At 33.0% G+C, this 72089-nt stretch overlaps 3 protein-coding genes and 1 pseudogene across 5 annotated transcripts; 1 reads left to right on the top strand and 3 right to left on the bottom strand.

Moving 5' to 3' along the window:
• Positions 1-6384: 6384 nt before the first annotated feature.
• LOC118042608 (exocyst complex component EXO84C-like) lies at positions 6385-9015 on the bottom strand (annotated as a pseudogene).
• Positions 9016-25068: 16053 nt separating this feature from the next.
• On the bottom strand, positions 25069-29717 carry LOC118042562 (transcription factor MYBS3). 3 transcript variants are annotated; one of them, XM_035050265.2, is made up of 4 exons: positions 29285-29717; positions 26974-27182; positions 25929-26489; positions 25069-25564 (listed from the first exon to the last, which is right to left on the bottom strand). In XM_035050265.2, the coding sequence occupies exons 1-4, from the start codon at positions 29604-29606 to the stop codon at positions 25547-25549; spliced, it is 1110 nt and encodes a 369-aa protein (XP_034906156.1). In that variant the 5' UTR covers positions 29607-29717; the 3' UTR covers positions 25069-25546. The 3 variants fall into 3 exon arrangements, with proteins under 3 accessions (XP_034906156.1, XP_034906157.1, XP_034906155.1); XM_035050266.2 differs by having other exon boundaries at positions 25940-26489; XM_035050264.2 differs by lacking the exon at positions 25069-25564 and having other exon boundaries at positions 25767-26489; positions 29285-29716.
• A 3595-nt stretch (positions 29718-33312) lies between these two features.
• Positions 33313-39653, bottom strand: LOC118042563 (NADP-dependent malic enzyme). Its single transcript, XM_035050267.2, has 20 exons — positions 39382-39653; positions 38711-39006; positions 37974-38094; positions 37792-37866; positions 37346-37497; positions 37134-37239; positions 36975-37040; positions 36457-36552; positions 36270-36341; positions 36094-36177; positions 35922-36020; positions 35676-35723; positions 35500-35553; positions 35293-35391; positions 35101-35190; positions 34945-35022; positions 34704-34778; positions 34522-34612; positions 33785-33913; positions 33313-33679 (listed from the first exon to the last, which is right to left on the bottom strand). Exons 1-20 carry the CDS (start codon positions 39409-39411, stop codon positions 33591-33593), a joined length of 1950 nt encoding a protein of 649 aa, XP_034906158.1. The 5' UTR covers positions 39412-39653; the 3' UTR covers positions 33313-33590.
• Positions 39654-48525: 8872 nt separating this feature from the next.
• Positions 48526-52696, top strand: LOC140954540 (uncharacterized). Its single transcript, XM_073404482.1, has 8 exons — positions 48526-48726; positions 48823-48971; positions 49033-49083; positions 49195-49592; positions 49747-49832; positions 49953-50481; positions 50650-52294; positions 52507-52696. The coding sequence occupies exons 1-8, from the start codon at positions 48526-48528 to the stop codon at positions 52694-52696; spliced, it is 3249 nt and encodes a 1082-aa protein (XP_073260583.1).
• The last annotated feature ends 19393 nt before the right edge of the window (positions 52697-72089 follow it).

Here is a 72089-nt window from a genome sequence, read left to right as displayed (position 1 = left end):
TGAGTATAAGGACTTGGCATATGGCACTACTGAGGTTATTTGGGTTTAATATCTATTGAGAGATTTGCATATTCATTCTCTTATGTGAAAATAAAGAAGAAGTGATGCTTGATGAAAAGATGGGCAAAGTTGCCAAAGGTGAAAAAAAAAAGAATATATATAAAATAAGTTTTCCTTTATGTTCTTAAGGTTTTGTGTTGAAAGAGCTTAAAATCAAAAGAAATTAGGCATTTGTGATTAAAGATGGAAAATGTATATGCTTTGATGGAATATCTTGTTTGAAATATAATTTTTTTTCAGAATGCTCTACTTTCTTTGGTTTGAACCTTTCCTTTTACTTTCTTTTTCATCACTTTAACTTAAATTAAGACCTTTTGATTTATGCATTGCTTGTAATATGTTAGTAATGGAGATGAGATTGAAGAACAAGCTTATGGTAAAATATATTCATTGATTGAATTTGAGATATTCAAACACATAAACCCTAAACACATGAGTGTTGGAGTGTATATCAATGAGATGACCTATCACTTTGGCATGGCATAGATTTCATTTAAATCTCGACAATTAATTGAGTTTTGAAGTTTACATGTAAATGAATTCATGAAAATTTATACTCTTTATCCTTCTTGATTGTATTCTTATTTATAATGCTTATATTCTTGGACATTGATAGGAGATTAAGAGATTGGTCATAATTATTTTCAATTTGATTTTATATATCCTTTCTTGAGGACGAGTGTGAGCTAAGTGTGGGGGTATTTGATGTAATCATATTATTCGATAGTTTCACCCATATTTAATTAGTGTTTTGCCAATGTTATATATATATATATATATATATATATATATATATGCCTTGACATTCTTTTTTCTTTTTTTATGTTTTGAAGGCACTTTTGGATGAAAGATGTAAAAAGGAGTAAATTGAATGTAATTGACAGATTAGACGTTCAGTTGATGTTTTGTATAGAGTGTGAGTTCTACAAGTCGAAATGAAGTGATTCCAGTTGCACTAAAAATATAACATCCATACCTTTCTGGAAATTTAATGCAAGAAAAATAAAAAGAGAAAGATCATGGAAATCACATCCTTCAAAGTCAAATCTCGCACTCCTCCAATGTTGACCTTTGGTCATTCACAATTCAATATTTGGAGCTGCAGAAGTCCAATTGATGCAAACTCAACTTTGTTGTATTCCTGACTTAAAGACCTATCAATGCTCTAAATTTAAGCCAAAACATAGGTCATATGAGGGAGATATTAATTTTCAAATATGATAGTGGAATTCTGCCAGCAAACAGGTTTCGTTAAGGAACATGTCCAAATTATGTTTCGAAGCATCTAAACCGGTGTTCAAGATTTTATTTCAGCAATTTAGCTCCTCTAAGTCAAAGCTTGAAGATTTAATACAAAGCTATTTCTTTATTTTAGGAAAATAGTTACTGAAGTAATTAAATGTAAATTGTCAACTTAAGGGAGGGCTATTTTGTAAAATAGGAACTAGGGTCTTAGCATATAAAAAGAAAGATAGAAGGGAAAAAGAGCAAGAAGAGAGGGTGGCAGCCAAAAGTGAAGAAACACAAACTCTCCTCTCTAAAAACCAAAAATAATGCTTTCTTCTATCTTTAGTAGTAGGTGTTCCATATATATGCAAGGCTAAGCTCGTTTTCTTGGTTACAAGGACGCAACAAACCTTCGGATTTCAAGAACCGTGAGATTTATTCTTCCTTTTATTTTCAGTTTATATTATGAATAAGTATAATTATTTTTCTATGCATATTTTCTATGATTGTTGTTGATAATTGCTAGAGCGGACTCTAAGTTATTATTGTAAATATTATATTGCTAAGTTTGATATCAAAATCGAAGTTGTAATATATGAACTTGCGAAGCAACTAAGCTTGATAATTGTGGCGGAACTACATTATTAAACTTAAAGAGAACACTCGAACAAAGGAACACAATTTGTGGACAGCTTGGTTGTCAAGAGATCAATCAACTTATCTAGTTCTTAGGGCTGCTATTAAACTAAATCATTAATGCGGACATTGTGATTGTTTGTTGGTTAAGGTTAATTATACGGAGGATTCGTTAATTAACTAACATTAAGAAAAGATAAAAAAATTCAAAATATAAATTGAAGTTTCATTTTAAGGATTCTAAATTCCATTGGTGGATGTGTGCTTGCGACCAAGGTTTGTTTTCTTAATAAATTTTGGTATCAATTGATTTTGTTTACTAGTTTAATTTCTTCCATAGTTTAGATCATCACAAATTAAAACCCCCCATTGCATAACGTATAACATAAAAATCTGAACTAAACCTTCCTCGTGGGATCGACCCCTTGTTTGCTTTATACCATCTTATGTGTTGTGTTTTAAGCTAGGGTAATTAATTTGTGCGACCGCGACATCACAACTCCTACTCCCCCCATCAAAATAGCGGTGCAGCCCAGCTAGCTAGCCAGCCACTCAGAAGTTATTGCCATTGGTTCCTTCTCCCACCAGCAGCAGCCCCAACCTGTAAAGCAGAACCATGACTCTTTCTCCCATGTTTCTGTCATCCCTCTTCACATCAGAGTTCGTTCCTAAGGCGGTTGGCATTCCAATAGTAACAGGTACAACATTCATAGCAGGTCTGATTTTCTTGGCTCTCATTCCTCTGCTCACATGGACTTAAAGCAGAGTCATTGGAAGTAGCCCATATAGCCTACTTCTAGTGGACAGTGGCCTCCTCACTGATCTTTTGAACAGCACGTCAAGTGTCAGCTATGCTTCTCTTTCGGCCACAGCCTTGCAATGTCCTCAGTTTCATGGTTGTGGTCACCAGACCTCTACCTAACTTGTTGTTCATCCAGTTTCTACTTCTACTTGATTCCTGGACACCAATGTGAACTAACACATTATGTCTAATCTTGTGACTCAAACCGATGCTGCACGCTATCTTAGTAATGATCACTTGCATGTTAATGACGGTAAGGGTATATCCATATCCCATATCGTCCATACCATCTTATGTTCCTCTAAACACACATTTACATTATCTAACATTCTTCATGTTCCTCACATTACCAAACCATTGCTATTTGTTCAGAAATTTTTCATGATAATAAAGTTTTTTTTTTTAATTTCACGCCTCTATGTTTTATGTAAAGGATCTCACCACCAAAGCAATGCTCCTTTTCGGTCAGAGCAATAATGGTCTTTATGTTCTCTATGAGTCTTCTGCCACCAACATTCCTAAGCTTATTGGTCTCCTTGCATCTCTACGACTACTCATATGTGGCATCGTCGATTGGGTCATCCTACTTCTCGTATTTTTAATTTGCTAGCTTTCAAAAATAAAATAATGTGTACTTCTAAATGCTCACCTGTTCAATGTCAAGCTTGTCCGCTTGGCAAGTCTTCACGTCTATCATAGTGACCTACGGGTCACAAAACTATTGCTCCACTTGATTTAATATTTAGTGATCTTTAGGGCCCTACTCTTATGTTTTCTTCTGATGGTTTTCTTTACCTTGTTATCTTTGTCGAAGTGCATACCAAACATATATGGTATTATCTGCTTGTTGCCAATTCTAATGTGTTTTCCACTTTCCAATGTTTTCAAACACTTGTTGAACATCAATTTTTACTTACAATTAAATCTGTTCAAACTGATTGGGGTGGTGAATATCTAAGTTAAACAGTTTTTTTCAAACTATTGGTATTCATCACCGGTTAATTTGTCCTCATATGCATGAGCAAAATGGTAGTGTTAAACGTCGCCATCGTTATATTGTCGAAACTAGTCTTACACTTTTAGGCCATGTAGTGCTCCATTACAATTTTGGAATTATGCATTTGAATCTTCTGTCTATCTCATTAATCGCATGCCTACTCCTGTCCTCCAAAATCACTCTCCCTATGAATGTATGTTTAATCGTACTCCTAATTATGATTTTTTACGAACTTTTGGGTGTCTTTATTTTCCGTATCATGCTCATAGGTAGGATTTTCGTTTCTCTCCTTGTGTGTTCTTAAGTTATAGTTCCTCGCATCTTGGTTATCATTGTCTTGATTTCGCCTCTCAACGTATATATATCTTCCATCATGTTTGTTTTCATGAAAATGTGTTTCCTTTTACAGATTCTGAACTGCTAGCACGACCCCTAACCACTTCCTCACAGCCCACACACTTGCTCACCTTGATCACCCCCCATAATTTTCTCCTGGCTAACCCACCAAACACCTCACCCAGCAGCTCTACCACACCTCCAGCACCACCTAAACAACCCCATCATCCCCCACCCTTATCTGCCACCATACCACCGCCACCCAGCCCTACCCCTATGTCACAATCTGCATGTTTTTCTAATGATCATTATACAGGAACAGGTTCACCTCCTTCACAGTCGCATATTTCCAGGTTTATCACTGCCACCACCTCTGATTTTGCAGCAAGCTCTCCTACCTTAGCTGCTGTGAGCTCTGATCCTTCCTTTGCTTCTCCTGCAGGTCTGCAATTTTTTGTTGATATCTCCTCTTATCCTTTTCAACAGCTCCCCATTTCAGATCCTCTTGCCCCTCAGTATACTGCTCGTCAGCATATGATGGTTCTTTGTCCACGGTTACCGAAGATTGCTTTTTTAGCAGCATCTAGAGCAGCCTTTGTTATACCCAATTGTCGGCTACTATCTTCTCCTACTTATGAGCCCCTTACATTCTTTGATGCAGACAGGTATGAGGCATGTCATGGTGCTATGCGTGATGAAATTCAGGCCTTACACTCTAATAACACATGGTCCTTGGTTCCTTTTCATCCTTCGATGAATGTTATTAGTTGCTAATGGGTGTACAAGATAAAACGCCGTGTGGATGGTAATGTTGAATGGTATAAGGCATATTTGGTGGCTCGAGGTTTTACTCAACAAGAAGGCATTGATTATTCTGAAACCTTTAGTCCAGTTGTTAAGCATCCGACAATTAGATTAGTTTTCTCCATTGCGGTCTCGCATAATTGGAAGATTCATCAACTTAATATTCATAATGCCTTCCTCAATGGTGTTCTTGCCGAAGAGATCTACATGAGACAACCTCTAGGTTTTATTGACTATATTCTTCCCTCTCAAGTGTGCCGGTTGCATGAGTCTTTATATGGTTTAAAACAGGCTCCACAGGCATGGTACACCTGTCTGATTGATTTTCTAATTTCTATCGGCTTTACTGCTTCCAAGGTTAACACCTCCTTATTTATCTTGTCTATTGGTGTTGATATTTTCTATCTTCTGGTTTATGTTGATGCATTCTGCTTATAGGTAGCAACTTTACTATGCTTCATCGTCTAATCCAGTTACTGAGTTCAGAGTTCAAGCTTCATGACTTAGGAATCATTCACTATTTTTTAGGCATTGAGGTTCAACCCACTGTTATGGGTTTGATGCTATGCCAGCATAAATATATTCTTAACATTCTCACTCGAGCGGGTATGACTTCTTGCAAACCGGTTGATACTCCTATCTCTACCTTTAAAGTCACCATACTACCAGATCCCCTGATTTCTGACCCTATATGGTTTTGTTAAATTATGGGTGCTCTTCAATAGCAAACCGGTTGATACCAGATATATGCTTTGTTGTTAATAGAGTCTGTCAGTTTATGCATGCTCCTACAGATTCTTTTTGGGGTGCCATTAAACGCATTATGCGTTATCTACGAGGTACGGCCACCGATGGCTTACATATCACTCACAGTTCCTCCTTTGCTCTCTATGGCTTTACAGATGCGGATTGGGCAGGTAGTAACGATGATCGCAAGTCTACGAATGGTTATCTTTTCTTTGGTCAGACACCAATTTCTTGGAAATCTAGCAAGCAACGCACAGTTGCTCACTCCTCCACCAAGGCCGGGTATAAAGCCTAGGCTAATGACACTGTTGAAGTTATTTAGCTTCAGTATCTATTGAGAGATCTACAGATTCTCTCTAACTCTGCTTCTACCTTTTGGTGTGATAATCTAGGTGCTACTTACTTATCTACAAACCCTATCTTTCATGCTCGCACTAAACATGTTGAGATTGACTATCATTTTGTACGAGATAGGGTTACGAAGAAAGAGATTCAAATTCGTTTTATCCCCTCTCACGATCAACTTGCAGATGTTTTTACTAAGCTGCTTCTTACTGCTTCGTTTACTACTTTTCGGTTCAAGCTTTAGGTTGATCCTCTACCCTCAGCTTGAGAGGTCATATTAATGTATCTATATAGAAAATATTGTAGGCATACTATTTAGAAAATATTGTAGTCATACTCTTGTATCGTCATCTCACCATTACTATTGCATATTGCCCTACACATATATATAGAAAAAATTGACTAACCAATAGGTTAAGCCTCCCTCTCAACTCCTCTTAACTAATATTATTAATAGACACTACAGCAATATATTTTGCTACAACATTTGTGAGCATTACGTCCTATGACATGCATGGTCCTAAGCCTCACAATTTGAATCTTTAGATCCAAAAATTTGATCAGAGATTGCTGTCATGGAAAAATCTTCAACCCTCGGGATCAGTGAAATACACGGGACTATCTAGTTCACCCATGTTTGCAGAAGCAAAAGACTTGAATGATTCTATTGACGAAAGGGAAGAAGCAGTCTCGTCGGAGTCTGAAACCATCTCGTCGTGTATGATATAATATGGCCCTCGTCAATCTCAGAAGCGTCTGACCCAGACGTTCCTAACAAAAGTTGTTGATGGCTGTCTTTGCAGTTTCAACGAACCATTCATCCTCAGGTAGTGCACTGCACAGGAGAAAGTTAGCAAAATCAGTTGCCATTAAGAACAGCAGTACTTCATGGAAATGAAATGTGACTACCTTTGTGGGTCTATGCCTCAAGCTGAGAAAGTCCTGATTGCTCGAGCAATTATGGCTGAAGCAATCTGATGCACATGTGGAGATGGATAGCCAGCAAAACGAGCAATTTCAACAGTGAAGTGCATGTCAAGAATTAACTGTAAGAAAAATTCAAGTGATTGTTAATGAATACAGAATAGAAGAAGAGATTACAAGCAAGCAAATCTACCCAGTTGAGGGACCAAGTCGCTGACTCTCAATCAAACAAATAACTTCTCAACTTCTGATTTTCACAATACTCAATTAGTCCTGTACTCTAACTTGTGATATAAAAGAAGATTATTCCTTACAGAAATTATTTATTAATGGACAAACTTGGAAGAGTGCAACGAATACAAATTATTCTTCGCAGAAAGTATTTTTCTAAGAACTTGGAAAGAGCAGGTAAATGTATTACGACCAACACAACAATTTTTTCTTTTAGAAAACAAAAAAAAAAAAACACATAAACACCCCCACCCTGGCATCCTCTCAGAGGACACAACAAAATACCTGCTGCAAGCCAAGTGGCTTAAGTGGAACTGATTCATCCTCAAACACATCCCAGAATTCCTACCAGACAGCCACATCACAACAGTCTCTGTTAGCCTAGCAAGCAAAATTTTCTGTATTTTCTCTTTCCCAAGTAACACGTCTCCAGCCACAGTTGCTAATTGCTGAAGCCTTGCAAATAATGCCTGCAGAAAAACATAGTTTCAGTACCAAAAGGATACTGGTGCAAAATACATATTAAGCCCAATTTCTGTATAGTGGCTGAATGAGAGAAATGGGGTCGGATCCAAGATCCTTGGCTTGACAATAGGTTTCTCGAGAGCATGTTTTAAGTTGAATAACAAGTAAATACAGTCAGATCAAAGCATTAACACACTATTTGCAAAACCAAAAAGATTAAGACAATATATCACAAAGCACTAAAACACTCACATAAGTGCAAAAGAGAATTGGGGTTTGAGTCCTCATCAAGACACGAAAGATAAGGACAGTTTATCGAATGAGCAATTCAGAAAAAGATCTCAGTTCTATTAAGTATTTATGAATATCAATTCTAAAAAAGTCAGTGTTGATGTGATCACAGTAAGAGAGGAATTCATGAAGTTTCCTGAAGATACAAGGATTGCAAGAAATACTGAAATTGAGAATGGAAGCACATGCACATCCAAGAGTAGCATTAACAGAACTTAGTGGGGAAATCAGCAGTAGGAGAAGAAGGTAACCTGAAATGGCAATGACGGAAGAGGATCAGAGTCCCAATACAAATCCGCCCCTTCCCCACTTAAATAAATTAGTGCATTTAATCGTGTTTTTCCTTGTCATGAATAGATGAAAGTCAAAACATATTGCCGACAGAAGTGATCTCTAAGCTTGTCAAAAGAATGCTGAAGGCTGCGCTTCCATTCCTTCAATTCTGCTGTAATGCTCGCATTAGGCACAATATTTTCACTTTCCAGTTCCTTGCTCTCATTTGTTAGACTCCAAACTTTTATTATGGCAAGTGGTAAAAGCTCATCCAGAATAGTAAATGCTAATCCCAAAAGTGCAAGCTGCTCCGAATCAGTCTTAGCTCTGAAGTGTATAACCTCCTTCAACTCTGTGAGATTGTCATCATCAGAGGGACCTGGCAGGGATTTAATTAGCATATCCATGTATTTATCAAACAGCTGTGAAATTCTTGTTAATACATTGGCTCCAAAATGCGTGACAGCCATGGGTGTTAGCTGTGCCAATATATCCTGTACAAATTATTTGAACCAAACACTATCAATGAAACGATCATTAGAACATCATAAACTACTAGACTACCAGATCAATAAGTACACTTCAAACAGGAAACATTGTGAACCTAGCAAGTGTCATGCACGCATACATACATGCTCAAATGCATATGTATGTGTGCAGAGATATTCACAAGCACTAGGACACAAGGTCTAAAGATGCTTGTTTGAACTTTGAAGTAAATGTGTAAAATAAAGCACTAGGACACAAGGTATACAGAATTTTTCATTCGCAGAATAACAGAAGAGGGCCAGCTTACTTCAATGATGTCCATGAATTTCATTCCACTATCAACAAGCACACTGTCTGAAAATGTTGAAAAAGCAGATAATGGAGACATAGATCGAGGTGACAAAAGCGAGCTCTCATCTATTTCTGTCACATCCAGAGCTGCCCTTCTGGCCCATCTAAAATTCAACTCTTAACACTTCTTCAATGTATGGTCGTAAGAGCACCAAAAGCAACTTTGACAGTTTTAGACCTTGTGATTCCAGCATTGAGGAGTATGTAAGACTATCCTGAACACAATTTAGCTTCATTATTTTTTGTGTTTGCCTTCTACAGGATAATCCCGATCTCATGACTCAAGTTACTAATTTTGAATATTAACTCGATTTAAGTTCGGTTTTTTCTTAGGTTCTTTCTTACAAATTGATTTTTCTTTAATTTTAGCCTTCGACATTAGATTATTGACCCTTGAGTTTCATGATTTGTTCTTTTTTTATTTTTATGGAGTTATTTTAATCTCAAATCCCGGGTAATGAGTTAGTTGGGTAAACCTAAGTTAATTCAAGTTCTTTTCTCGTTGTTTTTTTTTATATGAAATTGATTTTTTTGTTTTCACTTTCATAATTTAGCATTAAATGATTGGTTGTTGAGCTTTGTGATTTTCCACTTTTTTTTTTGCGGGGTTATCCCTAGTGCAGGTTCATCAAGTTAATTTGAGTTGACTTATGTATTTTTTAGTGTTTTTTTTTATTGATTTAACTTTCGTCTTTTTTTCTACATCTTTTTTATTTTAATTTTTTTCATTATGATCTCATATCGTGTGTGGAAGGTTAGTCAAGTTAATCTAGGTTGACTTGGATATCCTTCTTTGATGTTTCTTTTTTCAAATTGATTTATTTTTTAAATTTCATCATTTAACATTAGTTTATTGGGCTTTTGTCTTTGTAATTTTTCTGCTTTTATTTCTACAGAATTATCCTAATCTCATACTTGAGTCATATGTTAATTAAGTTATCCTAGATTAACTCGGGTTATCATAGCCTGGATATCCTTTTTTTTATGTTAAGAAAAATTGACCCAGCTTGCAATGTAGCATAAGCCATTTATCTAGTATTATTGAAATTAAAGCATTATTACCTATTACATCTAAAAGAATTTGGAAACTTGATGGAGCTTCATTGTTTTATATGAATGGTGAAGCTCTTTTTTTTTTTTTAATTCTTTCAATTAGACCCTTCTGCAAACCTAATGAGATGAGATTAGGCTTGAAATTATGATTAAAATAACAAATTAAAAGATAGAGGACTAAAACATGAAACATGGAGGAAATATAAGACTAACTTGAAATTTGTGACAATTTTTAATTTGATACACAAGTTTATTTTGTTTATTTTTTGGTCCATAGAGAGAGGAGAGAAACTTGCCTTAAATAGCAATGAGAGAAAAAGTTATTATTTTTCACTCTTCCGACATCAAAAATGGCCAAGCTTTGATATCAAAGCTTTCCATTCAACAAGTGCTCGATTGTTGTGGTTTTAGGCCTTCTTATTACCTAAAAAAATAGGTTAAACTTGAGATAGATTAAATTTTAGGCTTGATTTTGTGTTTTTTAAAATTAATTTAGGGATGTTTTGAATTGGTAGATTGGTTTATTAAGGTGTATAAGGTGTTTTTATGTGTGTATTTTTTGGTGAAAATAGATCGAAAAATAAAGTTTAAAGAAAAAAGATCTCCTCACCCCTAATGTTTTAGATACTAGAGTGGTGGCTTGAATGTAGACAACTTCCAGGTCGCCTCACCCCTAATGTTTTAGATATTAGAGTGGTCTCTTGAATGTAGACAACTTCCAAGTCGCCTGCCACCATAGATGATGACCTATTGCTTGCTTCATTATTTTTTTTTTTAAAAGAAAGAAACAAAGGAGCGGATATGACAATGTCATCCCCTCCTAAGGCTAAAATGTTTTTTCAAAAAAAAAAAAAAACACTAGGCACAACGGTTAATCGGGTTAATCTAGTTAATCTCGGTTAATATAAGAAAAACATGATTATTATCATAGTTTCAAAACTCGATTAGGAGCCAACTTGAGTCGACATAAGGATAAAAAAATTATTATTATAGTTTTAAAACCCGACTCGAAAGTCGAACAAAAACTAGGCTTACGTTGACCATTGACCTGGATCAACATAAGTATAAAAAATTATTATTATTATTATTATTATTATTATTATAGTTTCAAAACTTGACTCAAGGGTCGACCTGGGGCCAGACTCAGGTCCTGGGTTAGTAAAATAAAGATAAAAATAGTTATTATAATAGTTTTGAAACTTAACTTGGGGGTGGACTTAAGGCCAGCGGGCCCGAGTCACGAGTTAGATTAATCATTGATTTAAGTAAATGTAAAAATAAAAATATTTTTTATTATTGTTTTTCAACCTGACTTGGGGTTCGACTCGAGGCTAGTCTTGAGTCATGGGTAGTGCAATTTTTCAAGGAGACATTGTTGGAATACTAGGAGGCTACTTGTATAGAAACTTAACACCAAGTGATAAGTAGTTTAGCTTTAAGAAAAAAGGTGTAATCCTTGATAGCAATGTTTTATAGTTCGTTATTTCATCCAAAACTCATCAACAAGTACGTATATTATAAACATTTTCTAAACTTTTTGGTAGTCCCCACTTTATTACAAATAGTTTGGTAGTTTTATTCTAAAGACAATTCAACAACTTTTATCTACTATTTTATCTTAATTTTTTTCTTCATACCAAATAATTTATGCTCTCATTTAACTTAATTAGTACAATTATATGTAGTGTACATGCATATACAATTTAATTAATTATATGCTTTATTATTTTACTAGTTAATTAGTAAGTTTAATTTATGCAAAATAACTTGATCACGTTGAATTGAACTAAATTATTACAGTTACTCTTACAATCTCAGGGCTAAAGTTGTTTGTTTAGTTATTTAGTTTTTTTTATTTGACTCATAATCTTTTTAATACTATAACTTTTGTTAGTTATATTATAATATATATTTATACCTTATATGCTGTAAATTAACAAAGTAGCTTTGTCTATAATAATAGAAAAATTATAAGATATGCTCAATGGTTGTAATTCAATGAATGTTGCTTTGGAAAATGTTGTTATGACAAGCATTGCTTCGATATAGATTTGATTATTACCTTCAGTAATGCATAGTGAGAAAACTAAAAAGTTTAATGATTTGAACTTTAAAAATTGACAACAAAACATATTAGTCTATCTAACCACCTTAAACTTGATAAAATTCTTAAGAAGATGTTCCAAAGCAATAAAATAATGATAAATATGATCCCACTAATTTGACAACTATTGATGTTTGGGTACACAATGATTGTATGTGCAAAACTACTTATTGAATGGTTTAGACAATATATTAAGTGATATTTATAGTTCTATAAATAGTGAAAATATATTATGGAAAGTTCGGATCAGCATTACAAGGCTGAAAATGTTGATATGAGAAAATTCATAGTTTTAACTTCAAAATGATCGATTTAAGAATTGCAAAAGGACAAGTTCAAGAGTTTCAACTCATCTTGCATGAAAATTATAATGAAGGGATAGTTTTGACTAAATCTTTTCAAGTTGTTGATATTATTAAGAAATTTTTACCATCTTGGAAACACTTTATGAACTATTTTAAGTATAAGCGAAACAAGTTAAAAGTTGAAGATCTCATTTTAAGGTTAAAGCTAAAAAAATGATAAAATGTTGTTCAATAAGAGAGGATGCTCTTCCTTAACATCCCTTAAGGCAAATGTGATTAAACAAGTGACAAATGCCCATAATAAAAACCAAAAGAAAAGGATTATCATGAAGAGCAAAGACATTGCTAAGAAACTCAATGAAAAATGTCTATTTACAGTAAGATTGGATATCAAGTCAAAGATTGTAGAAAAAGGTCTTAGCAAGGCTACCCTAAAAGAGAAAAGATTGCTCAAGCCAATGTCACTAAGGTTGAGAACCTCTTAAATAAAATGTTAGAGATGAACTTATATATGGTTGTCTTTGAGGTCAACCTAATCAACAACATTGAGCAATGGTAGATTGATACTAGTGTAATAAGAAATGTCAATGTTGAGAAAAGAGGGTTCTCCACCTATAAAAAAACTAAATGGTGAAAACTTATACATGGAAAATTTGTCTACCTCAAAGGTACTGGACATGGGGAAGGTCATCTTAAAGATGTCTTTTGAAAAGCTTCTTACTCTTAACAATGTGTTTTATATTGTTGATATTATGAAGAGCTTTGATTAGTACTTAAAAGTGCATGTTTATCAAGGTTTTATATCATCATTTTGCACTTGAAGTATCAATAACTCCTTAACTAAAGCATGTTTTATAATAACAAGTTTAATACTATAAGATACCTTAATTTATGGTAAATGCTCATCTTAAATGCAGACCTATCACATAAATAAAAGGATTGATTAATGAGTTTAAGTATTGAAAGTGAAAGGACAAAGAGATGGCCACACTTAGAAAAGAGATGCCGGTGCAGTCCAAACCAGAATATTGCTCGGTAATTGGATCACATCTGGACCTCTAGATCTCGGATTTAGGTCCATTTCATATGGATGGAAAGGTAAGACAAAGGCCTACAACTTTCATGAGGAGCCCAAGATTTAAAAAGACTGTTTTGAAGTCCAAACTGAAGGAACAACGAAGAAGTCCGAAGTTGTCCTGCAGCCCAGACACTATTTAGTGTTCAGCCCATATCTTGAGTTCTAGAAGTCCAAATGACCTCATCTTTTTTTTTTGTTGGAAAGCTGAGACAATTTCCAAGAACATTCCTGAGGATTCTGGGCAAATTATGATGTTAGCAATGACGTCTTGTTCAGACAAGAAGATAAGGATTGTCACCAAGTCAAGATGTGGCCACCCACTCATCAATTAATTAACAAATCAATAGTTCCAAATTTTGGCCTATAAAAGGAGGCACTTACCATGTATTAAGGCATCTTGGTTTCCAGATCAAGATCATGCTCTTGCTTTCTCTCTTTGTATTGCTTATGTTTTGCTTTCATTAATATCAAGTTTATGCACTTTATTTCCTTTCATTTACTTAGTTAACTTCTTTCTCATTTATGTTCTTATCTTGTTCATTTATGTTTCTTTCTTTCATTATATTTAGCTAAGTTAATTATGTCAAGGTGAAAAGGGTACACTAATGGTGTAAGAATAAGTATAATATAAACTTAACATGGACCTTAACGTTGGATACTAATATGTTTTATATTTGTTATCTTGTTCACTTTTAATACTTTGCTTGTTAAATGGTTAATCTAGATTTATGTTGTATAACACTTGGTACATCAAATACTTGGTACTTTCATAGCCCATACTGTATGGTATAACCGACACCTGAGCTATGAAAGGAACTTGATTTGTTGTTAACATAAGTTATAATCATGAATGCCTGCCAACATTTACAAGTATTAGCTTTATTCGAATAAGATAACTAATGTAATCATGTTAACAATTTATAATCTGATTGGAACCTCCTTTATATGTGGTTTCCAATTGAGTAATAAGAGTTTATATTATACTTGTTTGAAGTACCATTAGTGGATCCTCTAACCTTGACATTTGTTTTTATCATTATTTAATCCTTACATTAATCTTCCAACTCAAAGTTCTCATTAATTTCTTCCTTCTCTTCTTTATTATTGTTATTACTATTATTATTATTATTATTATTATTATTATTATTATTATTATTATTATCTGTTCATAAACTCAGTATATAGGCTGGAAACCTGTGACCCGATCTTTTAGATCATTCTCAGGTGTAACAACGCCACGTACTGAGTATTATTATTATTACTATTATTGTTATTATTGTTGTTGTTGTTCTTATTGTTGTTGTTGTTGTTGTTGTTGTCTTGTTATTTATAATTTATACAATTAACATCTCTGTGGTTCGACCCCGGTCTTGCCAAGTTATTTATTACTTCGACACTCCTGCACTTGGGAGAAGACATCAAGCTTTTGGTCATGTCAAGCTTAGTGTTTAGATCATTGTAGAGCAAATATGGGTTGACAATGGTTTTTAAGAGTGATAAGTTTGTAATCTTAAAAAAAGACATGTTTGTTGAAAAGTAGCTTCCAAGTGATGGTCTCTTTAAAATAAATGTAATGACCATTGTTACAAATAATAATAATAATTATCATCATCATCATTATCATTTTCATCTTACTTGATTGAGTATTGTGATCTATGTCATGGTAGGTTAGGATATATGAATTATAATTATATACAAAGATTAATGAATCTTGAATTATTATCAACTATGGTTTTTTTAAACGAAGATCAAAATTGTGAAGATTATGTAGAATCAAAATTCACAAAATGTATTTGATGTAACCATATTATTCGATATTTTCACCCACATTTAACTAGTGTTTTGCCATGTTATATATATAAAATGTCTTGATATTCTTTGTTTTATGTTTTGAAAGCATTTTTAGATGAAAGATGCAAAAAGGAGTAAATTAGAGGTAATTGACAGATTTGACGTTCAGTCGATGTTTTATACAGAACGTGAGTTCTAGTGATCAAAATGAAGTGATTCCAGTGGCACTAAAAAACTAACATCCATACATTTCTGGAAATTTAATACAATAAAAATAAAAAGAGAAAGATCATGAAAATCACATCCATCAAAGTCAAATCTTGTGGTCTGTCAATGTTGAATTTTCCCATTCAAAATTCAATATTTGGAACTGCAGAAGTCCAATTGATGCAAACTCAATTGTTTTGGATTCCTGACTTAAAAACCTATCAATGCTTCAAATTGCAGCAAAAACTGACGTCATATGAAGGAGATATTAATTTTCAAAAATGATAGCTGAATTTTGCAGCAAACAGGCTTCGTGAAGAAACATGTCCAAATTATGTTTCAAAGCATCTAAACCGGTGTCCAAGTTTTTATTTCAACAATTTAGCTCCTTAAAGTCAAAGCTTGAAGATTTAATGCAAAGTTATTTCTCTTTTTTAGGAAAATAGTTATTGAAGTGCTTAAATGTAAATTGTCAACTTAAGGGAGGGCTATTTTGTAAAATAGGGACTAGGGTTTCTTAGCATATAAAAAGAAAGAGAGAAGGGAAAGAGAGAAGAAAGGGGGCAGCAGCTAGAAGTGAAGAAACACAAACTCTCCTCTCTACAAACCAAAAATAATGCTTTCTTCTACCTTTAAGGGTAGTTATTGCATAGATATGCAAGGCTAAGCTCATTTTATGCATATTTTCTATGATTTTTGTTGATAATTGCTAGAGCAGACTCTAAGTTATTATTGTGAACAATCTATTGCTAAGTTTGATATCAAAACTGGAGTTGTGATATATGAACTTGTGAAGTAACTAAGCTTGATAATTGTGGCGGAACTATGTTATTAAACTTAGGGAGAACACTCAAACAAAGGGAAACAAGCTGCGGACAGCTTGGTTGTCAAAAGATCAATCAATTTATCTAATTCTTAAGGCTGCCATTGAGCTAAATCATTAATGCGGACATTGTGATTGTTTGTTAGTTAGGGTTAATTATTCAGCAGATCCTTTAATTAACCAATGTTAAGAAAAGATAAAAATTCAGAATATAAATTGAAGTTTCGTTTCAAGAATCGGTTCTAATTTCTGTTGGTGGATGTATGCTTGCGACCAAGGTTTGTTTTCTTGATAAATTTCAATTTCAATTGATTTTGTTTGCTAGTTTAATTTCTTTTATAGTTTAGATCATCACAAATCAAAATCCCCCAATTGCATAACGTATAGCATAAAAATCTGAACTAAATCTTCCTCGTGGGATCAACCCCTTGCTTGCTCTATACTATCTTGTGTGTTGTGTTTTACGCTAAGGTAATTAATTTGTGCGACCGTGACATCACAACAATATTCTTTAAATATGTGTTTTCTTATAATAAAGCACAAGAAATTTGTTCACTTAAAAATATGAATAAAGCAAGTTCAGGTAGTCATCAAATTATAGATGAAAGCTCTATAAAAGATGATGAGATTGAGTTGAGTAAGAGGGGAAAAAAACATAAAATAATATTTGGTCCCAACTTTATTGCTTATTTGTTAAAAAATAAGCCTCAAATATATTCTGATAAGATTGTTGGGTACGTTTTTTTTTTTTTTTTTTTTGCGAAGTGATTTCTATGGAAAATAGATTCTAAAAAGTGAATTATTTTTTTATGTTTAGCAGAGTTATAGAAAATGAGTTGAAAAATTATTTCCATTGTTTAGTTATGGCCATGGAAAATGAGCTGAAAAAATAATTTTTACAATTTTTTTAAGAAACAGTTTATTAAAATAATACGAACCAAATCTGACAGATAAAATAGTTAAAAAGAGATGAAATTGAAAAACAAAATCCAATTTTATAAGTTATTTCAAATTAAAAAAAATATCAATCAAAATAATAAATATCAAATCTGATAGATGAAAAGGTTGAAGGATGAAATTAAAAAAAAATCTTATTTTATAAATTACTTCAAATAAAAAAAATAGTAATCAAAATAACATAGAGTAAATTTGAAGGAAAACAAATTGAAGAGTTGCATTAAATATTTAGACAATCAGGTGTGATCATAAAGGAGAAAAACCAAGGGAAAATAAAAAGATCTCTATCACCGAACTAGAAATCAGTACACCACACACGATGTCTTAGAAGAGAAGGGGTTGTCGAGATGATTCTAACCATATCAAGACCATCTTCTTACACCGTATGCAATCTCCGCCTAAATTTGACAACACATCTAATGTACTAGTATGTCCAATGCACGCATTAGCTATTATTATTTTTAAATTATATTTTTTTATTTATTAAAATACAAAATTACTTCTTAGTCAATTTGATTATTACTAGAAACTCAATACGAAAATACAAAAATGCATCAAGAAGAGAAAGTAAATTTAACCTGGAAAACAATGAAGAAATTGAAGCTATATTAATTGATAAGTTATATTTTGGAGTTGAGAGCTTATTATATGTATGGTGCATGATAGTTATTATAGCAAGAGACCTAGCCAATTACCAACGCTACCTCAAGGTGGGATTCTAAGTTATTTTTTTTATCCAAGCGAAAAACAAGTTGGTATTGTGAATGCATTTTCTTTCATCATAAAAGGATTTAATTGAGAATTGGAAAATTGATACGAGCATTAATGAAATAAAACAAAAGAGGGATGAACTAATAAAATGTAAAACAAGTTGTAATGCTAATTAAAGACTAAACAGGAAGTTGAAAGATAAAGGCATATAATGATATTTGATCTCATGATGCAGGATGCTCTTCAAATCTTTCTTTTATTTAATGATATAGCAATAAAATATATTTTCATCACAAGTTAAATAATTTAATTTTTTAAAAAAAAAATTTAATTGTTTATATAAATTTTCTTTTTTATTAATGTATTTTTCTTAAGAAAATATATCTTCCTTTAGAAATATTTTTTATTGCATAGAAATTATAAGAAATTAAAATCAAGATCCAAAAAAAATTCTAACAATTTAAGATAAGACTAAAATGATATCTCTTTAATCAAAACATCTTTCCCTTTTTAAAGCATTTTTTTTTGTTGTTGACAAAATAGTTTTTTACATAAGTTTTATTTTTGTTAACAAAAGCTTATCATAATCTGAAAAGTTTTAATAAAACAAAAAAATAAAATAATGAACTAATAATTTAGGAACAAATTTATTAAAAACATATAAAAATAATAATGTTAAAAAAAAACTATATAAAAGATTTACAATAAATTGTTTTTTAAAAAAATAGGCATTTTATCCGTATTTAGAAAATCATGCATATTAGTTTCATAAATAACTATTCATAAAGAAATTGTTAATGTTGCAATGAAAGATGCTACTATCATTTTAAAATAATGAAATAATTGGATAATTATTTAAATAAATTTGTTTAAAAAGAATTCAATTAGAAAACACAAAATGAGAAGGAAAAAAAACAATGGGATGGAAAAAAATAAAAGGCCAATCACGCATGGGTTGACATGTAGCTCGCATAAAACGTAGATGCTCCTAAGCCCACTTGCCTTGTTCCTTTTTTTTCTCTTGTTGCCTGCCCTATTTTTTTTAATCTGGTGGATGATGCAACGCCGCTTAGAAAGACAATGATGCATCAATAACCTGCCATCTTTTTTTATAATTGAATGTGGCTTTAGTGACTGGAAATTCAAAGTTCAAGATTTTAGGCCTTAAAAACCAAGATTTCAAGCTTTTTTCATGTAAAAATATGAGAAACAAAATCTCATAAACCTTTATAATCTCATTTCTAAAAACAAAACACATTCTAATCATGAGTAAAACGCAAAATCAAATCAAATCAAATAAGATTTTACAAGCTTTGATCTATTTTTTTTATATAATTAAAAGATGAAAACCACCTCTAATAAATTTATGTATTGAAGATAATGTCATAAACACTAGAATCAAAGTAATTGGTGATTGAAAGTAATCCAAAGGCTTTCTCTCTTATCAAACTTTTCCAATAATTTTCTCTCTTATTTCTTAAGATCAAGGGACTAAAACGAAAAAATAAAGTTATGGATGGAAACCAAAAAAAAATCCAAGAATTGAAGGGACCATATTCTTAAAAATAATATTGAGGGACTAAAGTTTAGATTTACACTCCTATAGAATAGTAAAAATGGAAAAAAGATGTCAATTATAATCAATGTCAAATTTGATCATTTTTATTTTTATTTTATATTCTGTAACAATTAAAAACTTTCCTACACAAAATCGACATGTTATTATGTTTTGAAACAATTCCTAAATACCTTGGGCACATGCTAAAATAAAAATGAAAGAGAATGGGAAAATAAAGGACAGCAAAAGAAAAGGAATTATTAAGGGCCAAATTAGAAGAAATTGCAATTTGAAGATCAAAATGAAAAGAAAAAACTATATCACATGAGAGGTATGAAATTCTCAGCTATGGAAGTATATAATTATTATCTTTAACCCAAATTAAAATCCATTTTGTAAGGAACCCACAACTGAAAAAAGGTATTTTAAGAATTATGAACAAAAATGATGATATAACATATGAATTAATGATATTTTTATTTTGTATAAAATGTTAAACATACCTTTTAGAAACAAATAGTAATCAAGATTATATATACACACACGGGATATCAATCAAAACAGTTGATTTAGGAGATAGTGATGGATAGACCAAAGAAATAATAAAGTTTTGAAGAACTGTTTTTTTCTTCTAAGATAGTAGAGACCGGCAATTATACATATCAAGGAATATTTTTTGAAGGATAAAATAAATTTTTACTTCTTAGGGATGAAAGTAAGAATTTTTTTTTCTATTGATTAGACAAGTAGTTTATAGGCAAGAGTAGCATGTTTGGAAGTGTGGTTGTGGTTTTTTTTAAAAGTGTTTTTCATGCCTGAAATGTATCAAAATGATGTTTTTTTATTTTTAAAAAAATAATTTTTAAAATTAGCACATCAAATGATTAAAAATATATAAAAAATTAATTTTTAAAAAAAAAATTAAAACTTTTTAAAAATATAGAAATAATCACATTTCCAAACGCTGCTTTGCTAGTCCTCATTAGTTGTGAATAAACTTGATATCCTCTTGTTCCTCTTTAAATACTAACGATTAATGATAGGGCCCATGATTGCCTATATAGGACAAAACAAAGAAAACCTAATCAAGTCTTGACCAATGTCTTTTTAAAAATGGTAGAGAGAGTTTATATTTACTTTCATCATTATCTTTTGTATTACCCTAAAAATAAAATGAATTTGATTATAGAGTATATTTGAGGATTTTTTTAATTAAGAAAAACTAAAGCAAGAAGGCGATTCACCATTGTATCTACTGTTATTCTTACTCCTTGGCTCTATGGATTCATATAGTGATTATTATTTATTTTAACCTTTCATATTTATTTTATTTGTAATTAACGTTGATGATTTGTTTTGATGATCTCGCAATAAGATTCTCAATGGTATAAAAAATGTCATTGACTAAGATTCAGTTTTGTGCATTGCCCGGGTTTTTTGTTTTTTGACATATTAGAACTTGAAGGATTGTAATTGACAGGTAGGAAAAAATTATTCGCTTAAAGGAAAAGAAAAGAAAAGATATGAAATTCCCAGGGAGACAAAAAAAAAAAGGAAAAGAAGAAAATAAAGAGGAAAATTGGTTGTCGGCACCGCCATGCATCATCTTTAATGGAAGAGACCATCGATACCCATCTAACGACCCCATGAAAAATCATTTATAGGGGTTGGAGGACGTCATACATGCCACCACAGCACAATGAATCCTCTTATATGTTGGTGCATGCTCTATATTTTCTCTCTTCATTAACTTTGGTCCTTGATTGTATAAGAACCCTTTAATTAAGTCTAAATTCCACCCCACATGATTCTAAGCTATTTTTTTCAATTTGATCCCTAATTATATATTAAATCTTCAATTTAGGCTTGAATTTCATCTAACCCAAGACCAATGCAGGGACAACCAGGGAGAGAACAAGGGTAGGGAAAAGAAAAACAACAACTAACAAACTTGGTAACTCATTATGATTGTGCATATGACTCGGATCATAATTTTTTATGTAAAACCCAGGTTGATTGATGGTGATTTTCTTGGTTTCCGCCTCAAAATTAAAACAATAAAATATGTCATATTGATTTTTTCTATTAAAATTGACTATATTTTTATTGATTATTTGAGTTTTCTTCGACCCTGTCAAAATGACGTCATTTTAGTAAAAAAAAACAAAAACAAAAGTTAACGGATTGCAACCGGGTTTTTGACCGAGTCAACTCAACGGGTCAACTGGGTCACACTAGGTTTTTCCTTCCCTTATTTTTTCTTCAATTCATCCTGGTTCCAACCCCGGGTCGGTTGGATCCTAGGTGGAGCTGGGCCGGGTTTTAAAACTATGGTACGGTGTATAATTAGTGACACTCTTTACTTGAGTTATTGTGGAGTACAACTGTCAAAACAACCTTGTATGTTTTAAACAATGTTCCTAATAAAAGTGTACCAACTTTTTTTTAAGTTAGAAGTAGGTAGGAAACCAAGTTTAAATCATTAATATATTTAAGATTGTCCTGTTAAACCAAAGTTTTATAACCCATATAAAAGAAAATTGGATTATAGGATCATAAGTTATTTATTTATTGGTTATCCATAAATGTTTAAAAGATTTTATTATCATATTCATTACATTATAATAGTAGAAACAAGCATTGCCAAATTCTTGGAAAAAGAAATTGATAGTTTTAAAAAAAATAAAGTTGATTTTTTTATATTTGATCAAGTTAATGTAGTAAAAAATCAATTAAGAACTCACGATACTAGTATTAATACCATCAAGGAAAGTACACCTAATGAGCTAGAAGATGTAGTCATTGTAGAAAATTTATGTAAATCTATAAGAAAAAGAAATCATGCTAATTTAGATTGTATAATTACAAGGGGTTCTTATTATGACTAAAAGTGATCTTATGATGTTTATGTAAGCCATAAAAAATAATGAATTTCAAAAATTGATAGATGAAATGACATTTATATATAAAACCGAGTTTAGAAATTTTTTGCATTATGACATTACTTTATAGAGTTATTTAAATTCAACATAAGTGGCTTTTTACCACTCAACAAAATCTAAAGGTGATATTGTTCACTATAAAACTCAATAAGTTACTAAAAGATTTACTCAAAAGAAAAGATCTATTAATTATAATAAGATATTTTCTTCCATGTCAAAGAAAGATTTCTTTAGAATTTTTATAGGTTAGTGGCTCTTTATGATTAAGATCTATATGAAATAGATATGAAAGCAATATTTTTAAATATAAATAAGAAGAGATTTAAATGAAACAACTTGAAGGTCTTAAAGAGCAAGGAAAAGATTAGTTTCTAGATTAAAAAATCCTTATATGAACTTAAACAAGCTTCTCGTCAATGGTATCTTAAGTTTTATAATACCATTATTTTCTTTGAAATTAAAGGAAATGATATTGATGGGTGCATATATCTTAAAATTAGTGGGAGCAAGTTTATATTTTTTATTCTATGTATAAATGATATCATTTATACTAGTAATAATCTAGGTCTATTGATTGATACTAAAGTTTTTTTTTTTTTTTCTAAGAGCTTTGAGATAAAAGATATCGAAGATACCTCTTTTATTTTAGACATCAAAATTTATTGTGATAGATCTAAAAGAATTCTCAATTTATCTCAAAAGACCTATATTAACAAAGTTCTTGAAAGATTTAACATAAAAAGTTGTTCACCAATTCTAGTCGTTATATATCATGAAAAGTGATAAACTCACCATAAATCAAAGCCTTACAAAGGCAGTCGAGCAAAAACAAATGGAAAATATTTCACATGCTTATGTTGTTGGACAATTATTGTATGCTCAAACATGTACTTGTTTCGATCCTAGTTTTGTTGTTGTTTCGATCCTATAATGTAACACTAAAAAATTGCAAAGAAAGTGGTGCAATTAATTTAATGAATAAAAGATCATCAACTCACCTATATACTTAGTGATTTATTTGGAATCACTCGAAACTCATATTCAAACCTCATGGATGAGTTGACTTGTTAAAGTCAACATCAAGTTACATATTTTTATTAGATAAAGGTGTTATTTTATGAAAAAAGAATGAAATAGAATCTCATTGCCTCTCTTCTACCATGAAAGCTGAATTGGTGACATGTTATGAGACTATCTCCCAAGCAATTTGGTTGAGGAATTGTTTTTAGGACTTCAAATAGTTTATTTTATTTCTAAGCACATCAAAGGTGACAACTCAGTTGTTGTTTTCTTCTTCAAAAACAATAAATGTTCAAGCAATTCAAAGCATATAAAGTTAAGATATCTTGTTGTCAGAGAAATAACGTGAGATAAAAGAGTGTTTATGGAGCACATCAATACTAAGATGATGATTTCGCTTTTACTAAAGTATTGGTGCTTAAACTACATAGCAAGCATGTAAATTATATTTGGTTTGAATATTGGCTTCTAGTTATTTTGGATACATTATGTTTACTAACGTGATTAATTTGTAATATTTCCTATCTCTTAGTGCATATTATTTGATGATGATGGGAAGATGCAATGCTTTGACATACTAGTGGGAGTATTTATAATATGAACATGATGCATTGTACATATCTTTTCTCACACTTATTCAAATAAATACTAGTATTGTGAAGTATGGAAAGATTATGTCATATAATTGATGCAAAACTACCATGATACATCTTAGTTATTTATTTAGCTAAGTGTTACTTATTTTCTTTCATTATGGTCATGTAGGAATTTATTCATAAATAAGTTTAATGTGTTCATTCATTGAGTCAAGTGAGAGAATGTTGAAAAATTTGACTTTCATAACCACATTAAAGTTAATTAATTTAGTTGTATTGGTCCATGTGTTCTAAAAATACATTGATTAAAAGCATATACTTCATTAATTGAATTTGTAAAGTACATTAGTCAAAGTCATGCACTTCTTAAATTGATGTTTAAGCTTACTAGATATATTGGATACATTTAATTATATTCATGTATCACAAAGATTAACATACCATTAAGTTAGTCATATCATAATATTCAATCATAATATTCAAGATAAATAAAGAGGATATATCTACTTTAGAGGAAAACAAAGAGCGCGTGCGCATATTTATGACACTTTGTTGGAATGGGTTATTGTTCCCTCTCTCCATTCAAGTATATTTTTATAGCAATTTCATCCCTAATATCAAATACATCATAATAAAGAGAGAGAAGATCAAGTTGTTTTTGCATGATTGAAACTTGATGTTCGGAAGTCCAAATATATGATGAAGAATATCAAGATAGAAGGGGGATAGGTACTTGTGTCAAGCATAGGAGTCATTGATTGAGATGACACAAAGCATGATAGTTTCCTTTATGTATATGCGCGCGCGCTCACATGTATATATTTATATATCGCGCGTGATCTTGCTATCATTTTATCATAGAAATTAAACAAGTGCTGGAATTATTAATGAATTACACATACAAAATTGAAAAAGAACACATGCATTCCCTATAACCTCTTGCAATTAATAACCTGAAGGGAGCGGCAACCAGATTGGATAAAATTTGGAGATTAAATCTAAAGAATGGGCCAATGAGCAAATACAGAGATAGAACTTAAAGTGGCTTGTATGGTTGTACCTAGTGGAAAACAACCCAGCATCGTTATTTTAAGGAGAGCTATATTTACAATTTGGTAGCTCAAGGATAGAAACCCAGTTCTTGTTAGATACAGGATTTAGGCATACTTGGTGGCAGCGTCACCGGTTTTCATACGTCATACACGGAAGAATGCACGAGCATTGTCTTTATGCTGTTGCCTAGGCAGGCAGGCAGGCAGCGGCGGCGAGGAGGACAAACAGCTCTAGAGAAGACGGATGCAAGCATTGCCACAAAGGAGCTATCATGGTTTGGATCGGACTTGCCTCCTAAATGCTATATTTGCCGAGAGAGAGCGAGAGAGAGAGAGGTCATAGATCATCAACTAAAGATGGCTCTACGAGTTCAACCTTTTGGTGCCACCTGAAATCACAGCAATGCGCACTTCAGTTTTCAATAATTGAGAATTTTGGGATTTAACAATATCCCTATTACATCTCCAGGTCAAATGGGAGCTTCCAAGTTCATCAACCTACTGAAAATCTGGAATGCATGCAGTAACAGATGCACAGTGCCAAGGTAAGAATGATCTATGCTCAAGCTGACATGTTAAACGACTAGAGGATAAATAGGCAACATGGTGACCCTACCCATTCAATTATTTATACTTCTAGATGTTTACAATTAGAAAGAATAATAGAACATATTATCAAACCCGATCTTGGTTACCCTATGTTATAAGAGCATGACATAAAATATGAATTCAAACTGCTTGGATGGGACTAGCCTTGCCATTACTTATATCTGATCCACTGGCTGGAGCACTTGCATGAAATGCGGACTGCCTAGGTGCCTCCCCAATTAGTTTCAGGGAGAGTGGTGAAGGCTCCCTGTGGCGTCTCTCAATCTCTCCTAGACTGAGATGAGACATGCCAACCAGTTCATCTACATTGAAAGGCTCCTTGAGAATGCTTGGAACTGGCTTTAGGACCTCGTGATGTGATGTTGCTGCACCCTTACCTTCTTCAAAGGGCGTGGTATTTGGAGCCCAATACGGATAAGGAACTGGCATGTAAGCTGGGAAAAATCCAGGAACTGCTGTGAATTCATTCGACCCTGAAACTATTGGGACAAATTCACTTGAACTAGGGACAGATGGTTTGAATTCACTAAACCCCATCACAGTTTTATCACGTTCCTTGACTAGTTCTTGAGATTCAGTATCCATGGGTTCAAATTCTGGCTTGAGAGAGAGATTCAATGAGGGTAGTGCATCTACATTATCAGCATCTCCTGCCTGAGAAGATGGCAACTCTTGTTCTTCTGGAACTGGCTGTGGATCAGTTGCCTGGAAAAAATATAACAAAATAAGGCATAAATTTCAGTTTTAAGGCATCAATGATATTACAAATGAATTCATCTAGCCCCAGCATTAATTGGCGGGACACTACACGGCAAAGCAGCACAAGTTCCTTTCAACAGAATACGCAAAAACGGTTCAAGGGAACAGCAATAAGGACAAGAAAAGAAAATTTTGATTAAAAACTCTGCTGCATCACATTCATACCAGACCAAGCAGTGCATCTCACCACTTTCAGTGAAAGGGAACCACTTCACACATCTATTTCATATTTCTTTTGACTTTGGGCATTTCAACATAATTAATCTTCTGTATGCATGTAACATGAAAAGATAAGGGAAACCCCCACCCCACTCCCCTGAAGAGCTAGCACATTTACCAAATACCACTGGCATGCAAATATAAGTCTGTCCACATAGATACAGGTGTGATTATAAAGATGAAAAATGAAGATAAAGGAAGCAAGACAGACCATTTCTGGAACCATATCAAAAAGGCTGGACCGTCTCTTTCTCCGAGTGGCATTGCTCTGGCGGATGAAAAATTTCTGAGCATGGCTTGCTACCTGAGTGGGAGTCCTAGATACCACAAAGTTTCGAGCTATTCCACGCCAATCTCCTTTTCCCAATTTCTGTAGACCAATTAAGAACATCCGATGCTCCTCTTCAGTCCACGGGACACCTAAAAAACAAATACAAAACACATAAGCCAGCTGCTCCAGTAAATAGTAAACTAACAATATGATAACTTTGGCCACCTCAGCCTGTAGATAATTCTCTAAATTGAAAAATCATCCCTCCACTATTATAGTCGGAGAAGTAGCACATTATATTATCTAACATGACAAAACAAGTCAATTTTATGAAACCACCAGTCAAACACAGCTCTAGTCATCCAAGAAGTGATGTATAGCCAAGAGATAAATTTGACTCAGTAGGTGAACTACATCTTAGTTTTTTCTTTTCAGGAATTGCAGATGTTACTTTTATTGAAAATAGAAGCTGAGGGAAAGTGAAGTATTATGATCTTCAGAACGGCCAAATTTAGTGGGGCAATGACTGCGTAATGGCCATGCTATCACCAATATCAAAGCTCAAAAGTCAGATGGTCAACAAAAAAATAAAGCATGTTTTTTCCTTTGATAGACTATAATTAACAAACTACCATTAGTAGATGATTTATAGCAGGGCCCTATTCCCAATCATCATGAAGTTATATACTAGCTGTCTACGCCAAATACTCTTCACCTCCTGATTCAATACTACCATCACTTACCAAAAATTCCAAATCAAGGAGCACAAGGATCTTTGAGGACCAAAATAAATTATTTGGATAGAAAAGATATTGCTCCAGCGGGAGAAAAGGGACAGAAAGATAAGATTAACTGTGATTTCACGATTATCATAATGAATTGGCTCTTTAGCACAATGTCTTGCAGTTGCAGTTCATTTATCCCTTTGTTTATTGCAAAATACTTGGTAAATTTAAAAACGTTTAGATCACCTTTTTCAATGGTTGAAGGTGCAAGTCCCTCACATATCCTTGACATTGTTCCAATTTTCAAGAAAGCAGAAACCTCAACTTGTCCATTATAACTTGACAGTCACAACATTTGCAACACATGCCTATTACTAGAATTGTATTTTTAAAGTCAAATTACCAAAAAGATGAGTAATGAGGTCATCTACAATTTCTGATTAACTTTTAAGTTTCCAACACATCTTCCAAACTGTTCTAAAAAACAAAGAATGAAAAGTCTTCCAAAGAAAACAGAACCACTAATAAAGAAATTTACAGCAAAACCCAAAGCTAGAAAATTAGTTTTTACCTAGAGAATTTCAGGACAAACTCCAGACATAAGGGAAAATAAATATATAATTGGTGGTCTTCTTGTGATGAAAGAAAGTGATAGAATTCGCACTCATTGTGAGCACAGGTCATATAAATCTCAAATGATGCAATTATCTCATATTCTCAAAGCATATAAATGAAGCAAACAGTCTAATTTTCAAAGAGAGTAAATAATGAATCAATTGATCATGTGATCCCCGAAAGAATCTCTGTAGGATTTCACGACAATTAAACCAAATACACAAAGACAACTAGTTGTTCTTCTTGCACAATAAACCTGAAAAGTTAATCTAATAGTTCAAGTTTTAAAAAAGCTCCAAGATCAATAAAAGAGAGAAAAATAAATGGACAAAATAATACAAATGATTTCTAAAAAAAATTACAAGTACATTGCTACTTGGTAGAGAAATAAATAAACAAAACCAATCTCTCTTTAATCAGTGATTCAAACACATACACCCTCCCGGCCCCAGATTGGGATCTCCTCAAGTTCCCCTATCTTGGCCTACCTAATATATATCCCACTTCGATTCCAGGCTTCTCGGAGACTGCTCATTAACCAAGCAACTAAACATAATTGACACTCAAAAACCCACAAATTAGTTCAAGACTCCTGACTAGCCGACCAACTAAACTTAATAGCACACACAAACCAAGAAAAATCAAATTATTCTTCCAAAAAAGAGGGGGCGAAACGGAAAAAATACAATGATTGATATTATAATTAATTACATGATCATCAGTAACAAATCGCTAACGTTCTCCCGCAACCGTATCTACCAAGCATCATCAAAATCAGATAAATTTAAAAAAACAAAACAAAACAAAATAAAAACGACATTCCTAAACACAAATACATATATGTGTGTGTGTGTGTTTACAACAAATTTCACTCAAGCCAGTGATACAAAAAACAGAAAGAAGAAAGAAACCTTTTTTCCTGTCTCCGCGTCGACTGGTAGAGCAGCTAGCATGGGCAGCGGGGTCATCGGACAAATAGCCGTCATCATGGACGCGATCAGATATAGGAGAGTCAGGATTAGGTGACGCGGCGGCTGATGAAGAGGAATGGTAGTGCGCCGACAAGTTTCCCATGCTGGCACTCTTTTTAATAATTGACCCATCGGTGAGCCTGACGCCAAAGAGCTTGACTCCAGATAACGGAGAAGAAGACGAAGACGCAAGAGAGGAGCGCGTGGGACAGGTTCGAGAGTTGTGGCCGTTGTTGCTGCAATGCGAACACCGCCGAGTCATGGTGAGTGTCTCGGCGGAATCAACACCTAATAAAACTGAGTTGGGTAAAATTGAATGGATAGTTCAATCCCTCTTCGTTTGGATGTGTGAGGGAGAGGGTGTTTCGGAAATTTTAGGAGGGGATTAATCAAAGGAAAGAGGGGGATCGTTCGTTGAGGCAACTGTTGAATTGACATTGTTGTCCTTATGACTTGTTAATGTTTTTTTTTTTCTTTAATTAGAAATATTTATGTTCATTGGAAATGGTTGATACTTGATAGGGTTTTATTATGGATTGTTTTTTTATTTGATGATAATCTGTGAATTAGTTTGCTGGTCGATTTTTTTCTGACCATTTTAATAGTGTATATTCAAAATAATTTAATAAATTCTTTGAAAATTCATTTTAATATTTAAAAAATAAATAAAACCGGTAGATTTCTTGAAGTTTCTTATTAATTATCATAACCATGTTAAGAAAATACATTTTTGATAAATTATAATGGAAAATGTTGTTATTAATTTTTATTTACATCTAATTAGATCATATACCAAATGAAAAATTGTTTTTTACTTAATGTATTTTTTTTTTCATGGTATTTTTTTTTCTTATTAGAGTATCCTCACATCCTTTTAAAGGATGAGATTAGTTTCATTCAAAGTTTGTGGTTGCCCTTTCTAATAAGTACACTTTTTAGAGATCGAACTTGTATTATCACTATTAAAAGGATATAGCAGTATTTTAATCGCTAGACCAACACTTTATTAGTTTTTTTTTTTTTTTTATCTACAACCAATTCTCTCATTGAAATAAATTGTTTCAAAATTAAGTTTTCATATTGAATTGAAAACCAATAGCAAAAAAAAATAAAATTAATGTAATTATAATCATATCTAATTATATTTTAGACTTTTTTATTTTCTACAAAAATAACTAAAATCGGAATATTTTCAGTAATTCTGTTTAAAAGGATTTTTCATCAATAAAAAGAAATTATCAAAGGTTCTTTGTTAGATATAATTTATTTTGGATTGTTGGGGGAAAAAAAAAATATATATATATATATTAAATATTTTTTTTTCAGTAACCGTCTCTTTAGACTACATGATCGACAAGAAAAGAAGGGGCATATTAGTAAATCACCTGGCAATTTATGTGAAGGGACTACAAAAGCCACGTGGAATTAGGGTGGACTTGGGGGGCTTGATGCATCGATCACCACGTATATTTACAGGCATCCTTGACGAGATTTTTATTTATAATGATAATTATGATGTCTTTCATTTAGCCTTTAGTCACTATTTTGTTACTGGAAAAAAAATAAACCAAGATAATAAAAAAAAATTAAAATGAAAGGTACATATTTTCTAAGGTAATATTTATTATTTCTAAAATATTCTTATAAAAAACATTCAATGTTAAAATTGTTCAATTAAAATATGTAATTATAAAAATTATTATTATCTTAATTTTAAAACTCAATTTAAAAATTGATCTGGATCAAAGTTTGGATTACTAGTCGAGACTCGAATCATAGGTGAGATTAACCTAGGTTAACTTGAGTTAGCATTAGAATAAAAATGATTATTATCATAGTATTAAATCCAATTCGAGGTTGACTCGAGGTAAGACCCGGGTCATGAGCAAGGTTGACCGTTGACCCGAATTAACATAGGGATAAAAGTAGTTATTATTATTATTTTAAACTTGACTTGAGGATTTACCCAAGTCAACATAAAATAAAATTTGTTATTATCATAATTTTTAAACTTGATTCAAGAGTCATCTTAGAGCATAGATTGAAAGGGTCAACTCGGGTTAACCTGGCTTAATGCAAGGATAAAAATTGTTATTATCATGGTTTTAAAACTCATATTAGGGGTTGACCAGAATAAGGTCCAGGCCGCAGATTGAGAGGGTCAATACAGGTTGACTCGAGTCAATATATGAATAAAAATGATTATTATCATAGTTTTAAAATCCAACTCGGGAGTTGGCTTGAAGTAAAGTTCAGGTCACATGTCAAAAGAGTCAACCTGACTGGCACCCAAAAAAATTAAAAATAATTAAAGTAACCTTGTTTTAACTAAAAAGTTTTTTTTCAAAAGAATCAACAAGTTTTTTACTTGTGTTTTATCTAGAATTAACCTGAGTTTTTGACTAAGTCAGGTCGAGTCAATCATTTCCCTATAATATTATTAATCTCAACACTCAATAAACTAAAATAAAAAATAATAATGTCTAATCATTTTTAAAATGTATAAGTTGAAAATAGACTTTTTTATATTTTATTTTATTTTATCCATTTTAATCAAATATAATATCGAGATAATTATTTTATTTTATACATCATTATCAAATATAATTTTATCCATTTTCTTTTCTATCTTATCTTCTTTATTTTTATTTTTTTATCTTGAAATAATAACAAAAAATTACTTAAAAAATAGCATACGCTCAACTCTCTTTTAGGTAGTTGAAATGTGTCAACAACGGAATATACATGATTAGTTAGTAGCTCTTTGTTGAATACTCCCCTTAAAAAAAATACCTTAACCTCTACTCTATTTTTTTATATATACCTGCACTCTATTGAAGGACTAAAAATTTCTTAACGTAAAAAGGAATATTTTAATCTCGAAATTTTTTTTATTATTGTTATTAAACTAAAAAATATAGTTGTTTTGCATTTTTTTTTTAATTTTCATTTCAAAATAAAGCTAATATGTATATTCAATAAAATAAATTGAGAAATATACATATTAATAAATGCTAACAAATTTGTTGCAAATCTAACAAATTTGTTGATGTAAATCAAAGATTGAGTTATGAAACTAAAATAAAAATATGTATTAAAATATTTAATCTCATGATGCGTGTAGTTTTTTAAATTTTTTTTATCTAATTATATAACAATAGTTTTTTTTTTAAATGTAAGTCATTTTAAATAATCACAAAACATATATTTATTAAATTGAATTTTTTTTTTTATTAATATCTCTCTTGTTTATCTTAATGAATGGCAATGTTTTAAACTGAAATAATTGCTTTTTATATAAAAATATACTTATTATTGTTAAAGCAAGTTACAGAAATATATAAAAATATTATGTCCATATTTCATGTGTAATATTGAAAGCTAAAAAACTTATTAATGTGTTAAAAAAATCTTAAAAACAACAACAAAAAAAATTGAATCAAATTCCATGAAAAATTTATTATTAGTATTATGATTTTCATATTAGATATACAATAATTGAAAAAAGTATTAAAATCTATATTCAAATTTGTTATATTATTTAAAAAACCACATTAAAATTAAAAAATACATGAATTAATATGATAATTTTACTTTTTTGAGTACAAAAGAAAGAAAGAGACACGAAAGGGTTCGGATAAAAGGCTGACATCAGCTCAATGCACATTAGTGATCCTAATAAATTATAATCACATCAAGCATGGAGCAAGGCTGGCATGAAACACTTCTTCGTTGGTTTTATTTTTGCATTTCGATAGTAATTTAAAAAAAAAATACTTTTTTATTTTATTTTAAATTAATATTTTATTTTTATTTTTTAAAATATTATTTTAACACAATTCAATTATCATAAACCTCCTCCACTTTCCTCGGATACTGTCAGGATTGGGTTGGGACTTCCGAGCAAGTTCATTGGTTGGATCCCAGAGATATCTGAAGATTTTTTATCCCGTCTAAACGCAATCCAATGAACACTTTAAATATGAGTTTTCATTTTCAAGTAATTTTTTTTTTTTTTTTAAGTCTTCAACAACTTTTTCATGCTATATCTGACTGCATTCATCCAACTACCAGCACCTACCATTGCTTCTTCTTACCCACCAGCAAGAAGTCCCAAAAAAATTAACAAAAGAACAGACAACAAATGGAAGCCCAGCTGATTATTGTATTGAAAGTGGACTTTTCTTTTCCTGAGCCTAGGACTGATTTGAAGTTCAGATGCCAAACTTGAAAAGCTCCCATCCCTTCACCGGTAGCTTCGATAAGAAGGGCTGTACATACAGCTCTCAGCATGCTTCACCAGATCCCTTGGCGGAGGAACACGAGTAGCCAAACCTACGCAAGGCAATATTGAAGTTCGTAAGTTTACTTTTTGGATCTAATAGATCCATATGAGCAGATTGCAGAAGAATGAATCGTAACCAAAAAAAAGAGACTCACCAAGCTCGTAAGCTTTAGCAGCCACTTTCGCAGCAATCTCTGCTGAAATCTTTCTGATATTTTTGAATGGAGGGTAGATAAGTCCCTTATCAAAGTTCTCCTGGGTCACCTGAGCAGCCAAAGCTTCCGCTGTAGCAGGAAAACCAGCAAAAAGATGCAATCAGTTATCAATGAAAACCTAAGAATTAATTCTTCCTAATATTCATCTACCTAAACATACTGACCTTAAGAACTACAAGAGGAAAATATATTTGTTCCAAATTGTATAACCGATACCAAAACAAAAAAGTTTCTCCTGATTAGCATGAAAATTCCAGGAGGCATAATTGAGAATTTGAGCTAAGAACATGAAAATTTGTGGAAAGTTCTTCACAACATTACTACTGAAAAATGAAAAAAAAGAACAAAATCCTAAAAGTAAATAACTATATAACATTATGACAAGGGAAGACGCCCATGTATTCACCAGTCCTGTTACTTCTCTAAGCTGTAATTAAGTTGCATCCTCATCATTCCTCCTAGAATATTCCCAACTCAGAATCATGTGATCAAATTTCAATAAGATACTGTGATCAATGCCGGGAAATGAAAAAAAAAATACTTAAATATATCAAAAAGATTTGGGAGTTATGAAGGGTGCTGCACATTGATATAATAGAACCTAGTTATTTCATGTAATGGCAAGTAGGACAAAAATTGCATAATGATGGTTACATTTAAATTTTTAGTTCACTCACAGGCAGCCAGCAACATGTCGTCGTGGACACGGATTGCACCAGACATTATTAGACCCAGACCTAATCCAGGGAAAATGTATGCATTGTTTGCCTGAATGACAGCAAAAAGGTAAAAACCAAAGTCAATTATCAATTTATCAAATAAATAAACTAAAGAAAACCAAATTCTATGAACTTCCTACCTGGCCAGGCATGAAAGTTTTACCCTCATATTCAAAAGGAGCAAATGGACTTCCACTAGCAAAAATGGCACGCCCCTGAAAGTAACAAACAGAAATCTATTAGACTCATAATTTTTCAACAGCCAGTCATATAAATGGACAACAGTACACCAAACAAGAACCATATGAAAAATCTATCCAAGGGAGGAAAGCCTTGATAATGTTAATTTCCCATTGATTACATGTTGGCTGTTCATATTACCTGACTCCATGTATAAGCCTCTTCAGCGGTACATTCAGATTGTGAAGTTGGGTTGGAAAGAGAGAGAATTATAGGTTTCTGCACGTAGTCATATAAAATATGGTTACTTAGAGCATGCTCTCCAACACAAAACTTGATGAGCAGACAGAAATTTACCTCATTGAAGGAGGCCATGGCTTCAATCACTTCTTTAGTAAATGTTTTTCCAACTCCTGATGTTCCGATCAACACTGTTGGCTTGATGTCCTGATGGTACAAGGCAATAAAAAAGAAGAGACTATGACATCTTTGCTTATGAGATGGGCAAAGGGAGCTCAGATGGTGAGGAAGAGGGAGGGAGAGTCATACATTAACAGCATCTAGAAGTGTCTTAACAGGTTCATGTTCATGAGCCCAGGGCTTCTTGAAATGTTGGAGTGATTCCCTGCGGGAACTAACAATCAACCCCTGCAAAGGAATTTGTGTGAATATTTAACAGATAGAAATAAAATAAAAGGAATGAGGAAAGAGCATTCAACTCCAAACAGCTAGAAGCCAATAGGTTTGCACTGCTACCTTTGAGTCTACAAGCCAAACCTTCTTGCGAGTCTCTTCCACTGGCATATTTGTCTGCATAAAGAATCAGGTATAATTCATAATTTTCCCAGAGTTATTTGACATCCAATGCTTTCAGTAATCATATCCAAGGGGCAAATTGTGAACAACATAAAAAGGAAGACGCTCTAGGAGACCTGTTTGGAAATCTCAAGGGCTATGAGTTCTGCAATTCCAGTGCCAGCCTGTAATCAGACAACAACAGAAAATGAAGAGCAAGCAGGGTGAGGAGAATGGCAATACGAGTATGATATAAAATAATAGAAGGCAAGCAATTTATCCTTTTCCTTGTTTACTTAGTAACCTACAAATTTCCCCAGTTATTTCCAAAGTCATTGGCAAACAGAAAGAGGATCATTCAGTACAGCCCAGTATCAACTCACCTCTCCAGCACCAAGAAATAAGAATGTGTGGTCAGCTAAAGTTCCACCAACTACCTTTAGGGCTGCAACAAGCCCTGCAAGGACCACTGATGCTGTGCCCTGAAATAAAGTAATTAGATATTAGAGTCTTGCCAGCCCAACTGCTCAAATTATCACAAATAAATAGAATTACCTGAATATCATCATTGAAAACAAGATGAGTTGCGCTATATTTTGCAAGCAGATCAAAAGCATTGTGGTTTGCAAAGTCTTCAAACTGCAAAGTTTAATAAGCAGATTTCAATAAAACTTAAAATGTATATACAAGAAAAGAAATAAACATAAATGTCTAAGCCTATCATCAACTACCTGAATGAGGACTTTCTCGCCATAAGTCTGCTTGACAGCAGACATGAATTCATGTAGCAGTTCAGCATATTCCTAGAAAAATGAATAGTAATACCACTTCAATACAGCAGAAAATTATGTAAGATCTGTAAATGAACCTCACATGCATAAAGGAAGACTGTCCAAGTCAAGTAAACATATAAAGTACCTGTCCAGTTGCCCTTCTTTGCCTGAGCCCTATGTAGTACTCATCGTTTAACAAATTCTCATTGTTCGTCCCCACATCAATTGTTACAGGCAAACACTGCAATAATTGACCAAATTTGATACTTGCAATTTCACTAAAAGGGAAACTACAACAAAATGCAATATTTGTTGCATTGCATCAATTGTCACATCATCTACAATTTAAGCATAATAACCAATAAAGAAAATTTATTGATACCTACAGCATCATCAGGCTATTTTAATAAATGATGGAAACAAATGTGCTACGACAGCATTGTGTAATTAAGACATTCAGGAAAATGCAAATTTTTGCTGGAAAGGCTAGATTAGAAGTGCCAGACCCAGATGAAATAATAGACATAGCTGGAAAAGGTAACCACATCATGCAAATTTGAGGAGCATGTGACTTCTGGATTCACGTGCATTAAAATGGAAAGAGAACAAGAAAAGCAAAAATAAACTTCAAAAAAATAAAAGCACTCTGGTGACAGTACTTACAGCCGAAGGACGAACTCCACCAAGTGCTGTATACAAAGCTAGTTTCCCTACTGGAATCCCCATGCCCTATGAACATTAGTCACTGATGAGTCAGCTGCATGAGTGTGGATATGAAAACATGTACCGTGAGTATAGAGAGTGCATTCTGATAGAGCTCACCTGACAGCCTAGGTCCCCTAGGCCCAAAATCCGCTCTCCATCAGTGACAACAATGACTTCAATGTTTTTCTCGGGCCAGTTCCTCAACACCTCATGAATGCAACCCCTGAAAATGTTTGTTTTGCAAGCTTCATCACTGGTCTTCAGAAAGCATTCATTCAAAGCAAGTTACTGAAATTTGATTAAGTACAAATAGAATCTACAGAACTTACTTTTCTTTCAAACTAATATAAAGACCCTGAGGACGGCCAAAGATGCTCCCATATTTTTGGCAAGCTTCACCAACAGTTGGAGTGTAGACGATAGGGAGCATTTCCTCAACATTGTCAATGAGAAGTTTGTAGAACAATTTTTCATTGCTCTCCTGCAATTAGGGTAGTGCATTTATTTTACTTTGTCCACCAAATCAATGTAGAGATTGTGATGGGAATTATGCTCCTAATTATCTTCAGAACTAATTACAGTTGCTCGTAGCATCAGTTGCACTACAGAAATGAATGGCATATACTAGAGAAGTATGTTTCTTAATCTAGAATATTTTGCAATAACATCAGTTGATTAGAGACAATAAAATAACACAATGAAACCTCTGAATGTTGAATCATGATCCCAAATACAAAACCTAAAGCCCAGGAATCAGAGGGAACTGTGTGGCTACCTGAAGATCCATCATAGCCATGTACTTCTGTAATGGAACTTGATACTGGCGAATAATATGCATCAGTTTCTTCACCTGGCAAGTAGAGTGGCGAAAAGGTTATTTGCATTTCGTATAAGACAAAACCCAACATAAAAAGCTAAAAGAATTGGTGGAAAGGCAACTGAGTGAAAAAAAAGAACCTGAAGTTCCTGAGAAACGACTGCTGGAGGAAGAAGGCCACGCAAGTAGTGGGCGGCTCTCTCTTTATCAGTGAAGGCAAGTCCTTTGTTGTGGTGTGGATCTCGCAACAAAGAATACCCACTGTAGAAAAAAAAACAAAGAAAAATAAAGTCAGAAAAAGGAAACAACATGTCTTTCTCATTAGGTTATGGTGTTCAAAGTTACACTGCATTATAGACAACCAGCTAAAAAGAAAACTGGGCAACTTATTCATGTAAATATCTCTTTAAGTAGCCACCCCCACCCGTCTAGGAAGGTTTGTATCTGAGACCTCCAAGTGGAAATCCTAGTGGGATTGGATATTCCACATCTACTAGAGAAATGCAAACCAGCAAAACAATTACTAAGTTCAACTCATTATTACGAGAATAAAACCATAAATAAGTAAAAAGTGTCCAACTACACCGAGAGTTGGCAAGAAAAAAAAGACAGTGACCAAGAAAAAAAACAGCAAAGATCCATCGAAGGAATCCCACACAACCACTTCTTCTGCACATGACAGAACAGCATCTTTTTGATTAAGTGACCGAAACATGTCTGAACGATCCTTTTATTTTTAAGGATCGCAAAGCAAATGCCTCGGAGTTCACTAAAAACAGCATTTAAAGCTAACAACATCGGTATCCCCAAGATTTAGAAGGAAAAAATAAAATCAGTAATTAGTTAATTAATACCAGCAGTAAGTATATTAAATTACCTGGCAACAGAGACAAACCAGGGGGTGACAATCTGCTCCTCGGTGGCAGCATCCTCACCGTAAACGTCATGGGGCCCACCAGGAGCAACGGTGGATTTGGAGTCGACGTCAATCACAGAAGACGACGAGGCGGCTCCATCTCTCACGTCCTTGCGCGTGGTCTCCGTCAAAACGCTCCCGTTTCGATCCCTGTTGGAATTAACGGCCACTACCCTCAGAGAAGAAGGAACTGAAGGGACGGATCCTCTCTGCCCCCCTGTGAAAGGGCTAGACGAGCTCGAAATGCCCGCGTTACTCTGTTTCACGTACAAAAAAAAAAGTAAAAATCTTTTTTTTCTTTTTTCAAAATAACAGTAGTAATTATCTCCTCTAAATAAATAACAATTATTAAACAATAAAATAAAATCAGGGCCAAAATATGGAAATCTACCATCTAAATCCCATCACTAAATGTTCTTGCCAAAAAATAAAGATAAACCCAAAAAAAGGAGATTAACAGAAAGAAAGAAGAAGATCAAGATATCTGGTGAATTACAAGGTGAAATGCAGAGCAAATCTTGATATTTGGAAACTGATTTCTTCATTTCTTGTTTGTGTTTGTGAGAGTGACAAAAATGGTAATTGATAATAATAATAAAAAAAGAATTAAGAGTTGGGTTTTAATTATTTACCAGAAAGATGCTTCTATTCAAGGACATCATGTTGACGAGTGAAATGTAGGAAGAAACAGTCTTTTCTTTCTTTCTCTGTGAACAAGAGAAGAAACAAACAGCTCTCTCTCTCTCTCTAGAAAGATTTTCAATAAAAAGAAGAAACAAACAGGGAAGAGAGCCTTTCAGGATACAAATAAAGGAGCAGAGAGAGAGGGCTTCTTTGTCGCGGGTGTGTATCTCTCTCTCATAACAAGCTATGCCAAACCGGACAGGAGAGAGATCATAGAACTTGCGAGGAAGGATGACAGGCTTTAAAACGTGTCTTAACTCTCCACTTTCTCTCTCTCTTTGTAAAATGACATGTAGGTAACTGGTTTTGTAATAATATTACAAGTATGTCCAAATAGTTGGGTCCATGATATACTGCTGTGTGGACGGGTCTATTTTTTCCAGTTAGGTTTGGATTTGTGGTTGTGATCTTGAGATTACAACTGATGCGGACAAGGTGGTGTTTTTAAATCCAAGAAAAGAGGTAGAGGGTGGTTGGCTATGGCTTTTACTATATGCATTGACACGTGACGTTCCTAGCCCCTTGTGTTGATGATGGAGGAGTTGGAGCTTTGACGGTGAAGGGAGAAATGGGCACACCATGTGGAAACTAAATTTCATTTTTTATTTGTGACTTTGGTTTAACAGATTCATAATGATTTATGTTTTCAATTAATTTTAGTAATTTAAAATATTAAGTCAATTTAATTTTAAATGGGGTTTAATTTCTACAAGCAATAATTACTCCTTTGATTTATCACATTAAAAAAAATTAATGTTAAAATTAGTATTTTAAAATACTCATTTCCTTACCTTTTAAGAAAACTCCAAAGGAATAAGATAAGAGTGATGAGGGGTATAAGAACAAATATCAATACTTTTTGGACGGTTAAGATTTTTTGGGTGGCTAGATTTTCTTGGGAGATTTAGTGAATCCTATTTCGACATAATGAAAAATAAAAACTCCTCACTCCTGTGGATATAGGCATATTGCTAAATTACGTTAAATCTTATGTTCTTTCTAATTTCTCTTCTATTGCAATATTCAAGAATAATTGTTCCAATTTTTTTCATAATAATTGGTATTGAAGGGTGTCTGCAATGTCAAGGATTTCTTCTACAAAATTCAACATGATCAAGTTTGACGGATCAAACAATTTTGGATTATGGCAGAAAAGGGTGAAGTCGGTGCAGCAAGGCATGGTGAAGGTGTTATATGGAAAGCAACCGGGATGCATGAATGATATAGATTGGCAGGAATTGGAAATGAGGGTTGTGGCAACTATCAGGCTTTGTATGGATGATGATGTGATATATCATGTCATGAATGAGGAATCACCAGTGACAGTTTGGAAAAAATTGGAAAGTCGGTATATTTCCTTGTCATTGTCGAACAAACTTTATCTTAAAAAGAAGTTGTTTGTTCTTAAGATGTCAGAGGGTACAACTTTAAACCGGCATGTCAACGTGTTCAATCAAATTATTAGTGATTTGAAGTGAATTGATGTGAAGTTCAACAATGAAGACAAATTGTTAATATTACTGAATTCCTTACCTTTTTCTCTTGCGTATGAAAATTTGGTTACAATTTTGATTTGGGAGAAAGAAACTCTCATATTGAAAAAGATCATAAGTGCCTTATTAAGCTTTAATTTGAGAAAGAAAACTAGTGATGAGAATTCACAAGGTGAAGGGATAATGACAATGAGTAATCAAGGGTGTATAAGAAACAAGTCCCGAAATGAATTAAGAAACAACAAAGCTTGCTCCAAAACCAAGAAGAGGAAGGATATACAATGTTATAAGTGTGGAAAAACAATGCATATAAAACAGGAATGTCTAAAGAAAAAGAATGGGGATGTAGAGAACAAAAAGGGTTCATCAAAGTCTATGAATGTAATAGAAGAAGACTTAGAGAGCGGTAATTGAGACATGCTTTCTATTTTATCCAGTTCAGATCATTCCATAAATTCTTGAATATTGGATTCGGTATGTTCTTATCATATGATTCCTAATAAAGATTCATTAAAGAACTAATAGTTAGGCAATTTTGGTTTTGTTCTGATGGATAACAATGATCTATGCAAAGTTATTGCAATATGAAATATCAAAATTAAAATGTTTGATGGTACTATTAGAACTTTGTGTGATGTTAGACATATACCATATTTGAGAAAGAATATGATTTCATTAAACACTTTAGATCGTAATGGGTACAACTTCAAGTTTAAAGATGGAGTACTGAAGATTATTAAAAGTGCTATGACAATCATAAAGGGGCAAAGATTGTCAGGAAATTTATAAACTACTAGGTACCATAGTTGTAGGTGAAGTTGTAGTAGTAGAATTCAAGTCAGATAACAATCTTGTGGCACATGCAATTAGGCCATATGAGTGAGTGTGGGATGATAGAGCTTTATAAGAAGAATCTATTAAAGGGTGAGTTCAAGAGAGCCACACACAAGACATTAAGGATTCTTGACCATGTTAATACAAATGTTTGAGGTCCAATAAGGGTAGCATCACATGAAGGATATATATGTATTTTTTTTTATTAATGACTATTTATAAAAGGTTTGGGTGTACTTCATGCAATATAAGTTATAAACATTTGTCAAGTTCAAGGTATGGAAAACAAAAGTAGAAAACCAGACAAGAAAAAATATCAAACACCTCAAATTAGACAATGATACTGAGCACACAGATTCAAAAGTTCATGGAGTTTTATGAGCAGTATGAGATCAAGAGACACTTCATAACATGCAAGACACCACAATAGAATGGTGTAGTAGAAAGGATGAACAAAATAATAGCTGAAAAAGCAAGGTGTCTCAGGTTGAATTTAGGACTTGTTAAGAACTTCTAAGCAGAAACAGTGAATGCGACATGTTTCTTGATCAACAGATCATCTACAACAAAACTAGATGGGAAAGTAGCAGAAAAAGTATGGATATGTAGTCTAGTAGACTACTCTGGTTTAAGAGTGTTTGGATGTTCAGCATATGTGATTGTTTCCAATAATGAGAGGTCAAAGCTTAATGCAAAGTCTAAACAATGTATTTTTCTAGGGTGTTAGAAAGGGGTGTAAGGTTTCAAGTTGTGGAACTAAAGGAAAAAAAGGTGGTAATCAATAAAGATGTGGTTTTTTTTTATGAAAAAACCAAGTTACAACATACTCACGAAGAAAAGAAACAAATGCTAGAAAATTACAGCAATAATGACCACAAGGTATAATAGAGCTAGATACCCATCATATAAAGGAAGAAACCATTGAAAATTCAGAGAATTCTAGTTTAGAAGATTAACAACATGATAATATAGCTTTTAGTAGTCCCAAACAGATTATCAGACTACCCATTAGGTATGGTTTTGAAGATTTAGTCTCTTATAAACTTATTACTAGTAATAAAAATCCTACTACTTTTTAGGAGGCATTACACAGTCATGATAAAAGTAAATAGATGGATGTTATAGAAAAACCACATAAGAACCAGATATGAGAGTTAGTTGAACTTTCAAAGAGGAAGAGGGCAATATGATGCAAATGGGTGTATAAGAAGAATAAAGCAATATCAGAACAAGAGGGTGAGAAGTTCAAGGCTTGTTTCGTAGCAAAGGGTTACTAACAGAAAAAAGAAAGAAAGAAGGGTTGACTATGATGAGATATTTTTTCCTATAGTCATACATACTTTTATTAGGGTAATGTTAAGCTTAGTACCACATTTTGATATGCAGTTAGAGTAGATGGATGTTGAGACAAGTTTTCTCCATGGTGATTTGGAGAAGCAAATTTACATGGTACAACCAGTAAGGTTTAGTCAACCTGGACAAGAACACTTGGTCTGTAAATTGAGGAAATCACTTTATGGATTTAAACAGTCTCCAAGGTAGTGGAACAAGAGGTTTGACTCTTACATGATTATGATTGGCAATAAAAGATATGAGTATGACTGTTATTTTTATATAAAGAGTCTTGATTATGATTCTTTTACTTTTCTATTGCTTTATATGAATGATATGCTGATTGGTGCAAAAAGTATGAGTGAGGTTAACAAGTTGAAAACTTTGTTGAGTAGAGGATTTGATATGAAAGATTTAGGTATTGCTAAGAAGATTATTGGGATATAGATTCACAGAGATAGAACTAACAGGAGATTAAGATTATCTCAGTTAAGTTATGTTGAGAAAGTGATAGAAAGGTTAAGTATGGACAATGCAAAACCAGTGTGTACACCTTTAGCGAGTCACTCTAGATTATTTATTACACAATGCCCGAAGACAAATGATGAAGTGAAAGACATGTTAAAAGTCCCTTATGCTAGTGTATGAGGGTGTTTAATGTATATTATAATTTGTACAAGACTAGATTTGACACATGCAATCAGTATGATGAGAAAGTTTCTATAAAATTCGGGACAATAGCATTAGGATGAAATCAAGTGGATCTTCATATACTTGAGGGGTACTATAGACTATGGTAAAATGTTAAGTAGACAACAGGGTAATCCTTCAGTTGTGGGATATGTAGATGCAAATTATGCAGTAGACTTGGGTGATAAAAGGTCTACCACATGTTATGTATTTACTCTAGCAAAGGGGCATATTTGTTGGAAGTTTATGGTTCAATCTCTAGTTGCATTATCTACTACTAAGTCAGAATATATGAAAGTGGCCGAGGTTCTTAAGAAAGCCTTGTGGCTTATAAGTTTGTTCAAAGAGCTGAGTATTCACCAAGATGGAGTTTAGTTACATTGTGATAGTCAGAGTGTCATTTACTTAGCAAAGAACCAAGTGCGTCATACAAGAATCAAGCACATAGATGTGAGATTTCACATAATCAAGGAATTGGTTTCTTATGGTGAACTATTACTTAAAAAAGTATACACTTCTAAGAATGTAGCAGGCATGTTGACAAAGTCTATTAACATATATAAGTTTCAAACATTGCTTGAACTTAATTAACGTTCCTAGATGCTAGATGGGAGAAGTCCCAACTTATTATCCTAGGTGGAGTTTTTCCTACTTTCCCTCTAAGGGGTGGATATTTGCCAAGGTAGAGATCATGACTTATAGGCCAATGCTAGAGTGGAGTGGAACAATGACATTCATCATTATATGATTTATTTTCTGTTTTGTTATCAGAAACTATTAATAGGTTAAGGTGTGGGGGCAACGCCCCCGTGATATGATAAAAGGGTATTAGAAAAAAAAATATTAATACTCCTTGGACAATTAGGATTTTTTAGGCTGTTTGGGGTCTCCTATAAATACATACCATGTAACTCTATTTCGACATAGTAAAAAATAAAAGGTCCTCACTCATATGGATGTAGATATATTACCAAATCACGTTAAATCTTGTGTTCTTTCTTATTTTTATTTTATTGCAATATTTATCAATAATTGTTATAGGTGTTTCACCATAAATACTTAAAGAACATATTTCTTGAACCTTTACTCCAACTTTACCAAATTACTAAATTTATAGCTATTTAAATAGATGAGTGTGATAATATGATAAAAAAAATTATAAAACAAATAAGAAATCTCCTAACCAACCGTGCAACTTATTTCAATTGATCCCTAAAACTCAAAATTAAACTTTTTTCTTTAAATTATGAATCTCATTCAACGGTGGTTTTTATCATTGTAAACATAGAAAATAATTACCAAAATTATAATTATGTGCATTTTTCTAACATGCAAACAATAACACCACATTGTGGAACCAGAATTAAATCTTAATAGTAAATGACTACAAAAAATTAAAATAGATAAGGATCGATCCCTTGTTGTTTTTGAGATTTTATTTTTACTTGTAAAAAAGCTATCAGCTACCAGGTACTATTTCTCTATCCATTGGTAACCTCTATCCCATCATTTTTCATTACTAGTTTTTTTTCCCACGTAGTATATGTATTATTTAATTATATATTTTTTCACTTTTATTTTAACAGTTATATATATATATATATATATATATATTTGTACCTTTTATTTATTAATAGTTAAATGTGGTGTGCAGTTTTCCATTTATATAAATTTCAAATTTTATCCACTATATCAAAGAACCGTCTCAGTCCAATAACTTAAACTGTTAAATAATATTTCAAGATATGATTTATATTATTCTCTAATACTTTTTAAATAGAGATAAAACTAATTTATATTTGGGAAAAAACTCGATAATTGGTTAGGGGTAGGAATTTAGGAGTCAAAATAGCTATAAATAACGAATGCTGTATATAATAAATAAATCAAGAATTTTGTATAAAAAATTCTCTTTTTTTTTCCTGCATAAATTGCTTTATGAGGATTACCACGATGGGCAAATCACGATCTGACTCAAGTTTTTCTTAAAGTAATAATAATCACAAACTAGAGTTTGATATTTGAATTGTATAGCAGGATTTTTTGTTCTTGTTTTTCTCTCTACTTATATAATTATGATGATGTGGTAAAAACATTATTATATATATAATGAGAGTTGGTGAACATGTAAGCATAATCAATAATTATAATTGGCTTTAATATTTTAAGCACACGCATCACTCATCTTATTTTTTTTTAGTTGATGTAGCACATGCAAATATTTAATTTAAGAAATTAAAACAAACCACTTCTTAATGTATTTAGAGAATTTTGTTTTTCAATGGATTGTTTAAGATTTATTTGGGTGTGTTTGAGAATGTGGTGGAAACCGCGTTCTTGAATTTTTGTATTATATATTTTTATATCATTTTAATATGCTAATGTCAAAAATAATTTTAAAAAATTAAAAAAAAACTTTATTTTGATGTTTTTCTAAGCAAAAAACATTTTAAAACACTACCACCATTACAATCCCAAACAGGCTCTTAGTCTGAGATCTTATGTGAATCTTGTTGCTAATTTCTTGAAAATATGATATATCTATGTCTTATTGTTCCTATTAATTAAAATACTCTAAGCATGAATCACATGCCATACATTTTTTTACATGAAATTTAATACCCTATTTGTACAATTATTTAATACAATTTGAGATGGAGCACTAACTACTTTTGCAAGTGTGATATTAAATAAAGTAATTGATTTCATATTACATAAGTTTATGTAACACATACACGCAGTAAGGAAAATGAGTTGTAAGCAAATTTTTTGTCACTGAATTATCATACAAAGTGATGAATTAAACCTATAAACATTGATATATGCACATATTTTAAAATTTATATAAAGAAAGTTGATTGTAGAAAATTACTTAATAATCAATTCCAGTATATTTGAAGGCATCGTTAGCAAGTTTATTGGGATTCCTCCGGTGGTTGTAGGATCGCACGTATTTCTTTGAGAACTGCACACAGAGGGACTGTCTTTTTGCCACAAAACCACGTAAGATTCTTCATCAAGAAGATTTCCAAGGCCGCCCTATGTTGTTTAGACTTCTCCAAAGAATACTGCCACCAAAACAACAACCCATCTCTATCAAATATTTCATGATCACACTATCAATGAAGTTTCTTCTTTTTAATTCTTTTTTCCAATATTTCATGAGGCTGTTTGTTTTTCTATTTTAATATATTTTAAAATTATGTTTGACTTGTAAAAATATTAAATTAATATTTTTTAGTATTTTTTAATAATTTTAATGTGCTGATATTAAAAATATAAAAAATATTTTAAAATAAAAAATACTTTTTAAAAAATATTATGCACCACAATACCATCAAACATGCACATACAAAGCATTGCCCATACGGGCTTCTACTCCCCATACTTTAAATAGGAAAAGAACATTTCCTGTATTTTTTCTATCAATCATTTTCATCCCACAACACCAACTAAATGCAACAAAAAATATACTGCCAATATTTTAGAAATACATAATTAAAATGGTATTGGGATTGTATTATTTTCAAAGAAAGCAAAAGAGCATTTTAGTCATTTCCTCTTATGTTATTCAGTATCCCTTTGTGTTCACCAACTATCCACACATGTTACGGGTTCAAATAATCAAGCCTACTTATTAACTAACTCCCTCCTTCTGTGTCAATTTTTGTTAATACCTCTGTAACCCTTACATAGATTAATAATGGATTTAGATCCTTGCATATTCTTAGAACAATGGTGGATCATGTTCATAAAATCAACATCTTTCAATTCAAAATAGTTTAGATTTGAATTCATACGCAGATAATTATGGGTAGATCTTGGAAAATATGATTACAAAGTGGTTTATTAAAAAATTAATAATAATTCTAGAATTTTTTTTTTATTCTATTTTGTTTTTTTTTTAATATTATTAGGGTTTCAGGATTTCTATATGAAAGGTTATGATTATATTTCAACAAGAAGACTTTTATGACTAAAAATTAGATATTTTGGATATTTCTTCTTAAATATGATGTTCTTGATCTATAACAAATTTCATTAGTTTTTTATTTATTATATCAATAAGTATCAGAACAAGTTGATATATTTGATAAACGAAGACAATATTAGCACCATCATCCCACCAAGTAGATTAAAAGAGTGGAGAACATATAGAGCACTGTGAAAGCTTAAAAAGTAGCGTAGAGAACCTTATCCTAAAAAATTAGATCAATTAGAATATTCAATAATAAACATAATTAAAAGGCTAGATTAACTATTAGGGGATGCGCAAATATGGATCATAATGAGAAAAGAAAACTGTTTAGAGACATATCTTGAGATTATCTAAATTTTAAATTTATATTTAAAAATATATTTGGTATTGCGAATAAGATGCTTTTTACCAAAAAAATTAATTTTGTTTGCTAAAGAGTTTGGGAATTGGTAAAGGTGCTATCATCTATTCTCTCCCAACTGTCAAAGAACTAACCATGGATACAATAATATTGGAATTTAAAGATAAAACACAGGAGGAAAAGGAAAAGTCAAGTAGCAAGCATAACAAGTTGTAATTGAAGTGTTCCATGGTGGCCTTCTGCATGGCCTTGTAGAAGTGTTTAATATTGTATTTTAAAAAAAAAATTTAATTTTTTTATATCAAATTAATATTTGTTGATTGAAAAACAATCTCTACACTAAAATCCCAAAAGAGCTCCATCATGGATATAATCATGGCAACATCCATGGTTAGTTCACGATATGACCGCAGGAGGGAAATGGCAGACATCTACCCCTACAATTTCTAATATTCCTCGTGCAGACAAGGAAAAAGGAACAGACAACATGTCTGTCATTGAAGAAGATCAGCAAAGTTGGCCTACATCAGAACTAGGCCACAACATGACTCTCAGAAATGGTAAACAAATTGGTACCATCAAATGTTATGAGGGTCACAGGAAGGCAGCCATTTCAACTGATTCAAGTAGTAGTGCTGGAAATGAAGACTCAATCGACTCTTGCATCAGAGCTGTCAACCAAAGACTTTAACTATCTCAGCCACCACCAGACCTTCCTACAGCTTGTGATGAGATTGGGGCTATGAAAGAAATTGGCCAGAAATTAGGTATTGAAACAAGAACAACTGAAGAGAGTATTGAAGTCATGATAAAAGAGGCCATTGACGCAGAGCAGGACCATTGGGAAAGGTATGTCCAGTAGGCTATTATGCATCTGTGCATGGTTTTATATGCCTTTTATGATTCTTAGCTGGAATGTGTGCGGGTTGGGATCTAGTTCTAAAAGAAAGGCCATTAACAAGTACATTAAAGATTTTAATGTTATTGTATGTTTTATTATTGAAACTAAACTTTCATGCTCAGACTCTTTGGTCTATAACCTGTGGCATGGCCATAATATTAAATGGTTCAGCATAAAGGCTCAGGGTAGATCAGGTGGGTTGTTAGCCATGTGGGATGAGGATCTTTTCAGGGTGGATTCTATCAAATATGCTGGGAGCTGGATTAGCTTTTTTGGCTCCTTTGTTGATGATGCTTTTGATTACGTGATTACTGGGTATTATGGAGCTAGCTCTAGAGCTGAAAGAGCAGCCTCCTGGTTAGAACTTACTAAACTTAGACATGCATTTTCAGACTACCCTTGGTTTTTAATAAGTGACTTTAATGAGACCTTAACCAAGACAGATAGAAGCAGTGGTCTGCTAGACAAGAGAGGGGCCTTAGAATTGCAAACTTTTATTGATGCTTGTGAATTGGTAGAATACCCGATGGTGAATCATCGTTTTACCTGGTTTAGAGGTGGTTTTATGAGTAGGCTAGATAGAGCCTTTGCTCACACACAATGCCTATCTCACTTTAGTTCATTGAAGCTGATTAGACTGGATTATGGTCTCTCGAATCATTGCCCCCTGCTTGTTGGTAAGGAACAAGTTTAACTGGGGATGAAAGCCATTCAAATGTTTAGACTGTTGGCTCATGGCACCATCTTTCCAAAACACTCTAAAGGCCTTCTGGCAAGAAATTGTGCATGATATCCCTGGTGACTTTCAGGTGATCAAACGAATTAGTGCTCTGCGACTGAAGCTAGGCCAGTGGAATAAAACTGAGTTTGAGAATCAAGACTAGGCTCTGCAAAATATCCAATCTTCTATTCAGCTCCTTGAGGATTAGGCTGAAAGTGGCAAGATTTTTTACTCAGAACGACAAAGGCTATATGAGCTAAAGGGAATGCAATGGAAACTCTGTAGATATGTTGAATCCATATGGCGACAAAAGGCAAGACAGTCTTGGCTCAAGCTGGGGGATAGAAACACTCGGTTCTTTCACATTTCAGCAAAAGTTAGGGGATGCAAAAACTATATTCGTCAGCTCACATACAACGAGAAGATTCTCTCCAGTCCAAATGAAATCAAAGAAGGCGCCAAAGCATATTTCTCAAACATCTACTCTGAATCTTTGACTACAAGACCCACGATGGGCAGCGCAGACTTTATGAAGCTCAGTGAAAACCAAGCAGCCTGGCTTGAAAGAGAGGTTACTATTGAAGAGGTTCATCTGGCCATATTCAGCAGTGAAGGCTCCAAAGCCCCAGGACCTGATGGGTTCAACTTCAATTTTTATAAGAAGTTCTGGGAGCTAATGCAACATGACCTGTTCACAATGGTTCTTGAATTCTTCAGGAGAGGCTACCTTCCTAAAGGTATTAACACTAGTTATATTGCTTTAATTCCAAAAGTTACCGGCAGCTCCTCTTTTAATGACTATAGACCTATTAGTTTATTAAATGAGCTATATAAAATTATTGCTAAGATTCTCGCCACTAGACTAAAAGCAGTTATGCAGAGTGTGGTTAGTCCCTCCTAGTCAGCTTTCATTGCTGGCAGAAACATTCTAGACTCAGTCCTTATTGCCAATGAAATGTTGGATTCCATGAAATCTAGAAGCTGTCAAGGTTTCCTTCTCAAACTTGATTTCAGAAAAGCTTTTGATACTGTGTCATGGTCCTATCTTAATGATGTTATGGGTTACATGAATTTTGGCGCTCGTTGGAGGAAATGGATTATGGCATCTATCTCGTTTGCAAGACTATCTGTTTTAATCAATGGTTCCCCTACTTCTAAGTTTACAGCATCTTGTGGTCTGCGGCAGGGGGATCCCCTCTCCCCTTTTCTCTTTTGTTTGGCAGCTGAAGGCATATCAGTTCTCATCAGTAGGAGCTTGAAAATAGGTGCTCTGTATGGCGTGGAATCTGTAGGAACAACATATATTCATCATCTGCAATTTGCAGATGACACTCTTCTCTTCCTTCCAAATGATCTTCAATGTTTGCTAAATACCAAGAGAATGTTATGTTGGTTCAGTTTATGCTCAAGGCTTAATGTTAACTTCCATAAGAGTAGTTTGGTGGGTGTGGGGGTGGATGGGATATATGCTGAAGGGATTTCTGGTGTTCTCAGGTCTAGATGTGATACTTTCCCTATCAAATACTTGGGGCTTCCTCTAGGTGCTAATCCCAAAAGAATTTCCACATGGAAACCTGTTCTCTATCAGATTAGAGGACGACTCAACTCTTGGAAGGGGCGGTTATTATCACTGGCGGGGAGAACAATTTTGATTAAAAGTGTAATCTCTGCCATTCCTCTCTATTACATGTCCATTTTCTGCATTCCAAAGACAGTGGCACACAAGATCACAGCCATGCAGGCTTGGTTTTTGTGGGGTAGGAGTGTTGGTAACAGGAAAATTCATCGGCTTGCTTTGGATACAGTGGCAAAAAACAAGGAAAGGGGTGGTCTAGGCGTTGGGAATATATCAGCAAAGAACAAAGCTCTCCTCTTCAAGTGGATTTGGAAATTGGAAAGCAATGAAAAAGCTAGTTGGGCAGATTTTATTAAAGCAAAATACAGACCTCAGTTTATAAATGGGATGACCACGTTCAAGAAAAAACTTTCAGGGATTTGGCGAGGAATCATCTCTACTATTACTAGATTGGATCTTGATAGCTCTCTTATTCGAGCTGCTTGTAAACTAAAAATGGGTAATGGTAATTATGTTAAATTTTGGTTGGATACTTGGTTGACTGGCTTTTGCTTAGCTAATTCTTATCTAGCCCTCTTCCACCTGTCCTCCTCCAAATCAGGGTTTGTTAGTCAGATGGGATACTGGTTAGAGGATACTTGGTATTGGAATCTGAAATGGAGAAGGCCCCTCAAAGCTAGTGAGACCTTGATGGTTCAAAGATTAATGTCTGATCTTAATCTTGCAGCTATTCATCGATTGAAAGAAGACAGGTTGATTTGGGAGTGGGGGAAAGACGAAGACTATACTGTCAACTCTTGTATGCTTGCCCTTGAAAGAATCAGGTATGCTGGTTCTACAACTTATGTCACAAATGTATGGAAATCCATTTGCCCTCCAAAAACAAAAATGACTTTATGGCTGGCCTTAAATGAAGGCCTTTGCACAAGAGCCTTCCTGGTGAAGCAGCACATTCTAAGCCCTCAGGAGGACAGGTGTCCTTTTTATGAGCAACATTCAAAAACTGTATCCCACATCCTCTTGCATTGCCAAGTGGTTTGGAAACTATGAAACAAAATTGTAGCATGGAGATGTTTGAGCTGGGTAATGCCGTATGGCCTTGACGACCTTCAATGTCAATGGCTGGGTCTTTTGCAGGGCAACCATGTAAGTTTGAAAGATCTGTTTGGGGGGGCTTTATTTTTAGCATTGTCTGGACTATATGGAATGCTAAGAACAACTTGATATTTGAGGATCAAAAGCCAATATGGGAAGATATCCTATGGCATTTGTTTTACTTTGCTGTAGGATGGATCATGAATCTCAACTCTTCCTTTTGGTATACTGGTGCTGATCTATACAGGAATCATGAATGCATTTCGGCATGGTCTGCTTAATTTCTGATTTAGTGTGGGTTTGTTTTTGCTTGGCCTAATAGTAGGGTTATAGGTTTTCTTGTATTTATTTATTGTAATTAGGCTGATGCCTAGGCTATAATCTATGTAGCTACAGCTAAAGCTCTGCTCACACTGGTTATGCTTTCTCTTTTTATTATATATCTATTCTCGATTTCACCAAAAAAAAATCATGGCAACATCCGAGAGCATAATGTAGCATGTGAATGCATTAGTACTACATTAAATGAATTGATAAAAAAACTACTATGATAAGAAAATTAAAAACAATTATGGATATGAGCATATAATATAGTTTATATTTAATGCATAATTAAGTTAAAAAATATTTCAAAATTATATTACACGATTTCATCATTTTGTTATTAAATGGTTTAATTGAAAAATAATAAAAGGGTAAACAACTCATAATTTAACTATTTTAAATAATTTAAAGAGTCTTGATAAGGATTGATCTTGCATGGATACAATTTCCTCGTCTTTTTTTTTTTCTAATTTTACTTCTGAATAAAAAATATACAATCTACCTCTTAAATTAAAGCATACAAAATAAACTTTTTATTTGTTTAAATACAAAATATGAAAAAATATTTTAAAAAATCTTGATCTAAAATTCTTGGTTAAAAGAAGTTTTCTTATCTTTTCCCTTCTCAAATCTTCATTAGTGTTTTATTTATTAATACATGGAATAATAAATAACTCATCTCACTTTATAATTTTTATATATGTGTGTAATAATGACCGTTTGTAATTTGCATAATTGACATTTCTACGTGTTAAAATAAAAAAATTTCACCCTAACATATTTTTTTATAAATTGTTATCACCTTACTATTATATATAAATTGATCAATAGAATCAGATGTCATTTTTTCATTTTAAAAAGAGGGAAATATATATATATATTTTTAAAATAATTTGAATTATGAAATGATGCTTTAAGATGCCTTGAGGCTTGGAGGAATAACCTCAAAAAGAGTATTCTTATGATTAAGCACACATGCATATGTGTACAATAGCGTGGGGGAAGATTTAAGAAACCCAATCTTGTAAACTCTTCCCCTCCTTTTAATCTGGAAATTAGCGATATAATTGCAACCAAAACAATCCCTCGATCTAGCCAAATTTGAGGAACAGTAGCATGACAACCAATATATTAACTTGTCATTTCAATGGAAAAGAAAAGACAAGGCTATTTATTCTGAACACTATTACAAAATTACAGAAAAATTCTGCTACCGACATAATTTTCTATCTTTATATTTTTCGCTAAATATCATTAGAAAAATTCTCTTCTACAAAAAGAATTTATGAAGAAATATATATGCTTGATATATATAAAGAAATATATATTCTTTATGATATTATGATAGAAAAGATGAATTGGGTCAACTTTAAGTTCTAATAATATGGATGAAGTTGTAGATAACAATAGTAATCCTTATAGAAATATGATTTAAATGTCATAAGAATGAATCAAGGTCATACCGGTCAATATCCAATCATAGATGAAGAACCTAATACAAACATGGGTTTTTTGATCTTTTGAAATATTCAGACAAACCATTATGAGAAGATTCCACAAATTATAATAAATTATTGGTCATTGCACAAGTGTTCAACATCAAGTTAGATCATAGGTTGAGTGAGGTCAATATCACAGAATTGTCAAATGAACGATAAACATTTTACTTGAAGGGAATAGGTTGAAAGAAAACTTCTATATTGCTAAGTCCATGATGAAACCCCTTGGTCTAGGATATCAAAAAATTGACATGTGTCCAATCTTTTACATGTTATACTACATTAAAAATGCAAAGTTGATCAAGTGTAGAACATGTAGGCATTCTCGTTATAAACTCATGACTGGCAGAGGAATAACTCTTGTCACACATAGAAAACTTAGATACTTCCAAATAACACTTAGACTGCATAAGTTATTCATGTCATCAAAGATTTCTGAGCACATGACATGATATCAATCATGTGATGCGGTGAATGGAGTAATTGTGCTCCCTTTTATTGGTGAAGCCTGGAAACACTTTAATAGTATGCATCTTTAGTTTTCAGTGGAGACAAATGTATGTCTTAGGTTATATACAGATGGATTCAATTTATTTGAGTCATTTGCTGCTTCTTATTCTTGTTGGCCGGTAATACTTATGATTTACAACTTACCACTGAGGATTTGTATGAGGCCAAAATTCATGTTTTTATCTACGGTCATACCCGATCCTAATAGTCCAGGTTGGAATATAGATGTTTCTCTTCGACTGTTGATTAATGAGTTGAAGCAGTTGTGTTCATCTAAGGCTTTGAGTTATGATGTATCGAGGAAGCAAAATTTTTTGATGATGACAGCTTTGATATGGACTATCAATGATTTTCTAGATTTATGAAATGGTTTCTGGTTGGAGCATGCATGGAAAATTAACATATATATACTTTATGAAAAATAACAAGGCATTCACACTAATAAATGACGGTAAAACATCTTTTTTTACTGCCATCGACAGTTCTTGCTAACAAATCACAAGTTTAGAAATGACTTCTTTGTTGGCAAAGTTGAAAGGAATGTTGCAACGCTGTTTTTTTTTTCCGGTGAAGAATTGTATAATGTGGTGTTGAAGTACGGTGACATTGTGTTTGGTTTTTAATCTGGTAAGCAGAAGTTTTCTAGTTTTGATTTGACCCATAATTAGGTAAATCAAAGTATATTCTAGGAGCTTTCTTATTAAAAGACCAATCTCCTCTACCATAACCTTGATGTCATACATATAAAAAAGAACGTGTTTGAGAATATTTTCAACACGGTTATGAACATAAAGGGAAAGACAAAGGACAACATCAAGGTTAGAATGAATATAGCTTTGTTTTGTCATCATAGGATATTAGTGTTGGTATATATTGGGTCATAGGTAGTAAAGCTTAAAGCTAGTCTCGCCTTAGACAAGAATTCACAGTTACTTGTCTACCAATAGCTTAAAAGTCTGTGTTTTCTTGATGTACATGCCTCAAATATATTAAGGTTGTGAATTTAGAGGATTGCAGATTGCATAGAATGAAGAGTCATGACTGCCATGTGTTTATACAAACATTCATTCCATTAGCTTACCTGGATTTATTGTTAAAGGGGATATGAGATGCACTCATGAAAATCAACCACTTCTTTAGAGATATATGCTCCAAAGAATTGTAGACACAATATTTATATTGTACTATTTCAAGTCTCAATTGAGAACAAGAATAAATCGCGTTCCAAGGCATGATGGTGGTGGAGAAGTGCCTTTAAGTGAAAACTTGTCAATATTTTTCTCATCTTGGATGACCTGTACTAAAAAATGACGTGAGGGGAAGATATTTGTCAGAAATAGAATTCATACAAGCATAAAATTATGTGCCATTTAATTACAATGAACTAAGGCCTTTTATTTAGTAAGTATACAACTTAACATGTCGTTATTTTCAAATAATTTATCTTTTATAATATCATAAATGATACATTGTTGAATTCTTCACATACAACATCATTAATACTTATTGTCGTAAAACTCATAGCTGACTGAATCCTAAATTTTTCAATTATAAAATAAACAATTTTCCATGTGGTTCAGAACATCTGTAAGTAATGTTTTATTATTCTTATTACTCAGAATACTTAATTTCATTACACATTTCTCATTAACTGTTCATGGTTGTATTTTATGTACCAGGTTTATTAATTAAGAGTGAATGTTAGTGTTACTTTGTCCTTATTAAGTCTACATCCTAAAAGAAAGGTGAAGTGCTACAATGGGTATTTCATCCATGAACATGTATTTCATATTGAAGAATATAAGCAATGTAAAAAGATATATATAACAATGGTGTTTTTGTTAAGGGATTGACTTCTAATGAGTTTGAAGTTGACTACTATGAGAAGTTAGAAGAGGTCATTGAATTGTAATATCCTAACGAGCATAATATAGTATTTTTATTCAAATGCTATTGGTATGAAACCATTGACAGAGGAGTCATAGTATATCTCCATTATCTCCATCATGGTTTGTTCGAAATTAATTCAAAAGCTAGAGTCCCATAATGTTGATGATGTTTTTGTTTTCGCCAAGCAATGCTAGCAAGTTTATTACATATACAATCTTTCCTCTAGAAAGAATTGTGACACAACCAAAAGATTAATTGTCTTCTCCCAAGTGCAGGAGTGTCGAAATAATAAATAACCCGGTAAGACCAGGGGTCGAACCACAAGAAAGTTAACTATATAATTTATAAATAAATAACAATAACACAACAACAACAACAATAATAAATACTACTAATAATAACAATAATAATAGTAGTAGTAGTAGTAGTAGTAATGATATTAATAATAGTAATAGTAATAATAAAAAGACTTTGAGATATAAGATTAATGTAAGGATTAAACAATAATAAAAACAAATGTCAAGGTTAGAGGATCCACTAATGGTACTTCAAACAAGTATAGTATAAACTCTTATTACTCAACTGGAAACCACACACAAAGGAGGTTCCAATCAGATTATAATTGTTAACATGATTACATTAATTATCTTATTCGAGTAATGCCAATACTTGTAAATATTATCAGGTATTTATGGTGATAACTTATGTTAACAACAAATCAAGTTCCTTTCATAGCACAAGTGTAGGTTATACCATACAGTTGGGCTATGAAAGTGCCAAACATTAGTTGTACCAAAGGTTGTTCAACACAAATCTAGATTAATCATTTAACCAGCAAGGTATTAGGAGTGAGCAAGATAATAAATATAAAACATGTTAGTATTAAACATTAAAGTCCATGTTGAGTTTATACTATACTTATTCTTACACCATTAGTGTAACCTTTTCACCTTGACATAATAAATTTAGCTAAACATAATGAAAGAAAGAAACATAAATAAATAAGATAAGAATATAATTACATAAAGAAAAGGAAATGAAAAGCATAAACAAGAGATTAATATAACATTAAATAAAACTTAAACATTACAAAATACAAAGAAAGAGAGCAAGAGCATGATCTTGATCTGAACACCAAGATGTCTAAATACATGGCAAATGCCTTCTTTTATAGGCCAAAATTTGAAACTATTGATTTGATGAATAATTGTTAAGTGGGTGGCCACATCTTGACTTGGTAACAATCCTTATCTTCTTGTCTGAACAAAATGTCATTGCTAATGTCAGAATTGGAACCACCTTTACTCATGAACGTTCTAGGAAATTGTCTCAGCTTTCCAGGAAAAACAATTGAGGTCATTTGGACTTCTAGAACTCGAGATATGGGCTGAACACTGAACAGTGTCCGGGGGGTTGTAGGACAGATTCAGACTTCTCCGTTGTTGCTATAATTTGGACTTGAAAACGACCTTTTTAAATCTTGGACTCCACATGAAAGTTTTAGGCCTATGTCTTAGCTTTCCATCCATATAAAGCATACCTAAATCCGAGATCTACAACTTCAGATATGACCCAATTACTGAACAGTGTTCCAGTTTGGACTGCACCAACATCTTTTTTCTAAGCTTCACCCTTTCTTTATCTTCACAATTTGAGTAGTTGAATTCATCAATCACTCCTTTAATTTATGTGATAGGCCTGCATTTAAGATGAACATTTACCATATATTAAGGTATCTTATAATATCAAACTTGTTATTATAAAACATGCTTTAGTTAAGGAGTTATTGATACTTCAAGTGCTAAATGATGATATAAAACCTTGATAAACATGCACTTTTAAGTACTAATCAGATTGTTAAAGAGCTTATTGGATATCCGTGATGAAACCAAACCCAAGGGTTGTGTCGAGGTTGTTCAAGATGGAAATGATGAATTAAGTATGGATGATGATGTCTTTCAACCTAGTCAATTAGTTGATCTATATCGAGTTGCTCCATCTAATGACTTGGAAGAAAATTCAAATTCTTGCATCGCTGAGAATATTTTTATTGAGGTTGACGCTAAGGAGTTGAGTGATGTTTTGAGCTTCAATGGACATACACAAGTCGATTAAGATGATAATGATGAAATCAACATACATGATTATGATGGAGATAGGGATGAGTCAATTGACGAAGAAGAAAAGAATTCTAATTAATTTGCACAACATGAATGTGTAATGCCATAAAGCATAATGTAATATTTATGGATAAAATTCACTTCAATGTAATGATAATGATATTAATTTATTATTGAATGACAAAGAAATATTTATTTTATTATTGTGATGTGAACTGGTATTTTATTATGTGTGACAAGAAGGATAAATAAAGAATACAAATACAATTTGACATTAGAAACTGTTTTACACCAATAGAAATACAGACAGATTATACATTACATACGGGTATACCAATGAAATGTATTTGTCAGTATATTCCAAACATCATTGGAATTGTTCCCCTTCATCTTGGAACTATTCAAGGTGTTCATTACGTACGAGTATATCGACAAATATATCCGTCGGCATATTCCAAAGACCATGAAACTGTTCCCCTTCACTTTAACATTGTTCATGGTATTCATTACATACGGGTACACTAACAGAATGTATTTGTCAGTATATTCCAAAGATCATGGGAATTGTGCCCCTTCACCTTGGCACTATTCTCGGTGTTCATTACATACGGGTATACCGATATAATATGTTCATCGGTATATTCTAGAGACCATGAAAACTGTGCCCCTTCACCTTGACACTGTTCATGGTGTTCATTACATACAGGTATACCAATAAAATGAGTCCGTTGATATATTCCAGAGACCAGACCATGAAAACTATGCCCTTTCACCCTAATACTATTCACGGTGTTCATTACATCGGATATATCGATAAAATATGTCTGTCGGTATATTTCAGAGACATGGAAACTATGCCCCTTCACCCTAATATTGTTCATGTTGTTCATTACATACGGGTATACTAATGAAATGTGTCCTTCGGTATATTCCATAGACCATAAGAACTGTGCCCTTTCATCCTGACACTATTTACGATGTTCATTACATACAGATATACTGATAGAATGTATGCGTTAGTATATTTCAGAGACCATGAGAACTGTTCACTTCTTCATGCGATGATACTTAATGATTTTTTGACAATTCACTTTTTTTCATAACAGAATCAATAATAAAATGAAAAGCCATCAATAATATTTGGAGGGGCTGTTTGAAAATTATAAGTTGAAAATTTCCATTTGAATTTATAGACAAAATCATAGACGAAAATATTAAAAATATTAATATTTAATTGGTCGTCGATAATTCCGTTGGTAAAAACTAAAATAAAAGACCAAAATCATGACAGATCAAGGTTTCATCTTTTTCTATCACACACCTGTTTCTTTGTCTTTATCTTCTCTTCTCTCTCTCATTCTCACCCAAGTTCAAGCCTTTTTTTTTCTCTTCTCATCCAAAGGTATGTTGTTTTTCTTTATTTTTCTTCTTTATTTTTTGGTTATTAACAATGTATTTTTTTTTTGTTTTCTGTTTTATTAAGAGTAGAAATAAAGCACACCATTAAGGTAAGAATTTTTCATTCCCTTTTCATCTTTTTTTTTAATGTTTTTTTTTTGCATTATTTTTATTCAAATTTTGTTTTTAATAATTTTATGAATTAATAAATGGCATGAATTTTAGTTGTCATTGAAATAATTTTTACATTACTTGTTGAAGTTTTGAATTTTTTTTTTTGTAAATTTATGATTAAAAATATTATCACGTAGAAAATAAAAATTTTCTATGAAATTTAATTATGCTAAATTGTTACATGAAATTGAATAAAATCAATTAGTTTGTGGCATATATGTTGTGTATTTGCAGGTTTAAAAATTTCGGTATTCTCCTGTATAAAGGAAATGTTGCTGATTTGTCTTTTTAAAAAATAGGACTTGTTTAATTTTTTTTATTAATTAATTTGTGTAGATGCCTAAGGGAAAGTCTATTGCACATCACGAGGACTAGATTGCTGGTAGTTCTTCTAGCAACAATGCTGGAAACCACGAGTCATTAGGTGTTGACCAAGAACAGACATGACACCTAAGTCACATGCATTGACTCATGACTCGGGCTCATTAAGTGTGATGTCGCAACATCGAGGGGGGTTCCTTCACAATGAGATCCATTTACCTGCAAGTACGAGACCCAGTGGAAAGATGACATTTCAATGTAGGTTTGTTTTGCTTTTATAATGACATGTTTAATAAATCTTGAAAAAATAATATCATTTAACAAATGAAATTTTAGGTTTATAAACATTGAGGTTGCTAGAACAATAACAACGGCCTTTAAATCTTCGATGAAAATTCCATTGTTTCAATGAAGCTAGGTTTTCAAACATCCTGAATACAAACTAAAGGTTGATGCATGGTTTTTAAGGTTCAATGTTAGTATTAACTTAAATATTTTTTTTATGTTAATTTGGACTGTTTATTGAAATTTTCCTTTTATAAATTTTTACTTTAAGGGAAAATTTTAATGGGAGAGAGATGATGATAATATTGCGAGGAGGGTTTGGGAGAATTACGCTACAATTAGGTAAGATCGAATTCAAGATAATTTTTTTATTCCAAATATTAAAATTTTATTTTTCATTTACTAACAGATAATTAATTTATACCATATAGGTTGTGTGATTTTTTGTATAAGACGTAAAAAAAGCTAAAACATATACGAAAGAAAGAGAGCTTCTAGGTTGAAATGATGTAGCGGTTTGGAAAGATTTCAGACCACCGTATGTCTCAGAGGCTATATGGGCGGAATACATTCAACACATGATGTCCACGCATTTCTTTCGACGATCACAGTCTAGTACAAATAACTAGAACTGGCGTGTTCATGATTTTTTTACCATGCACATTGGTAGCTCCGTTCTGTTCATTTTATATGCGAAGCGGATGATAAGATTTTTTTTTATCACATCCATTTTTTTATTAGTTATTTTTTTATAAATATATTTAACTGACAACATTTTCTTATTGCATGCTACAATTCTTGTACCCGAGTCAAGCCCTATGAAACTTTTTGTTGAAACGTATATGTAAAGTGATGACTGCTAAAAACAGATGCAACAGTTCGTTGATAACCGAGCTCAACACTTTGTAAGATGTTTGTTTTCAATTCTTTTTTTAAAGTTATTATTTCCTTGAATTTGATGAATTTATTTTTTCGTTTTAGGATACATATAATAGTTGGTTGAAAGAGAGATACGGGGACAATCCTTTGTCTCATCCGAATATCGATCCACATTTGTGGTTGGAGGCAGGATCATCCAGTAGGACCGATAGAAAGCAGGTGTATATACTCTTTAACATCACGATCAAGAACTTGCAAATGACCCGTAATACTTTGATTTTTGGATGCTCGCAATAGTCCGAGCATTCAAACTCCGGAGTTCGCGGTGATGGTAGACTAATGTGTACAAGATCAGACGACCCATCTTAATGATAAATATGAACGATTCACTGCTGATTATGAAGAACTCTGCCAATTTATAATGGAGATGAGATCACAGATGGGTGGTTCATGTGCACCCTCTAATTGGCTCCACAATCCCGACAATAACTAACCTTCTCCTCCTCTTCTAGCGCTGCCTCTATTTTAAATTAATTATATTTGAATGTATAAATGTTTAAATTTATAATAAATATTTGATTTTAATTATTTTTCTACTTCTATTCAATATTTTTTTAAAAAAATTATTTTTAAAATATTACTAACGGGGTAATCCGATGTAACAACTTCATTGGTAGTCTAAAGAGAGTTGGAAAAGAATTAGAGCAAATATCACTATTATTGATGGGGTTACCGACAGAATTAAACTATCGGTATATTCCAGAGAGTTGGAAAATAATTTTTTTTTGACGCACGTTGTACATCTGTAAATCTATCGATATATTTATTATCGACAGACTTACCAATAGTCTATAAATTACTAATGAAAGTTTTACATATCAACAAATTATTAGTGTAAATACTAATATAAATTTTTATTGATAAATCTATTAAATCTAGTAGTGTAACATTTCAGAATTTTTTTTTAATAGGAACATTTCTGATATGGAGTTGAAGGTTACCACTTTATCACTAGTTTGGCAGTTTTCAAAGTAGTAGTTGACTGATGACGATTTAACGCGTATGTTATTCTTTAAATAATACTCCTGATTGTAGAGAAAGGGAAATTGTTTTTGACTGGGGCTACGGGGATTTGACGAATCCAACGACTGAGAAAATCAAATGGAATATAATAAGGAGCACGAAACCAATTTCTCGGTATGCATGTTTTTTTTTTACTACGTACGGAAATAAATCAACCAATGACAATATCTAACCACATCGGAAAAAAGAAAAGAAATAAAGAAGGCTTTCAGGCTTGAGGGAAAGAAAGTTGTGCAAATCACGCCCACATGTTGTTTTTTTTTTTTTTTACAAAAAATTTCTATAAAGTAGATTTTATGGTTCAAGATATTTTCTTCTTCCCTGTTTTTTTTTTTTAATTTAAATATTATTACTATTGATGATTTTCTAAAATCCGGATGCTTATGGATAATTTTTTTTGGTAGTTCTATTATAAATTATTAAATGTTCATTTAATTAAATTCGCTAACCATAGTAAAGAGAGATGATGTCTTGATGAAAAAAATCCTGATGCCTAAAAAAATAATTCCTTTTAGAATATATTTGGAAATCCTCGTATGTTTAAGTTAATGTTTTTGTAAAGGAAAAGAATAATAAATATACAAAATAATATTAAAAAATAAAGTTATTTATTGTTGTTTTGAAATGAAATGAATGCTATATATAAATAAAAGATATGACTACAATTCAGATATAAAGTATGCTTTTTAAAGTGTCTTGGCCATCACGCTTGGGGTAAAAAATATTTTTAAAAAACTACAAATAAATCATATTCCATAATTATTATTAATAATTTTTTTAAAAAGAACTCACTTATACAATGGATGTTAAGAAAAGAAGGAATTTTAATTGATGAGAAAACTAGTTTTACAATACTTTTTGAACAGTGGAGGAAAAAGAAAGAAATTTGATTATAAAATAATTTCAGCGAATGATTTTACCAACGAAGTTAAGATGTGCATATGTAAAGTAGAGTCGGCCAAGAAAAGTAGTGTGGAATTATTGATAGAATAGTTGCCTACAAGTAGTGTTCCGTGCGTGGAAGAAAGATAGTGGTTATGTGGACTTTGAAGGGCTTGATTGTGGTTGGAGGTAAGACACGGTGGTGCCTGCCTCGGTGGCTCCGAAGGGGCACAGCTGCATATCAGATGAGTGGCCTCCACACGCTTAGCTTAAACCCTACAGTTCATATAAAGAACGCAGCACACTTGCATGTGTCCATCCATAGTTATGGATCTTGTTAGCGGTAGGGCGTTGCTATGTCGCTTTCATATCTGACAACTCGGGCTTTAAAAGGCCGCTGTTTTTGGAGGAGGGAGGGAGGAAGGGAGGGAGCGGCAGGGAAAAAAAGAAGAAAAAGAAAAACCTCCAATTAGCTTGTAAGCATCACATCTACTCCATTTTTCTTGAGAAACATTTTTTTTAAAAAAAGTCTGTGTTCAAATGCAATGTTTTTATAAATTGAAAAAAAAGGGTTTTTTTCATTTTCCGATGACAAAGCTTGAAGTAAGACACATGTGAGAGATGTTTTTCAAAATTTCTCACCCATTAAATGTGTATTTGATATTGTAGAAGTTTTTGTATTTTTAAAAAATAGATCTTAAAAAAATATTTGTTGGTGTGGTTTTTAAAAGAGTAGATTTTAAAAATATATATATTTGATTAAAACTATTGTGAGATGAATTTTTATATATAAAATAAATAAATAATAAATTATTTTATTTTTAACAAAACAAAATTTAAAACCCAATTATATATAAGATCCAATACAAAATATAAAAATTATTTTATTAACCGAATAATTTTTTTTATAATTAGGACTAAAAATAAAAAGTACATTAATACAAAATGATCTCTATAATCAGAAGTTACTACTCTTTTCTTTTCCCGAACTCTCATTCTTTATCTCTCTTATGCTTAAACTATTTCGACTCTCTTCTTCTCTTATAATCCAACACTCTTTTACTACAACTAGTAAGTCATCATCATCACTAAAATGAGCAACAAACCACTCTCCATGTTGCTTTGTCTTTGTTAGTTGTTAATTTTCACACGCACAAGGTGTTAAGGCATGGCTAAAACTATGTCTTCGTCTTCTCACAAACTAATTTATTGTCTCGTAGCTGAGCACAATCCATTCAACACGTCTTTTTTTACTAATATGTAATAATTCTTGGTTGTTTTTATTGATGAATGCCATGGATGTATGTAAGGTGTCAAGTTATGGAGGTGGAGTTTTTTTTATTATTAATGTAGGTATTTGGATTAGCTTGTGCGTACCTCGACTAATTCCATGGGCCCTAAAGTTAACGACCATATAAGTCTTTAGTTGCTCTAAGGTTTGTGAAACTCGAACTGATGATCTTTAGAAATCAAACTTAGAACCTGATTAATTGAGATACACCCTCAAAATTAAGGTGGAGTCCTTCTAGGATGAAGAAGTTGGTAAATGATTGAATAATTCATTTGTTAGTATGATGAAGGCCAACTTGTTAATGTTTACTTGGATACCTTTTCCATTACAAATTAATGATGTCTTCTATTCTTGATTATTTGAAGAGAAACATGATTGGATCAGAAGGTAAAGTATTTTCAGCACAGGACACAGATGTTGTTAAGCATTATAAAGCTAGAAAGAAAAAGGAAAAATAGGAAAAAGAGCATAATTGATATAGATCAGCTCCCAATATTTACCTAATTGATCCTAATGACCAAAACTCTCCCAATCCACCATCCTCCCCTTACCACCACCGCAAGAACAGACCAACATGCTCACATTCTGTCGCAATCATCTATAGCAACCTTATCGTCTTCTAAATATCCAAATCACCCTATTATCTTTGCATGAAACTCTCCCGTTACCCTTGTCATACCCTCTACATCTACCACCAAAAGCCTTGGCTTGTCATCTCATGACACTGCCCCTCCTATCTCACACCCTATTAAGCTGTTTTTTGAGAGATTTCCTTCCTATGTTGAATATCAAGACCTGAAAAAGACCTTTTTTAAGTTCGACCGGGTTACCAAATTGTTTCTCTTTGAGAGAAAAACTGCTTTCGGACGACGCTTTGGATTTGTGGACATATTATCCCCCATGTTTGTTATTGACCTTTATGATCAAGCCAGCAACCTTTGGACCTACAAGCTAAAAGTAAACCCAGCTAAACATCATCCCTTAATCCTGCCTTGACACCATCAAAATCCTTACCCAAACCTGCTCCACCTCATAAACCCGAGCTCCTGTTCAGAGATACTGGATCTTTTGTTGAGGTATTCACGTCGACAAAACCTCAAGTGGTCTATGATGAGAGGAAAATGGTACAATATGACTCCATATATGAGGATAAGGAATGGCTGCATAGGAGCTTAGTGGGAAAGATCTTGCCAAATGCTGATGTAGCAACCATGGAGGAAATGATATTAAAATCAATTGACAAAGTTGTGAGCTTTAGATTCCTAGAAGTTAGCTAGGTGATCGTTACTTTTGAGGACTAGTTAGCTTCATTGAAGGAACAATAAAATGCAAGGTCTATACTATATTCTTTACTCAATAACCTCAGACAGTAGGAAGCAAGGATTTGCGCCTATGACAGGTTTGCTTGGATATCCATATTTGGGCCACCGATGGAAGGCTTGGAATAGAAACTACATTGATATTCTCCTGCAGAGTTGGGGAAACATTATTGGCTATGACACCTCTTATGTTAGCTAGAGATCCATATCTAGTACAAGGGTTCTTATCAGAACCATAAAACTGGAACCTTTAAAGGGTCAAGTGCTGCTAAAACTTGATGGAATTCAGGTTGAGGTTAGTTTGACAAAAATAAAAGGCAAGTACATCCCCTCCCTCATAAAAGTCAAGCATTCCATGGACGTCTCACTTTACACAACATCGGTGCTCTCTAATGATGATGAGGATGATCAAGGTGATGCTATAATGAGGGCAACCTCATCCCACAGAGCTACAAGACAACGTGTAGAATTTGAATTTGATCCCATTGATACGTTGGGTAAAAATACTCTGATTGACAGTGCATTCTCCGAGCATGTCATGCCACCTATGTACCTCTATCTATAAATCACGGAGTCATACAAACAAGCAGCTTTAGTCAAGAAGAGTATGTATAAAGTTGATAACTGTTTAGCCCTGGTATGATATGATTATGCCAAGGTGTTTACAGCTGACTGTAGGGCTATAGTTGGGTAGCACGCCTTTTGCCTCTCTAGGGGAGAAGAATTGGATCAAAAGAGGGGCTATACTAGTGGAGAGCCTAAGAAAACTTGCCGAAAGCAAAAGCAGAAACAATCCATCATAGGCTTAGTAGCAAAAGCTACCTTAACAAATATTGGGCTATCTTTTGCAAACTTCATAAATCCCATTGCTGACCCATCTAAGCTTTGCAATCTTGAATTAAGAAATAAGAAATCTTAGAAACACAAAGCAAAGAGGCTCACACACAAAACACGCTATCTTTGGAGAAGAAAATCACACAAAATGGAAAACCACAGACCCAAGCAATCTAAGATAGTGATTATAGAGTATTCAGTGTCTGAAAATGGAATCAAGAACAAAGATGCAATTATATGTTCTTGAAAGGAATTTACAGGTGAAGATGAGGCAAGTAGCTCGTTTTATAGTTCCTCTTCAATTTCTAGTGCCCAAGCTCATGATCCTTTACTGTCTGACTCTTGGGATGAAGCAAATGCTTGCTGGGAAGTGGGAAAAGCTATTCTTCAAATGCATGACAATAACTGCCTGATAACACAAACACTATAGGGATTCAATGAAAAAAAGTAGGAGTGGATACGAAGGAAAAAGTCGTAACTCAACTTTCTTATCCAGTCTGAAGGTATGGTTCTTTCAACCCGTTCTATGGGTAGTATTGTTGTTTGGAATGTATATGGACTAGAGGGTAGAGATAAGAAAAAAAATGTGTAAGGAATTTGGGTAGGAAATTTAATATTGATGTTATGGGTATATTAGAAACAAAACTGGAAAATATTAATGATTGTATTATTAGCTCTGTTTGGGGTCATCATTCTAGGGATTGGTATGCAGTTCCTTCATTAGGCTTTTATGGGGGGATTTTCTACATATGGAATCCAGCTTTTTTTTGTGTCTCTAGCTATTCAGTTGTTATAAATGGAAGTATTTTGCATGTTGAAGGTATCTTTACTCGTTACAATTTGAATTGCCTGGTATCCTTTGTTTATGCTCCAATTGATGGTACCCTAAAGAAGGAGTTATGGAACTACCTGATTACTTTTAAAGATAGTGTTAGCAAACCATGGTGTTTTGCAGGCAATTTTAATAAAACTTTGTCACCTTTAGATAAGAAAGGTGGTTCTAAAGTATCTGCTTATATGACAAGATTCAAGCACTGCATTAATGGCTGTGAACTTATTGATCTCCCCTTAAATGGGAAAAAAGTTTACCTGGTCCAGAGGTAACGCGGCGAGTCCCATTGATAGAATTCTTATATCGGGTGATTGGCTATAGTTTCTACTAACCTCTACTTTATTCGACCTTCAAAATTTTTCTTCTGATCATAAACCTCTGCATCTCTTACTAGATTCTATGAATTGGGCCCAAAGCCATTTCGATTCATGAGTTGTTGGTGGCTGGTGTCTGATTTCAGGTAGGTGACACAAAGCTTCTGGAATACAATCTTGGTTTCAAATTCTGGTAGAAGGAATATGGTCCAGCTTTCAAGTTGTTAAAAGAAAGATATAAGTAGTGGAGTAAAGATGTTGTGTGTAACACATATAACCAAATTAAAGAGTTGGAACTAGAAGCTGACTCCCTCGACCATCGAAAAGAATGTAGAGTCCTGTCAATTATTAAATTGACTAGAAGCAATATCATTGCCTCTAAGCTAAGAACTTTATATATAATATAAGAGTATGTCTTGTATCACAAGTTAAGGGTCCAATGGTGTAAGCTTGGAGATAAAAATACTCATTTTTTCCATTTAGCTGCAACAATAAGACATAAAAGGAATTAGATTTTATCCCTAGAGGTTGATGGCAAGATTTTGTCTAATCCTGCTAATGTGAAGTTAGCTGTTTTTAATTTCTTCAGTAACTTATACTCCAATCATGACATACAGAGGCCCTCACGTTGTCACTTGGATTTTCAAATGCTTCAGCCCTTATCATTGATTGCTTTGGAATGCCCGTTTTCTACAAAGGAGATCAAAGCTGCAGTTTGGGACTGTGAAAGAAATAAAGTACCAGGTCCTGATAGTGTTAATTTTGTCTTCATCAAGAAAGCATGAAACATTATAGGTGGGGACATTATCTAAATGGTTGATGAATTCTATCGATCTAACCTCCTTCCTTTAGGTATCAACAACTCATTTGTTACCTAATCCCGAAGATAAAATGTGTTACTAAGTTGGTGGATTTCAAACCTATCAGTTTGGTGGGAAGTCTTTACAAGATTATTTCAAAGGTAGTAGCAATCAGACTGAAACATGTTATGCCGGAAGTCATTAAACATAATCAAACTACTTTCATATTGATTGCAAATGAGGCTATTACTTACATCAAGAAGAAAAAGGGTAAAGCTTATCTCTTCAAATTAGACTTTCATAAAGCATTTGACTCTATTTAATGGGAATACATTAATGAAGTCATGGCTAGTATGGGTTTTGGAAATAAATGGCGAGGGTAGATTATGCAATGTATTTCAACAACAAAGATGTCTATACTTGTCAATGGATCTCCCACGGAGGAACTCAGCTTGGAAAAAGGATTATGCCAAGAGATCCTCTCTCTCCTTTTCTTTTTAATATTGCAGTTCAGGGTTTGAGTTGTATGCTATAGCGTGGTTGTGGTATGAGATTGATTGAGGGTCTAAATTTCAGCAAGACTGGTCCTGTATTATCTCACCTTCAGTTTGTGGATGACACTCGTATATTCAACTCTGCTTCCTTATCTAGTTTATAGAATGTAAAGCGTATCCTTTTGTGTTTTGAACTTATATCAGCGCTAAAAGGTAACTTCTACAAAAGTAGTATTATTGGAGTGGGTATAGAAGATTGTTGTTACTCATTTTTTTGATCCATACAGACTAATGGAGATGGTGTCTATCCCCTTTAAATTGAAGGCAGGAGTTTTACTTCAAGGTTGCTAGGAGATTGACAAAAACAAAGGAGAAGGAAATGTTTTTCGGACCATGTTTCAGCTGGCATCTGCTCTCCTTATCCTTCCCCTTTGCTGCTAAAATTGTTAGGATTTTTAGGCTAATTAGGATTCTTTAAAATGCTAAATTCGTTCCTTTGTTATTTGGTCTCTAAGGTTGGATAAATCCCTCAGAAGCTGTACTAAAAAACTGGCTCTGCCGTTGTCGCAATTTTTTGTTCCAACTTAGGCTTTGATTTTGATCTAGTTCCATGCAATATCCGACCATCCCAACTATATTTTGTCACTCATGACATGTTAAAAAATTGACCTACACTTTTATTGGGTCCTAGGGCTCGCTATTTTTATGGTAAATTCTCAGTCAAAGTAGGATGCTTGGCATCATCAGTTTCCTGATTTAGATCAGGAGATCCTTTTTAACCAACCAAGTTGCAGTCAATTTCTGTGCTTTAAAATGAATTTATCTCATTCTTAATTCTTCATGAAAGTTATAATCCTATACATGTAGATGAATTTTGGGTTTTTAATCACCTGATTTTGATATCAGAAGTTCAAGATATCCCCGTTTGAATATCTCAAAGTGAAAGTAGAGAACTATGTCGCAAGCAGGATTCTGACCCGAATTTTGCACTAAAGGCTTTGCTTCCATCATGATTGTGCTAGTATTTATTCTTAGGTTATACTCTCAATCATATCGGGATACTCGATATTTGTCAGTTTTTTATCAGACCAGGAGACCATTTTTACCAACTAGATTGCAGCCTGATTCTGTTCTATAAAACGATTTTATCTCACCTCAAATCCTTCATGAAAGTTGTAGTCCTACATGTGTAGATGAAATTGGGTTTTTGAATTGCTTGATTTCGATATCAGAAACTTAAGATATTCACATTTAAATATCTAATGAGGAAGCGAAAATTCTGCCGCAAAAACATTTTTTGCCGCAGGAAGGATTTTGCCCCCCAAGTTTGCAGGACTAAATTGAAAAAAAAAGACTGAAATAAAGGAGTTAATTGCCTATATAAATTGGAAGAAACTTGGCTGAGTTTTAAGGAAATAAAAAAAGGGATAGGATCAGCAAATTTGCCACCATGAATTACATGGCTGCTGCGGTATTATTTATTCAACAAATGACACCGTCATTGTTTCTACTTTCTTCAGCTGAGAAGAGAGGTAACACCGTTTTGAAACAACCCCATTATACTGTTTATTTGTTTTTTTTTTCAGAACAACACCTCCCCATCTGCAACTCTTTCCCTCCTCTGCACCTGCTCTTGCTGGCTTTTCTTTCAAACCCTCACCCTTGTGTCCTCAGGCCAGCTTGGTCTGTATGAGTGCCACCTGTTACACCAGGTTTGCAGCTGCAAGTGAAACGGTTTCAGCAAGGGAATGGCTTGGTACGTTCACAGTGCTAGCTATGGAAGAAGACAAATAGAGGAGCCTCACACCATCTAAGGGCTGGAATTTTACCCCTAATAGACGGCTGGGATGAGGAGGTTTGGAGGTGGTCTAGAAGCTTGGTTTGGCTATTAAAAAAACCAGTTGGCTGTGTAGCGGGGGGGAGAAAAAAAGAAAAAAAAACCGAGAGAGGAGGGGAGAGTACAGGGCGAAAAAAACAAAAAAAACAGAGAGAGTAGAGAGGAAGAGAGTAAAAACACGCGAAAAAAGAAGAAGAAGAAGGGGAGACAGAGGAGAAAAAAGAAAACAGAAAGGAAAGGGAAAAGAGAAATCCAAGAGAATAAGAAGAGAAGGAAAAGGGAGAGGAATAACGTCCATCTATTCTACCTTGTCGAAAAGGAATTTAACAAGCTCTAAAGAGTTTTGAAAAGTTCCTAATGGCAGAAGAGGGAGGTTCTCTTTAGGCCACCAAAAGGCAAACACGCAGGGATTGCCCACCAGTTTGTACTCCATCTTTGCAAGCAAAATCTACAAGTTATATACTGGACCATAAAATGAAGTAAAACAAAGTTATCGAGAAAAGAGAAAGGAGATTGGTTGTAGTTTACCCTGTCTCGCCGGAAGGGAGTTTACAAAACTCTAAAAGTTTGGAAAAGCTCCTAACAGCA

This window comes from Populus alba, chromosome 1 (assembly GCF_005239225.2).
Source record: "Populus alba chromosome 1, ASM523922v2, whole genome shotgun sequence".
Classification (NCBI taxonomy): Eukaryota; Viridiplantae; Streptophyta; class Magnoliopsida; order Malpighiales; family Salicaceae; genus Populus; species Populus alba.
The sequence above is the reverse complement of the archived record's forward strand: the minus strand, read 5'-3'. Positions and strand labels throughout refer to the sequence as shown.

Excerpts from the sequence above, each read along its gene's own strand:
- LOC118042562 (XM_035050264.2), bottom strand. The coding sequence starts at position 29,606 with ATGACTCGGCGGTGTTCGCATTGCAGCAACAACGGCCACAACTCTCGA. Across the intron at positions 27,183-29,284 it reads ACGCGGAGACAGGAAAAAAG|GTGTCCCGTGGACTGAAGAG; the intron begins GTTTCTTTCTTC and ends TTTGTTTTTTAG. Across the intron at positions 26,490-26,973 it reads TTGATATGGTTCCAGAAATG|GCAACTGATCCACAGCCAGT; the intron begins GTCTGTCTTGCT and ends TATTTTTTCCAG.
- LOC118042563 (XM_035050267.2), bottom strand. The coding sequence starts at position 39,411 with ATGATGTCCTTGAATAGAAGCATCTTTCTG. Across the intron at positions 38,095-38,710 it reads TGGTTTGTCTCTGTTGCCAG|TGGGTATTCTTTGTTGCGAG; the intron begins GTAATTTAATAT and ends TTTTTTCTACAG. Across the intron at positions 34,613-34,703 it reads AAACTTTCATGCCTGGCCAG|GCAAACAATGCATACATTTT; the intron begins GTAGGAAGTTCA and ends GCTGTCATTCAG.
- LOC140954540 (XM_073404482.1), top strand. The coding sequence starts at position 48,526 with ATGACCGCAGGAGGGAAATGGCAGACATCTACCCCTACAATTTCTAAT. Across the intron at positions 48,972-49,032 it reads GAGCAGGACCATTGGGAAAG|CTGGAATGTGTGCGGGTTGG; the intron begins GTATGTCCAGTA and ends TATGATTCTTAG. Across the intron at positions 49,084-49,194 it reads AAAAGAAAGGCCATTAACAA|CATAAAGGCTCAGGGTAGAT; the intron begins GTACATTAAAGA and ends TAAATGGTTCAG.